The sequence below is a fragment of the Aulonocara stuartgranti genome, assembly GCF_965226115.1.
Source record: "Aulonocara stuartgranti genome assembly, chromosome: 7".
In the NCBI taxonomy this organism is placed as follows: domain Eukaryota; kingdom Metazoa; phylum Chordata; class Actinopteri; order Cichliformes; family Cichlidae; genus Aulonocara; species Aulonocara stuartgranti.
Genome location: NC_138945.1, coordinates 60,680,024 through 60,749,253, shown reverse-complemented (window position 1 = coordinate 60,749,253; position 69,230 = coordinate 60,680,024). Strand labels below are relative to the sequence as shown.

Sequence of the window (69,230 nt, the reverse complement as noted above, 5' to 3'; positions counted from 1 at the left end):
TCGAGACACTGTTAGCATGCATAATTATGCTAATTAAGACCTAATTAAGTGCTAATTCTTTAGAGAGTCTCTTTCTTTGGTTCTAATTTAACACGACTCAGCATTTAACACTTCTTAAAGAATTTCACACCCCCTGTGATCCTGTGATTCATTTGTAGTCCTCGTTTCATTTGTTATAAATTGTAGACACATGCAGGCCTCCGTACTGGTCAAACAATGATGTAAAAAAAGGCCACGGTTGAGAGAGGAAAGGGCCTGGAGCAAGAGAGAAAAAGAAAGCGAATTCAGTGCACTGCAATGGTCATACACATAATTACATGAAATTAAATTATGATAGGTTGGCTTATATTAGATACTGTCAGCCATTCAGCAAAATTTGGACATGGCTAATTAGTGAATAATTGCATCACTTTATTGATTTTTATTTTTTTTAAAATAGAGTTTGACAGGAGATCACTATTTACTGGTTGGTGTTTTCACTGTCCATTAATGATAACAATGTGCAGTGGTCACATGCTTTGCATTTTTACTGTGTTTGTGCTTTTACTTGTTCACATGGAATTAGTTTTCCAGCAGGGCGACAGGACATTGTTATTTTGAGTGACACACAGCTCAGAAGTTGTTACAGTATATTGCATCAGAGAAAAGTGTGACAGCAATCCAGTACGTGTTCAACAGTGACCCCCGCGTATATACAAGCAGTGACTCACTCCGTCATTAAAACAAAGCCATTACAAACTTGACATGACATCTGTCACCCCAGCCATCATCAGGGGTCAGGACTCTTGACCCCTCCCTGTCGTGGTGCATGTAGTGATCAGACATAACGCAACTCACTGATTGGCTGCGGAGCCCAGGAGCAAAAGCTGTTTCATAATGCTGCCCACTATACATTGTTTGAGTTATTCACCGTCCTGTCATTGTGTCAGTTAGGACTTTTTTCAGATGCTGCAAATTAGACGGCATGTTTTCTTGGATATACGATGTTTAATGGTTCCCAGTAATCTGCATTTCACTGAACGTCACAAAAAAAGCCCTTACCGAATGTTTTATCTGATGACATGTTTTTTAATAGTGCGTGGGAGTATATCCACAAGTTTAAGAGGCTGAATAAATTCCAGATTGTATCTTTAAATTAAAATCACTGAAACCTGAAGTTACATCAACCACAGACAGAAAAATGTTTCAGGAAACGAAACAGATGCAGTGCAGCGAGGGGATTTTCTATGTTACCTTAAATCACAGATAGGCCTGTAGCTTTGGAGCCGGGTGTGTGCACATAATGAAGTGTGCCACTAAGTAACTGTGGAGTCCCTGCCAAAGCTTAATTAGAGATTCATCCACTGGTATATATCACTGTTAGTGTGTGTCAACAGGGTGCCATGCATCAGCCACTGGCAGAAAGGGGTTTATGGCTCAAACTGTTTGTGTGTGAATGTGGGGGTGTGTGTTACAGCCACATCTAGGACTGTGAAATTAAAGGCCAGTAATTAATGAGAGGTGGGAAGTTCAGCACCTGTTTCGCTCTATTGTTAATGGGGATCTTGCAGGAAATCCACTGCGTAGGGCCAGTGGGTGACTTAAAGATAAACAAGGTGTTTATGTCTGTTGTTCTTTTTAAATAAGCACCCATGTAGTCCGGCTCTGCATTGTTTCCCAATAAGCTTCATTAAAATAGTAATGTAAAGATTTTATAAGAAGTGAAAATATAATAATGGAAGTAGAGGATAAAATAGATTGAGTGGTAAATCTAAGAACCTCTGGTTTAGTTCAAGTAGCTAAAATGTAAAAAGTAACTAAAAACCACAGCTTAAAACAAAATCTTCCAGTTAAGAACATCACATTAAAAAAAACTAAACCTTATAAATAACATAAAAAAATCAAATTCACTGCCTTTTTAATAAAATGCAGCCGCAGAGCCAGTCGGTATTACTGAACACAAGGAGGCATTTTGCAATTCATATGTGACCTGTCAGTTTAGCCTGTAAAGTGATGTGGTGTTCTTTTGTGCCAAACAAATCAATGCACTATTTAAATGTTTGTTTTGTGAGCAGAAGTTGTGAAAAAAAGCTTTAAACCTTTTCTAAAGGTAATCTAAATCAACAAGAAAAAGAAGCATAATTAACCAGGTGTGTGTAAAATATCCTAAATATTTAATTTAAAGATGATTAAAATATACATGAAACAACTGTATTAGTTATTGCTCCTTTTTGCACAGTTGATCTAATTCACAGAAATATTGCACATACAGTTTGCGGACGATTTGTGCCACAAACAACCGATGATTACTTCTATCATTCTACATCATTTATAGTCTTTTTTCATTTCTGAAACTGCACACTAATGACTAATGAAGTTCTAAAAAATAATTAATAGCACACAGTCCATCTTTGTCCATGTGTTTTTTCTCCTTCATGCTTAGAGTAAAGGCAGACCTACAGTGTGGACATATTGGTGCCCTGGGACAGATGTTCCACCTAAACATCTGGATTTATATCTGATTGGCTAATAAATATGCTACTTGATATTCAGATTGTAAATAGCTGTCTATCACAGTCTATTTTATAAAGGACTATATAAACATAATAATTATGGACACAATACACTAAAACATTTTGTTTTAGCAGTGATTAATATAAATATTTTTTAAAGAGTAAAGTGTGCATAGGACATCAGTAGTAGACTTTTGAAAGGAGACACTGTAATTCATACTAATCCCAAATATCTCTTTGTCTTCTTTGGCTCACTTACAGCTGGCGGTGCCTTGCTCACCTACTCCCAAAGACTTGTTGGCCTGAAAATGTCCTTGCAGACGTACATATATGCAAATGGATGCTGGCACATATCAGCCCCCACAGGATGGTTTGTGTGTGTATGTATGTGTCTTTTAGTTTGTACTTCAGGTAAAGGCCCCAAAGGAATTGATTACGAGCAGGTGACCATAGTACCCAGAATATTTGGAGGAGGAAGCAGCACACAGTCTCTGGTCCAGTGACACATTAATGCAGCCCCTGGGACTTGAGCTTATACAGGCTCTGTGATGTTGCTGGCTGAAGTTGGAGTGACACACACACACACACACACACACACACACACACACACACACACACACACACACACACACACACACACACGCACACGGTATAATGAAAAGGTCCCCCTGCAGACAGCACAGTATTCAGACAACACTGAAGGTTTGTAAGTGGCTGGCAGCAAAGGGCTTCACCACATCACGGCCTGTGAACTTTTATTTCACTAACTGACCACTCAAAGTGCCAATACAGTGCTTTATTTCATACACATTACCTGCCCCACATCCATGGCCAATTTAGAACCCACAGGTAACTTAACACGCATGTCTTGTGATGCATAACTGTGGGAGGAAGCCAGAGTACCTGTAGGAAGCCCACACAACTTCAGAAAGACCATGCAAAATCCAAACAGAAAGGTACCAGGTGGGATTTGAACCAGGACCACACTTTTCTGGTTCCATTCCACTATAGCGTTTATGAGATGCACACAGTCTGCTTATTCCATTCAAGGCAAATTTCAGTTTAACAATATGACAGTGTACAAACTAGAAGCCAGTAAGCACTGTTAAGTGTGAAACCAGTCTACATTCTCAATAAACAAGCACTGTTTCTAATGCTATAACAGAAAAGCATCCTGGAGAAGACAAGAAAGACTCTGAGGTCATGAACCATCAAAACAAACACAGAGGCAGCTACAACTGAGGCAGAAAGCAAAAGATGGCAGGTTGTCACCCTTCTCATGGTGAGAGTAATGACTAAATGTCATGTTGTCCCCCAAATCACAGATAGGAAGAGTTCACACCATTACTGTTCAACCACTCATGGAAGGATTACCTGTCCTGACATGATGATCATCAAAAAGAATCAGCAACAGTTCTTCTGTGGGAGCTTGCTGGAAACCATAATTTATTACAAGACTTCATAATTCATCTTCTAGTCATTGCAATCTCAGACCAGACACCTCATTGGTGGTTTGTGCTGGCAGTAATCATTTAAATGATTCAGTTTTTATTTCACCTGCAAGTGAAAGAGCATACAACAATATCCTTAGTGTTACTCAGGAAGCTCAGAAATTTGCTAAACAATGATAATTTTCTGTAGCTTTATGTCATGTTCATCATCATCATCATGCGTCATGCTGCACAGAGGAGCAACTTTCAGATACAGGGTAGAAAGATGGATAACAAATAAGAATAATAAAGATTTTTTTTTCATTATGACTGAACTCAAATCTGAGATGTTTGTAGTCATATTATTAATAAAAGATCATAAAAGGAAATGTTGTATTTCATTTCAGTTTCTTTTGCATGTGCAAAAAGCAGAAAAACAGGTTGTGAGGTAAGCAGTCAGAGAGTGAGAAAGAAGACTGAGGGAAGGGGAGAGAATGAATGAGTGAGTCGTGAGACAGAGACTGACTGTACAGCTTCACATCATTGTATTAGCAACATGTTTCTTAGCTGTGTCATTTAATCTGGCTAATTGAATGCTCCAATAATTCTAAAGAGATTATAGTCCGACAAAGCGTCACACGTGGGTCAGAGGTAAAGCAGGCCATGATCTATTTGTCAAATACATCAGGCTTTCCTCTAATTTGCTTTGATTGAAATTGATCATTTTGTAAATGCACTGTCCAGATGGCTGATGAGATTTATTCCCTTTGTGTTGTGGGATGTTGAGCTAATATTATGTAAAGGAAGTGCGGATAACTCTGGATTAACTGAAGATCCGTGTGGAGAAAGCTGGTTTAAAGGCTCCGTCTGCAACAAGCTGGGGATTTCATGCAACGCTATCATGGTTTATTTAAACATCATGTTGTCTATGGGTCAGTTTGACCCTTTTTTAATGTTTTATATAGGAAATAGTTTTTTTTTCCTGTTGCTGTCAGAAAAACACTAATAATTTCATACAAAGCACACTGCAATAAAGTTAACGATTACTACTCTCACTTAATTGTTTAATAAAAATTACCCCCACAGCATATACTTACTCAACTTACTCATGTTGGTTACATCAGCATTTAAATCAGCATGATCTTAGTTAGTTAATTTTTAAAGAAATTTATTCCAGCCATTGATGGGTTCACTTTTGACATAAAATAAATGAGCACTAATGTTTCTTGCACAATTTAGCTTTGTGATAATTTCACACTGACAAATTTGAAACTTTGGAGAAACAGAGATCAGATTTTGAAACAGAGAAATCTATTTCTATACCGTCTTCTTTTACATTCCTCTGCTCGGCTTTATTAACTGTGCTTCAGTTTACTCAAAAGTAAAACATTTCAAAACTGCGAGTGGACAGCAACTGGTTCTACGTGTATGCAAAACACCCTTCTTCCTACGTCAGTCGCTTTTTTTACAAAAACGTTTTCTCAGATGCTTTTAAGGTTTATTAAAAATATGAGAACAAAATTGATGAGTAAACAACACAACACAGCAAAAACACAAAGAATTCTGCGACAATGGTGCTAGCATTTTTCCAACATGTTAGCTTGTTTGTATTTTACTTACCAATAACAGGAATTAGCAGCTAGCTCTGCAAGTTAGGAAGGGAAACATACTGCTACAACCAACTGCAGATAATTCATTACAACTGGTGCACAAAGGTAAATGGCCCACATTTAGCATCTTCTAATCTATTATCAACAAAGTGCTTTACAATACATTTCTCTTTCACTCAATGGAGCTGTAATGGCATCTGTAACAACTTGTGGTTCAGTGTTTTTTTTTCAATGATACTTCAAGATGTGAAGAGGCTGGGGATCATACCACAAGCATGCAATTAGTGGACAGCCTGGTTAGCCACCACCAGACAAATACAAGTATTAAAGGGAATACAAATACAAAGAAACAATATCTCCACCCTGATTTTATGAGGAATTCTAAACCAGTCATCTAACCATCTATACAAAAGCATTTTATACACTGTTCCCTATCTGAAGTCCTTCAACCATTTGAAAGCACCAAAATGATTCTGGTTGATGTTGCACAATCCTCAGCTTGAAGAAACACAGTGTTGTAGAAAAGTGATCCAGTGAGACAGAGATGGAAAGAAAGAGTAAGAGAGATGACATTTTGAACCGCAGACAATTTGATATTGACCTGTCATTTCAGATGGTTTGGGTTTGACTCTATAGTGCAGCTACGAACTGCTGAAGTGCATTTCTCTCCTAACATTCCACAATATGAGAAGAGGCCAGATTATTCCAAAGTCATTCCAAGTTTACCAAAGCAGGTTGTTTCTCCCCTAAAAAGTCACAGTCTATGTTACTCAACGTGATCCCAGCTCAGCATTTCGGAGAGTTTTCTGTCAGCCTTGCAAAATAAACAGGTCTCTCTGATGCCCCCTTTCGCCCCCTCCCCTCTTCCGTTTCTGTCTCCCTCTGTCTTTCCCTCTCTCCCTGTCAAAGCTGCTCATTCGCAGGTTGATGGGAGGCATCAGAAGGGATGAGTAAGAGGCATTTGAGACAAGTGTGTGAGAGGCACGGCGTGATATCGGTGGAGAGCGACGTCTCTCTGAGAGCTTGTCTCTGGTCATATCAACAACCGGGAGACAACGAATGATGCAGAAGAAAGGATAACCGGGGCAAACACCCAGGGGCAGCATGGCAATGTGGAAAGGTTACCATAGAGCAAGAGTACACGGGGGCAGAGGGGTCATCAGGGTGAGTGTGAGCTGGCTCTCCAACTCACGTCCTATCATTTAAACTCTGTTTTTGTCTGCCTGATGCCCCCTCCCTCCACTCGCCATTCTCTTCCTGCCCAATCATTCCCTACATGTAGAGCCGCGTCAACCAGATCCGCACTGACAGGCCCGAGCTGCATGCGTATACTCTGACCGACTGCTCTTTTTGACTTTGCGTATGTGTTTGTGTGTGCATGTTTGAGTGTACATTTATGTGCAAAGAGAGGTGGGGGAGTAAATCTCGTTTCCTGGCCTCTGAAGGATTTTATTTTTGTGGCAGGGCTGTCAGATCTCTGTTGCCTCCACGCCAGACCAGTGCCAGCACCAAGTAAGTGGCAGCGCCTGATGAGAGTCACCAGCCTCTCTGACGGGTGCCCATCGTGACAGGGAATATGTTCTTCCAAATAGCAAGCTGGTAGCAACAGAGTGACGCGCACACAGTGGCACTATTGAGGGAAATTCGTTCCTTCACCGCAAAGAGTTTTTGTTGTTGTTGTTGTTGTTGGCAAACTGCAGACTGCAGGTACTTAGGCCTTCAGCAGGTTGCCATGTTTCTGGATTTTCCAACACATATGTGAACCATGAGCTTCTGGGATGCTAATTAAATTATAAATATATAAATGAAATTATCCTAACTTATCCTATTTATCCATCCTTATACAGGATATACATACATATATATATACCACAAGAGACTATAGATAAGAAAAAAAAGGTATTCAGGAGCTAATCATTTTTGACAAATTGCAGTTACACGTGTTGGTTGACTTCAGAGCCGTATTTCAGTAACGGTGAATATGCTTCTTCCCAAAATGCCAGTGGTGATTAAAATATGCAGTGTGATATTTATTATGTGACATACTATGAGAGAAGCAGGTCTGTTGAAAGTCTTTTAGATGATGGATTTGACTAATATGTAGCACGCTGCTTTTGCAAAAGGTGACCGATTACTAAAGCCTCATAAAACGGATTAAAAACCCCTCATCACACAAGCCCACAGGATGGCACATTAACAAATATTTCAGTTCAATTTTCATTCTTTTTTTGTGTCTAACTTGAGGATATGACTGGATGCTGAATGTAGCCCAATATGACGGAAAGACCACAGTGCAATAAATTTTACTGAGCACATTCTTTATCAAAACCCAGATGCGAAAGACAAGATAAAGGGACCGCAACAGAGGAAGGCATTTAATACACGGCACCAAAGCCATAACGCTAAGTAGATGCTGCCCACTTAAATCTTTACATTCTTCATTCACTTTAGCTCACCAAACACGACAGTCCCCATAGGCGAGTAATGAATAATCATTAGCAAAAGGTCCACAAATTATTGATGTAAAATAAGCAATGATTCTTTTTTTTTGTTTCGCAATTTATTGCCATTAACAAGTAACTTGCAATCCAATAAATGTCAGCATGGCTTTCAGTTAATTAAAGGGAAAGATATTATACAGTAATGCAGGGTGGCGTTTATATCTCGATTTCCACAGACTGCAATTTACTGCTGAGCCTTTATTTGAAGGGAACCACAAATAATGGCTATTAAGCCGTCAGAGGATGGACAGGGGATCACATTAATGAAATTAGATAAGGTGGAATGGTGATCTACACAGCTTGGACTCTGGAGGCGCACAAACCCATACAGACAAGCTGCATGCAAGCATGACACATTAGAATTGGGGGCTGTTTAGGTCCCTTTTCCACTTCTTCTTATTCCCCTGACCTGCTTGGCCCGTGTTTTCGTTTTCTTCTTCACCTTTTCTACACTTTGTCCAAGCGCCAGCCAGAGCCCAGCAAGGTGTTCAACATGAGGGCCTGTCAGCTCATCAGGGAAAGTTTCCCTGTTTGTCCTGAGCTCTGTAGGCAGCCAGTCAGTCCATCAACCCCACCATCAACACTACCAACACACACACACACACAGACACACGTGTCCACATCTCCCCCACTAACAGGGAGGTGTCACTCGGGGAGGCAGCTGCAGTCGCTGGTGTGACGGCTCTCCTCAAATCAGAGACCCTCGTCCCTGTCAACAGCAACCTGGCCCTGAGGCTACCACTGTCACACAGCGTACACCCCTTCCAACACGCACGCACACACACAACCACACGCACAAACCCAGAACGAGGAGCTGAACGAAGAGCAGATGGAAGAGGTGGCTGTGTTCTATCTGGAGAGCTGAAACTTACTGCGTTAGGCGAGCGGGGTGATCGAGAAGAAGAATAAGAGCAGTAGAGCAAGGGGGAAAAGGGGAGAGGTAAGGATTAAGGGAGGGGTGAAGGATGAGTGTTTTAGTGAGAACAGTGGGCCTGATTTCCTTCCTGACAGAGAGGCCCAATTATTAGCTGTGACAGTTTAGGGAAATTGGCCGTGAGTGAGATGGGACAGATAGGAGCCGAACAGATAGAGGACCTGAAATTCTTCAACAGATACTTAAGTCGGGTAGAAATCCAGCTGCGTAACTGTGTTTGTACAAATGCTACAAAGAACACTTGTGATCCGACAATAAGAGGGCACTTAAAGCACGTGACGAAACACTCAACATGTCCTTTTTTGCCTTTGTTCTGATCTCCTCAGTCTTCTCATCGCTCTTTGGACGTGGATGTGCGCATGTATGAATGACTTGGCCTGCATTTGTGCTGGCAGCAAACATAAGAGGCCCTCTGTGCAATTGGACAAGGTGCCGATATCTCAGTCATGTGACAGTGACTTCCTGTCTGTATGTCAGACAGCAACTGAAGGCTTGTCAATACAAGCTCGTGCTCACATCCTTTCCCATCTCCTCAAATACAAACGCACACAAGCAGCGCAGACGTGAAAAACTGCATTTTTCTATTGTCCCTTCCTACAGTAATCTAAAACTTTAGACTATGACTAACTATGACCGTGATTAATTTGTCTATAATCTTTACTATATTTTGTTATATTTTTTTTCTATAGCTGTTCAGTTGGGATTAATATATTAATATTACTCAGGTCAGATGGTAAATTAGTCTCTACATTGAACTAGTAGCATTATGTTTAATAGATTATTCAGTAAGAAAATGCAAAATTATCTATTTATACAAAAATAATTAAAATAATTTTAAGGAGTTTTGTTTTGTCCACATTTTCCGTTTTTGTCTGAAGACTATGAGCTAAAATCGCTGTGAGCCTGGAAGGTATTCCAAAGCCCAACACTGCCCTCCTATGTCTGTATGATGCTATTAACTAGGTCATCCATGCTGCCTTTACTATCTGCTGTGTTACAACTCAGGATGTTTGACTGACTCGAAAATGTACAAAATGAACCTCATAACCTAATCTGTGCATATTTTTAGTACCGTGTACCTTTAATTAATGGAAATGAAAAAAGACTCAATGCAAAATGCACACAAGGAAAAATCCCAGTCTGTTCCACCACTATCATATATGTGTATTTGGACAGATAGTTGCTTCGTGCTGTTACTACATCCCATCTAGTCTATCCTTAACATTTGTCATTGATTGCAGCCAAGCCCACATTGACAGTTTTAATTCATTTACGAACTTGTCATTCCACATCATTGATTTAGTTGTCCTTCATCCCAGCTTTAATTATATGCAAAGATAAAAGATTTTCTCATTATTGTGTTTAATCTAATGAAAGGCCTTGTGCTACAGCAGGGGCCAGTTCAGAGGTCCAGACTATTGACCTTGGAGGGCATAGCTTGCGGATGAATGTTTTTAATTAGAGAGAGCAAACGGCTTTGGGAAAGAGAGTCTTGAGTTGTCTGTAATGCTGGCGTGTGGGACAGGTTGGCACAAAGCAGTTTAATAGATCTCAACAGGTCACACTTTCTGACCTCTACTGACTACAGCTCAGACCTTATCAATGTTTAGCACACTGCAAAAATATTCATCTGAAAGAGAATATAGTTTAGCATTTGTAACATTTTACTGCTAATCCAGTAATCAGTTATACAATTCTTTTTTGTACAGGAAACACTCTTTAAAATTGCTAAACATCTTGTCAAGATGAGTTTTTATTTCAGAAATAATCTTTGCTAGCTTGAAGTTTACAAAACTGGACAGACTGTAAGTATAGGTGGTTTTATCATTAACAGCTGAAATGCATTTGTTGTATTTTGTACTGTAACAGAAAGAACAGACTAAAGAAAGCAGACATGCAATTCATAGTATTCATCTGTAAACCAGCTTTTCTTTTAATATTCATTAACAATAGATGTTTTCATTCAACTCCCATTATTGTTTCCATTACACCTAATTCGTTCCATAAGTGGAAAACCATCAGAGATGGGAAATTCATGATTGCTTAAACCAAGGTTTAAGTTGAGGCAGAAGAAAGTGAACAAATATTTTTGTATAATTTTTTCAAAACAACCATCACGTCTGCCTGTTTGACTTTAAAGAAAGAAAGAAAGAAAGAAAGAAAGAAAGAAAGAAAGAAAGAAAGAAAGAAAGAGTAAATATTTTTTCAGATTTGCTTCAAATTGTGAATTTTTCAAGAGATGATAAAGTTTTTGTGTTACTTTGAAGCGCCATTATAGTATAGTTCTTTGAAAGGTTACAATGGGAAAGTTCCTAAAAATCTAAATTTCATTTCACACATACACTGGCCACTTCATTAGGTACGTTCTTACTAATACCAGGGTGGACCCACTTGCCTTCAGAATGTGCTTAATTCTCCATGCTGGCTACATTTTATTTGTTCCATGTTGACATGACAGGAACACAACTGCTGCAGATTTACTGGGTGCACATCTGTGATGGGAATCTTCTGTTCCATCACATCTATTGGATTGAGATCTGGAGACTGTGGAGGCCATTTGAGAACAGTGAACTCATTGTTATGTTCAAAGAAAGTCTGAGATGATCTGAGCTTTATGACATTGTGCGCTATCTTACTGGAAGCAGCCATCAGAAGACGGGTACACTGCAGTAGGCTGTGGTGTTTGTACTAATGGACCCAAAGTTTGCCAAGAAAACACTTCGGACATCATTACACCATCACCAGACTGAAATGATACATGTCAGGATGGATCTATGGTTTCATGCGTTTTATGCCAAATTCTGATTCTACCATCTGAATGGTGCAGCACACCAGACTCATCAGACCATATTTTCATCTTCTATTGTTCAGTCTATGTAAATTGTTGCCTTAATTTCCTTTTAACTGACAGGAGTGATGCAGAGTGTTATCTTCTGCTGCTGTAGCCCATTTGCTTCAAGGTTTGATGTGTTGTGATTTGCTTTTCTCTTTACCTTACTTGTAATGAGATATTTGAGTTACTGTCGCCTTCCTGTCAGCTCAAAACAATCTGGCCATTCTCTTCTGACCTCCGGCATTAACAAGGCATTTTCACCCAGAGAGCGGCTGGTCACTGGATATTTTCTATTTTCCGGGTCATACTCTGCAAATCCTAGATATCAGCAGTTTCTGAAATATGCAGACCAGTCTGTTTGGCATGAACAACCATGCCATATTCAAAGTCAAACAAATTCTCTTTTTTCTCCCTTCAGTTTGAATATGAGTTGGTGATCTTGACCATGTCTATATGTCTAAATTGAAATGGCTGCTATGAGCTGCTGCCATGCAGTTGGCTAAAATAGTACTTTAGTACATAAAAAATTTTAAAAATATTGCACTGTCTTGAATAAAAACATGACTCGTGACTTTTAAAATTTGAGACTGCACAGATGCAACAAACAGGACATACCACTAGGTGGAAGTGCTACTTCATATGGAGTTTTGCTGACAGTGCACACTCATATTTTATTTCAGTTTACTCTGAAAACAGTTTGACATCCAGTTTATTTACAACAAGTAATCAACAAGACACTATTGGTGCATATAATAACACACAGATGATGATGATTTGTATATTTGCTTGTATAACTTTGGGATATTTTAGACCTTGACTGATATACTCTACATTTGTGGTTGTTTTTATTGCATTTTTAACTGCATTTAATTAAAAAAAATTAAAAAGAAAGGTTTTATGCAAACATCATCAATTTCAAAAATTACTTTGTCACAGTCTTTATTAGCACTTTAACAGGTTCATGTCACTGAAATGCTTTAAATTACCTGAATCAAAATATTAAGAAAAGAATAGAAAACTCCAGTTAGATATTCAAAATATGCCAGAAAATCTCATTTACAAGGCAGCACACAAAAATGGGCCACTCTAGGAAACACTTAATACCATCACCATAATTACCACCACATCATTAGACAAAAATACACGCAGAAAAAAGATAAGAACACTTTAGAGCAGCTGTTCTGCATGTGTACTAGACATCAGTTCGAGCTCATGATGCTGAAGCTCTGTCTGCTTTTCTCTAGGAACACATGGTGTGTCACAGAATGCAATCAGCTAGATTTAGGACAGCAAGTCAGATGTTTACCTAATTAAAGAAAGTGGATTATTAGTCTAGTTATGCAAATGTTTTCAGGTTCTGTGTTTCCCAGCATGAATAGATTCATTCACTCCACATAACAATACAGCTAAATTTGGTACTTTACCAATAGCAGTATTATTTATTTTTTGGTTTTCTTTTCTTGTCAAAGATTACATCAGAAAGAAAGACATTAAAGCAAATGGAAAATACTAAGAAAGAGAACAAGGACATGAAAATCAGTAAAGATATGTCCAGCCAGGAATCAAACCCCACACTCACTGCTCAGGAAATTTGAACCGGTGTGGTATGTATCCTCAGTCACTTGGCCATAGAGGCACCCCAGTGGTCCTTTTTTTGTTTTGTTTATTTATTTACTTATTTTTTTGCATGATTTGCATGATTCATTGCAAACACTCACTAAACAATCCACCACCACTTTCCACTAGATGGCAATATGCATTCGTTAAGTCATTCTGCTATTTCATTCATACATTGACTCAGCCAGACCTGTCTGCTTGAAGGTTTCAGCCACCTGTCTAGAGTGCAGCATCTTAGCTGACAGTGCCTCAAGAATATCATTCTGGTCCACAGCTGTAGCTGTCCGGTAAATGAAGGTCCCCATAGACTCCAGGCCTCGCATGCCTAGATTCACTCCACAACCTGCAAAGGAAAGAAAATTGGAGAAAGGAAAGGAAAGGAAAGGAAAGGAAAGGAAAGGGGGAGAGATAAACCACACACAGCATAAATCCATTAAATAAAATCTATCTGTTAAGGTATAACACATATTTAAGAAGTCCACATTTTGCACACAAATATCAGCCTATAAAACCTTGAAGTTAATCTTATGGTCTAAATGAAAACAACACGGTGACACATTAATAAATATTCAGCAGCATTAAGACAAAAGCAGATAAGCGTCGGCTGAAAGGCCACTGAGTGCAGTAATGACTCACACACCCATCAACATGTGCTATACTGCATGCATAAAAGGGATTTATCCTCTCCTCGCATCTCTCTTTCCTCCTATCCTACTCTTTTTAATTTTCTCATCGGTTCAAAGCTTTTTTTCCCCTGCTGAATGTGAGGAAAAACACTGTCTTTTTCATGGCAGTGCAATAACTGATGTTTTATAGACACCTACCTGTGTCAAAATTAAGGACACGTGCCGCCTCACCCTCCACAGTGACCGCCACATTGTCCCCTTCTATGTAGGCAGCACTGATGCGTCTGTGCGACAGCTGAATCTCAAAGAGACGACGGCTGCACTGCATGTGATGGAGGGTCACATCGTTGAGACGAGGCTCTATGTCGGTCTTATAAGCATTGAAAGATTGATGGAAAATGTTCTTCATGATCTGGGAAAAACAAACAAAAACGGCAAAGTTTCCAGCATGATTAAAGGCCACTGATGTTTGAGGTGAATGATGTTTACACATGTATCAAGGCTACAGTACGGACTACTCTTAATCATGCTCCTGCCACAGAGGTACAACAAGAAGGTTTTAATTTTCTTAATACAATGAAGCCTTGATAAAAACAACAACAAAATTCCAAAAAACAAAAACGGAAAACTATTTGGCCCCTGAATAGAGAGGATTTGGGGTTGTAAATATAATCATATGTTCTGATTATTATTTACAACTGTGTTAATGTGCCTGGCTGTGCAAAATATATGTTACCAAAATAAAAATCTGCAAAAATCCATCGCAAGTTCATAAAGATCTAAGCTTTGCTGATAAAAGCTTTTTTAATGAATGTTTATATGAGCCAAAGCAGATTCAAACTTTAATCAAAAGATTTGCTTGAACAAATTAATTCGCAACTATTGCAACTGTAACTATAGCCATATACAACTATAGTCAAGCAAAACTAACCTTATCAAATATAAAACGCTTGTCTTTGTCATATATCATATGAATAAAAGATTATTCGGTTTTGCTCTGTTAACTCAATAGAAAACCCAGGCTTCATCTTGGAACTCTGAGACATTGTGTGTGCGTGTGTTTGTAGATTACACAGTTATTTGATTATCCACTAAAATACTCAGGAAATTATTTCGTAATGAAACGAGAGACTTTATAGCCTGTTTTGCTCTGCACATACGCAAACTGTTCCTTTTATCATCAGAACTGACTCGTGAAAAATCATGTCAGTGCACGAAAACTGAAGAAGAAATGTGCCCACTGATGGCTGACAACCATAACTTGAGCATACTGAGTGGCAAGCCTCTTCTTTCACTCTCCCTGCTTAACTCTGCTCTTCTTCGACCCTTACTTGCACAGTCAACTGTTACCAAGTAACAGTGTATTTGAATGGCCACCCACATAGCAACAAGAGCTCCAAAGATGGCCTTGTTAAGTACCTGTGTATACTACACTACATGCTGTGGCTACAGGCTACATATGATCAAGATGTTACTTGACATGAAAACCTGAAGACTTCAAATAAAACTCCAAGAACGTGCTCTACAAGAAGCACAGGGGGGTGATGACTACACAGATAACTACAGACAGCCTTTCTCTACACACAGAGACACACAGAGGGGTGTACTTCATCTTTCTCCATTTCTTCATCTTGGGTTCTTTTTGGCTTTTACAAAAAACACACACGGGCCAACACACATAGCTACAGGCAGACACTAACAGGCCATTTGCTGAATGAAAAGTGATGAATAGGCAGATTAAGAAAGAAGTGAAAGCCAGTGGTAATATCATCTGCCTCTCTACTACATTAACAGCTAAATATAGCCATAGAAATGTATCATCTGGAGTCCCTGTCAATAACGTATACAAAAACAAAACAAAAACGGAGCCAACAAAGAGTCTTACAGAGGAGTGTGCAGTTTGCCTGAGAAAGCGAACCATCTTGGTGTCAGAGGCAGGGCAGACAAGGGCCATGTAGCGGTTTCTGAAAGTGCCATAGATCTTCAAGTGAAAGCCAGGCTTGGTTGTTTGGTTTCTGTGCTCTCTGAAGGCCTCCACTCCATAGGCAGACAGGTCAAAGTAAAGGCTGTGAGCGCGGATCTCTGGAGTGGGCACCTAAAGTTTAAAAAGAGAGGGAAGAGATCAAATTCTAGATGAAATTATATCAGAGTGAATAAAATGTGCAAAAACCAGCAATGAAATAGTGTCATGTTACATATCATCACTAGGCCATTAACATGTAAGGAAATCTAGCTCTATGCATATATACATACAGAGAGTGTTTAAGATGTGCATCAGGAAAAATCAACAGGCATTACTATTCACACCATATCTGCCTGTAGAGCTGTGCTCACATGAGTGGAGCTTTAGAATAGCTTAATATTTATTTAATGCTTAAATCTAGCAGTTACTTCTCATTTTCCTTCAAGCTGTTATTGATTCATTTTCGTTTCAGTGACATAAACCAGAGGGATCAAACAGCATTTAGTGCTGCCAAGGGAGACAGTGACAGAACAGGGCAGCCACTGGGAGGCTATAGAAAGGACAGTAGGGACGGCCAGGCCATATCCTGGGAGGTAAATTCAATCACTACAGGAAACAGCCAGAGAGAAAAGTGGCCAATAAAAGGCAGCCACACCGCCACTACAGAGAACGTGATATGAATTGTTATGGTGGCATACAGGGAGACCATGCTTGTGTTCAGATATTAGTCAGATATTAGCCTGGAAGCTTTTCACCTGACGATGTTTATTTATCTTCCTCCAAATTAACCCTACGCGTTGTCAGTGTAGATAATCTATGCTCTAATACAACAACCTTTCATCCACATGAATCATGCAATAACCAGCAAGAGCTACTACCTGTATGGTCTGGACAGGATCAGGAGCACTGATGTAAATGTAATTTGTCAGCATTTTGAATATCTCTGCCTCAAAAGATTGGCAGGAATGTGATTTTGGACTCTAACATTTCAATGGACATCTCATATTTGTGATTTTATTAATGGTTTCTATCTTAAATTTGTATGGCTGGCATTGTCCACATAGGATTCTCCCTCTCTCTAAAGCAGCTGCATAGTGTAATGGTAACACTACAGCAGTTCAGAACAGCAGGTTGGGGGTTTGGGTCCCAAGTAGGGCGTGCATCCACTAATGGGGGGGAGCTCTGCTGGACACCTAGTTTGAGAGTCACTGCCCCCAAGTGTTCTGGCGACCCCTGCCTAGCTCTTCTCTCAGCCCCAGGTCATTTTCATATTCCTTTTTCCTGATGTTGTATCATTTGGCATATCTGTATAAATATACATCTAAGCTATATTTGGTATATCACTAAAGTTGTCTTTCTCTGCTTATCCACCATGACCAACTCTTGTTGGTTAGGAAACACCAGTTTATCAGTCACCATCTGGAAGTCCCATAGACATGTATGTAGTTGGCATTATCCATAAAAGGATTCTCTGAGGCACAGAGTCGTAGGCTTTCTTGTAGTCAATCCAGGCGGTGCACAAGTTGGTCAGTTTGGTCTTACAGTCTTGGGTGACTGCTCTATCTACCAGTAGCTGGTGTGTTTCCCCTCTGGTGTTTCTGCCAGGATATTAGCTTGCTCATTCTCAGTCACCTTTGGGGTTGTATTCCATTTTGACCTTAGGTTTCCAGGCCATACTTGGCACAGATGTTCCTGTATACCAGGGGTGGGGAACTTCAGGTCTCAAGGGCCAGTGTCCAGCAGGTTTTAGATCTCACCCTGGATCAAAACACCTTGAATCAAATAATTAGTTCATTGCCAGGCGTCTGGAGAACTTCAAGACATGTTGATGAGGTAATTTAGCCATTTAAATCAGCTGTGTTGGATTAAGGACACATATAAAGCCTGCAGGACACCGGCCCTTGAGGCCTGGTGTTCCCCACCCCTGTTGTATACTATGCCGGTCTGCATGCTAGCATCTTTGGTGGTTGCACCTTTCCTAGCTGTCTCTTTGTGGTTCCCATATACGCATGAGATTCCAAAGTACTTATAGTTATCCTCAGTGTCTGCAATGTTGCCTTCTGGCAGTGCAACCCCTCAGATCTGATCTTCCCTCTCTTTGTTACCATCTGACTTCACTTCTCCAGTCCACATTGACATTCCATTGTCATTGCTGTGAATCCTAGTGGTGTGGATCAATGATCAGTTACTTCTTGGCATACAGCTTGGTGTTATCCATGTAGAGGAGATGGCTTATGTTTGCTCTATTCCGCAGTTTGTATTCATAGTCAGTCTTGTTAAAGATCTGGCTGAGGGGGTTCAGGCCTATAAAGGGCAGCAGCAGGGATACAGAGCATCTCCTTTGTAAATCCCGCACTTGTGCAATTGGCTCAAAGTTGGCCTCTTGTGTTGCTTTCCACTTCCTCACCGAATTTCTTCATCTTCATAAGATCTATGATAACACAGTTTGACAGGCATAAAATAGCATTTCTCTGTCAAGAAGTTAAAGTTATTACCTGAAATCATGGTGTCCTTAAATATTTGAGGAAACGGGATAAGCAGAGGACAAAACAAGAAGCTGCAGGCCTATGAAACTATCTTCAGCAGATAAACATGGCTTTTCAAATGATCCATCTATTGTTCTCTGGAGGTTCATCAGAAATGATCTCAGTGGAAAATAAGTATTGAACACATCACAAATTTTCCAAGTAAATCTATTTCTAAAGGCGTTATTAACATGAAATTCTCACCAGATGTCGGTAACAACGTATCCAATCTACACATGGAAACAAATGTGTAATAATGAGAAATGACACAGAAAAAAAGTATTGAACACATGAAGAAAGGGAGGTGCAAAAAGGCGTGGAAAGTCACGACACCAGCTGAAATGTATCAGTAATTATAAAACAATCTTGCCATTTAGTGCAAATTAATATCAGCTGGTTCAGTCCCAACTGATGGCCCATAAAAAAGGAGTCTCATTAACAATGTTTTGCAACCTTATAGCTGCAAAACATACCGATGGGATTGGTTACAAAAGAATTTCGAAACTACTGAAGGTTCCAATTTCACCATAAAACTGCTACAACCAGGTGGAAGGAACTATGAGAAGAGCTGTCCAAGAGCCCAAAAGAATAAGCACTGCATTGCTGTGGCTTGTATGAACGCTCGCCACGCAAGAGTTCATTGCTGAAGAAAAAGCATATTAACGTGTGTTTAAGGTTTGCTGAACAACATTTAGACAATCCTGTAAAATACTAGGAGAATAAAGTCTGGTAGGATGTTTAGATGTCAAAAGGCCACAAAAAATAAAGGTGTTAAATATTGACTTTCAATCCTGTTGGACTGTACAAACTCTTTTTTTTTTGCCTCATATACTATATTTTTTAAGCATTTTTGCTGATGTTTCAATAAATCATTGCAGCTATTTGCTGTTTTTGTAGCAAAATATAAAGAAATGAGGGGTTGGGTTAATACTTTTACACAGTGCTGTAATTCTCTTGGTCAGTCACGTATGTGATGCAAACTAACCTTTAGAACATAGTGTGTAAAAAAAAAAACCCTCACAGCTGATGTTCTGATACCTTAATTCATATTCACCGAGCCAGGAGCAGATTATGAGTCTGTCGAGGGGAGTGTAATAAATCCAAAGCTTTATCATTGCCTTCACCTGCTCCATCAGAGCAGCAGCTGCTTTTTTCAAATTCTATGAGTAAAATCAAAATAGAGCTACTGTTGATGCTGATGAGATTCAACAGTCTTCCGAAATCTGGCTATTCATATGACTCATATATTGTGTGAGGCTGTTATCGGCTGGTCTACATCAGTTTCTCCCCAGATTAGCTTTATGGGAGTCCAAATAAAATCATCCACAGTGGGACATCCCTTCACTGTGTTTATTCTTTACACAACTGACAACCTGTTGACTGTTTTGTGCTCACATGCTTTCTTTAGTCTTTGCATAATGCTCATTCATGCATCAGATCATTGTGTGTGTGTGTGTGTGTGTGTGTGTGTGTGTGTGTGTGTGTGTGTGTGTGTGTGTGTGTGTGTGTGTGTGTGTGTGTGTGTGTGTGTGTGCATTTCCTAACCTGTCTCTGGTCTAATCTCTCTATAGTTGCATTAGCTCCATATGCATGGCAGGACTCCACAGTGTAGTCAGAGCTGATCCCCAACACAGAGCAGGAGTCGCCACAAGATCCATCAGCTACCACAATCACACGTGGCCAATTATTGTGTGGAATCTGTCGCAGGTAATCCTCAGTGAACTAAAACAAAAAGGAATAATAAATTAGTTAACAGCCAGTTATCAAAGAAGTGAAGATAACAAAGCTTGTAAAGGAGTTCTGGCTGTAACTATTAAGCAACCCGTAAATTACAGGCTAGTTTACCTGCAAAACAGGTAAAATGTTACAAATTGTATAGAGGTTAACATGGCTGCAACTACAATCCTTCTTCCAAGTAGAGGTGAGATGCTGTGTAAACTTTAAACCTTGTACATTTAAAAAATTAATAATCCAAGAATTGTTTCTTGAAATATATGCAATCAAAAAAGGTGTGTGAAAAAAGAGGGTGAAGGAAGGTTGACTGGGGAGGTTCACCAGCTTGTAAAATAAAGCACGGGCAGGTAGCTAAACTTTTCTTGTGAATCATTTAAAGATTCAGAGAATCTTCATAAAACTGAAATCAAATCAAAATTTATTTATATAACACATTTAAAAGCAACAATGTCGATCAAACTGCTTCACAAATTAGGAGCGAGTGAAATAATTTACCAACAGCAAGACAATAGCAACACAAGACAAACATTGAAACCAGCCAAATGATAGTCAGCTAACTTAAGTCAAAGCCAAAGTAAAAAGATGAGTCTTTAAGAGAGATTTAAAAGACTGAATAGACTCAGAAGTACGAAGGGCAATAGGGAGATTGTTCCATAGTCTAGGTACTGCGATAGCAAAGGCACGATCGCGTCTGGTTTTCAGCCTAGACCTAGGTTGCATTAAGAGCATCTGGTTAGAAGATCTTAGTGCTTTTTTTGGGTTACAAATGGAGAAGTTCTGTTAAACAGCTCGGCGCCATATTATTTAAAATTTTATAAATGAGTAAAAGAATTTTAAAATCAATAGAAATTTCACAGGAAGCCAATGTAAGTTAGCTAAAACTTTCACTGAATGAAAGGGCAAAACTGGTTATTTTCTTACCCAAAATATTGAAACCTCTACTTTTTAAAATTACGTTTTACATTTACTGCTATTTTCATCTTTGCTTTTTCTGCATTTGGCATTTTTGCATCTGCTCCTTGACCAGCTGGCTGACCTGTTCTTCCTCTACTTACTAATCTAAGTGGCAGATGGGTTGTAAATATACCAATAGCCTCCAAAGGCTATGTTTCTCTCAGCAGCTGCACATCTTTTAGACCTTTATTACAGTCATGTTGTATGCATGACGGCCTCAAAGTTAAACAATACCTCCTACCCTGTGGATAGGAGGAGAAGGATCAGACCAAGTTGGGTACACAGTAACAGGCTTAAAGGGACAATAAAAGGGTTATACAGAGGGTATAAGAGCTCATAGCCTAATAGATCTGTATTTAATCAATTTAGTCTATACAGTGAAGAGATGATTTAAAAGACACCTTTTCTATTCTCAGATCTTTGAAGCTTTGATGGGCTAGGAGATAAAAAAAAAAAACCTGTCATCACACCCACTGCCCTTTCTAATAAAGAAGAAATTGTGAACTTGGCAGTGATTCTAAACATAATTGAAGTCAGATGTGTTTGTTGACCTCGTCTTCCACCTTCCAAAGGTTAGTGAGTCACTGAAGAGCAGAGGAAAGATGAGCGGCTCCTAGCCAGAGCCAAAAAAGCAGCATCAGCTATGATACGGTCTGACAGATTAAATAATGCTTTCATTCTGTTTGATGAGTAGTTAGAAGGGAAACATCAAAGTGTACTAAAAACATCATAAAACACCCACATTCATAAAATCTAGGCTTTATTTTCCAGTCATGCCACAAATATTCACTGAACACTTAACCATTGTTTGCCCACTCTGAGCAATGACAGCTTCACTCTGGGCAACCATTCTGAGGTCTTTGTGTTAGTAGGTTAATTCTTTGTCATGAGCTGAAGTCTAGCTGCAGGAGGACCGGAGCTGCTGGTGAGTAAATGCTATGAAAACTATGAAAAACAAGCTCACAACAGGTATATCAGTCATTATTTCATCATCAAGGCTGTGTCATGGCATCAGGTGCAGGAATACAGAGTTATTATGAATTTGGGGTGGGAATCCCTTTTAAAAAATCACTGTGGAAATCTATAAAAAATAGAATGGATTTTAAAAAGTATTACAATGTGAAATCAGTTTTATTTTTGTGCTATAATGTGTTTAGGTTGGGATGTGTTTACTGTAATTCTGCCATTTGTAGAAAGGATTCTCCTCGGGTCTGAGGTCAGCTTACATAACATGTTATTTCAACTGGCGGTTTCACTCTGACCTTTTACAGTATTTTGTGAGGACCTAGGAAAATGGTTCAGTAGTAACTTTATATTGTGACTAGAGTGAATGATCAAACTGATCTACAGAAAATGAAATGTAAGGCTGAAGGCTCACTCTTTGCTGCCAATATATAAAATAAAATGTACCTCGTGTTTCAGTGGGGAGTTCAGTGTCGTGCTGAGAGATATACAAAAAGAAGAATAAGATTCTTAAATGCAAAAAAAAAGAAGAAAAGAAAAGAAAAGAAAAACGAATAAGTGAGATGCAGCATCAGAAATGGTTCACTGGGAGCCTGAGATTGAGCCTTCGAGTAGACACAGGGACATACATCTATGTCACCATCACTGATGGCTATCAGACCCCTGCTGGAGTGGAGGCACACACCAGAGTCTTTTGGAGAATCGGGTTTTGACAGTCAGTCATTGCAAAATGAGGTAGCGTGGGAATTCCGCCTTTTTTCTGGACTGACTCATCGCACATTTTCTCCTCAGCTCACTGGCGTCTGTGTTGAATGAATTGAACGAAATGAAGTTGTGTATCCTTTTTCAGTGAGCACAGTGAGGATTATTTTGAGAATTAAGTTATCTATAACACAGAAAACACCGAGGAGATTCAAGACATGTTGCATACAGAGACCGTGCGATTATCAACTCATTGAGCTAACTTAAAATCGGGGAAGAGGGCATACCTTTGTTCCCAGCTGCACCTTGACGTCCACCCTCTGTTTCTTCTGCTCCAGGATGCTCAGCAGGTACTCCTGAAACACGCCTATTCTGGTGAAAAAATGATCGTTATGCCAGCAGCCCTCCATGTTATCAAAGTCCACCCCGAGTCCCAGCAGAAACTTCACACTGCGGGGATCCAGAGCGATCTGCTGGGGCCGGGAGAGCAGGGCGGTCCGGTACCTCTCGTCCAGCACGGTCAATTTCAGCACCTTCCCGGAGCGGACAGCAACCAGCGCGGCCGTCAGTCCCACGGGTCCCGAACCCACGACGAGCACGGAGATCTTGGCCCGCCACTGTCTGAAGCCGTCCAGGCTCACTTTTATCACGACATACAGGGCCACTGCCACCAAAGTGCTCAGAGCAGTGTCATAGGCGAGTGCGCGATACTTTTCCTCCGCGTCTTCCGCGATGCCACCAACTCCAGCATTTTGTGACTGTAACCCGTCCATACCGCGAGAGCAGTTCGGGCTTTTTAACGTGTGGAGCGTTATCCCCTCTTGTTTTAATCAGCTTGCCGTTCTCTCGTACACGGTAAAATAGAAGCAGGTTTCATGCACAGAGCCTGATCAGCTGCGACCGGCCTCATGTGTCCTCTCCTCGCTCCTTCAGCTGCAAGTTGCCTCGCCGCTGCAAGCTCCACTCTCTCTCTCTCTCTCTCTCTCTCTCTCCCCCTCTCTGTCTCGCCTAGAGTACACTTAGGTGTGTGTCCTGAGTGTCAGCAGAAAGCGAGCAGTCTGACACAGGCAGTATACGCACACACTTATGAAAGCACCAAGACTTCATAAAAAGAAGCAGTTCCCCATTCCTCTTTCCTGGATCCTGATGGATGCCTGACAGAAAAGCGCGCAGACTGTTTGGTTTAAATTATTGATTTACCTTTTCTAAAACAAGAAACGTCGATACTCTATTTCTCTCCCTCACACACTCTCACACACACAGTGGCACAAGGTTCGTGCCACTGTAAACCGACTGCTCCAAAGCAGGACTTCAAGCAGTGTACCAACATTTGACCAACATTAGTGTTGCATTCCCACATTCATAACAGTAGAAAGAAAGAGTTAACAAATCTGACTGATCGACTGTTTGGGGGGGAAAGCAAAAAGAGAGGAGGTATTGGAGACTGTACTGCAAATCACATCCGCCTGTAGGAAAGCTTCACATCCTTTCTAATCTCTCATGTATCCAACTGTGTTATGTAGTTAATGCAGTCAAAGGATCATGTGTGCTGCCATCTGTATTTAATGTAGTATGCCTGCACTTCTGTCTATTCTTTCCCTTTCTGATTCATTTCTATTTCATTTCCTCCGTGAACTAAAGAAGGCAGTCGCTCGGAAGATGCTTCACCATGGTGATGGCTCCTCTGAGGACAATTCATATGAAAAGATGCATTTCTGTGGTGCTGCTGCTCTTTGAAAATTGATTTCTTGGCAAATTGAAAGCAGCAGTTGAGGATGCAAAAGCAATGTTCTTTTTAGTCCTGTTTTATACATGTTATGTCTTCGCAATAACAAACAAGAGGCCCATCCACACAATTCCTTTCACATTTTTATGAAAAAAACAATCAAAAAGGTTAAAGACACACGTCACCAGAATCCTCCATCACTTCTGATTTCTCTGCTGTTACCACAGAATTATTACAATGCATCTCATTCATCATACTTAGCATTTTAACAGATTCTCTGACCTTTAAGCCCCATTGGAGCCCTGCTTATAAACACTTTATAGGTGACAGTGACATCAATTTATGTAAGTGGCTCCAGATGAGACAAAGCCTTTAGGTAGTCTGACAAGGATGGCTATTTTGCTATATTTGTTTCTGATTATGTAGGAACAATCTGCATATTTATCAACCCATTTATCGTGCCAAAGATTTGAAAGAGAGAATAAAGGAGAGGAAAAAAAAAACAAAAGATAGAGGGAAAGCGAGAACACGACATATTGGTGTGACACGCTATACCTTCACTGGTAATTGGTTTCCACCTCTACTAAGGTGCCTGGCAACGATCATACAGTCCAGCCAGTTCAGATGAAAAGAGGAATGAAGCTCTAATTACAGTTCAAACCTACAAAGTGGCATTACACAGAAGGGGCTTTTCCAGGAAAATGAATGGTCACCCAAAATAAAGTGCTGAGCTGAAATCATCTTTAATGACTGATGACCACTTTCTGGAACTAACTCAATGCAAAAAACAAATCTTGCCAAATCTAAGAATAACCTTTAGCTATTTTTGGCACCGTTTAGCTTGAAATAATAAATTGGAAAACAACCAAGCATCAGAGCAACATTCAGCTTTAATTTCTACATTCTGTAGCTGGAGATAATCCTTTCACAAATCCTAGAATTTGTAATGTGTTTTGATTGTCTCTTTCATGGGTCCCACAGCAGTCTTTCGCCTGAGCAAAAAGGAGCACAGAGAGCAAATTTTCATCAGGTTTTCCCACATCTTACAGCCAGCAAAGGGCCTGCCCGTGGATCTGCAGGTCATTAGACAGAAAACAAGTTACACCCTCACATAATGAATACAAACCCTCATTATTATCTGGGAGTTCAGGCACAAATCAGCGCACAATCAGCGCCTCTCTTCAGGCTCACTGCCAAGAGAATGGGATGGGGCCAGCTATTACTTTGTAGTCTTCTTTCACATTTCAATGTTTTGGACAAGTTGGAGTGAAATGAAGAGGATGATCAAGAGACAGAGACAATGACTTAACATGGATCGGATGTTTGTGTTTTAATTAGACAAAGAGCCTTTTGCAGAGCGTGTCAAAGAAACAGTTATTCTGATGTATAATTCATCAGTGTTGGGAAAAACAAGTTGTGGCTATAAACCTAGCGTGTTTTCTGTCATTGGTTAAACAATTTAGTGATTATTTCAGCTGAGAGTGAGCTAATATATATAAATACAGTTGTTCAATTCAAATATCCTCTGCCTTGCTGCACAGTTTCCCCCATAGTGATGGTGTTTCTTAGCCATGTTGCCCTTGTTGCCCACTGTGCTAGGATCTGCTTTGGACTTATCAATTTGACATTTGCCTGAGTAAGGCCATCTGATCATTACCGCACAGCGTGGCCTGCTGTTGGTCGCATGTAGTTAGCATTCCGGTCCAAACCTGAGTAATTAACAACCTGGCTTTATTTAATTTTGAATATTCATTTTATTTTTCCAATCAACACCTAACAGAAACCCTCGGGTATTATAGGATACAATGACGTTTCTTTGTTTTGTTTTTTACACTGAATTAAATACTTTCCTCCTGACCATCATTCACCATTACAAGGCCCTGGCAAACATCTCTGCTGACAGTGATGTACTGGGAAAAAAGCCAAAATATTTAGCCTAACTTCGTCCCAAGGACTAAAAGATAAAAGCCTCACAGGGTGGATTACTTCACATGATGTTATTTCTCGACTTCAAATGCTTCCCCACTGTAACTGCTGAAAGGAGACAGTCTTCTTTCCGCTGAATTAGACGTGGATCCTGGGAGAAAGTTCAGAGGAAAATCCAGCACTAGTTCATGGTATTTGCACTGCCAACTGTCAACCTGCCAGCTGGGTCTCCAGTGACGTGGTTGGATTTGACAGCCTGAAACTGTAGTGACGTGGGTTCAGGCAGCTGAGAACGTGCTATCACAACAAGGAGCACATCATATCACCATGGTTACTCTGTTTAATAAGGTCAGAATTATGACGCTGGCTGTTAGCGTCTTAAAAAAAATAAAAATAGCGGAGGGTTTTTAATCAGCAATCATTGTGCAAATCTAGTTTTCAACAAATGGATTGCAGTTTAGTCATTCACATAACAGGCCAATGATTTCTTAAATTATGTATTTATATCTTACAAGAATATTGCCAGTGAATTCTTAAAAACATGAGCAATAAAGAAGATACTGAAGCATGCTATGGTGAGAGTACTTCATTTGAGATCATCTTACTAATTTAAGAAATCATTGGCCTATTATGTGAATTTTGCAGCTAAGGTTATGAGAAAACAAATCTTGACTCATTTAATCTCATTTAAAAGGGGAAATTAATACTTAACACTTTATTTAAAAAACAGTTTCGATGTATGGTGTTCAAAAAAACAAAATACGAAAAAATATTTTAATGACAGTGATCACTTTTTTCTTTTTGTTTATTGTTTTCTTAAAGAAAGTGCACAGAAAACAGCATGAAAAGCATGAAACCTCAGGTGTAATTAAACTTACACTGTCATAGCATGAAAAGCATTTGTTGATGTTAAGAGTTAGAGTCTATATTAAAATTAAAAGCATCCAAATAAATTTATGCTCTCTGCCACAGTAACTTTCTAGATTTTCCCAGTATGTTTGCAACGAAGGACGTAAAGTCTACTGGGACAAAAGAGTTGAAATACAAAATGGTTTTTTTACTCTTACAAGTTGGCACAATATTGACTGTACATAAACAGGCTTACTGAACCCAGTCTTCTTTAATTTAGACATCTTTTCCAGAGTAATCCCTTACTAAAGAAGATTATGCCACAACCAAAATTCAAAAGGTACAAAAAAAAGAAAAAAGGAAGAAAAAAAAATCCAACGTTGAACTGCGATACAACGGATCAGGCAGGCTTAAATAACGAGTTAAAGAGCATTGTACTCCACGCACTTTGATGGATCAGTAGGGAAGTGTTTCTGGCAGATGGTCATTAGCCTCTTTAGTCCCTGTAGAGAAAGGGAAAAAAAATCAATCAAGAAAATTTAAGTTTGAGTGAAAAGCGTTTAAAAACGGAGACTTCAGGCTACAAGAAGACAAGAGTAAGGTTATATCATTATTACTGGGCATGCCAAGGAGCTCATTTCCTAAATTGCCTAGAAATATTGTTTTCCCTTTTAAACACTCAGGTGCCAAATAAACAATGTAAGCCTTAAAAAATATGAATATAACCTAGAATATTAAGTTTTTACAGAGTTTTTGGGGATGCACAACTATAACGAAAATGATAACATATTGTTAAAAATCTGTTTCTATTCAATTTTATTTACACAGTGCCAAATCACAACAACAGTTGCCTCAAGGAGCTTTATATTGTAAGGTAAGGACCCTACTTAAGGGTAAGTTTAAGTAGGGTCTTTACAATAATGTTACAATAATGTTTTCCTCATGGGGCAGAATTCTAATGCCAATTTGTTAATAACCACCAAATAATGTAAACACACTGCATAATTGCAAGGAGCATGTTCATAACGTCCACGAATACACACTGTCTTAAACATGCAGTGGTAATTCGATTGTACTAACTCTTATACACTTAAATGCGGGACGCTGTCCTGAAAACAAACGCCAACCTAATAATGATTTTAAAAGTCGCCTGAAGGACAGGAGTAAATTTTGTTTTCCATAGAAATATGTTTTGGTCACAGTTTTTTGGTTTACATAAAAACACCACCGAAATCAAGAGGACACACATGACTGCGTGTAAAACCATATGAACATTTTAAAAATCTTTTAAAACAATCTTTAAAAACTTTTAAAAATGTTTCAAGTTGTAATCTTTAAAAAGTCTAAGGTGTTTTCCCACCAGTACTATTTGGTTTGCTTGAATCAAATTATGATTCGCTTTCTCACTGGGTGTGGTTCATTTGTGCAGATGTGAACACAACGATTGGACTCGGTTACAAAAAAAATATACCTGACCTAATTACAAGGCGTACAGTGCAAGTTTGAGCTAAATGCTTTTGCCGTAACCAGGTACGCTTTGTATTCTGGAATGTGGCATAGCACCATACATGGCCAGAGTGCATTAACTATAGCAACTAGCTGTAAAATCAACCACAGGCCAACTACTCCAGAACGCAGCACCTTCTTCCTGTACTTTTGTTGCCCATGCCCCAGACGCAGCTAAAATCAAACCGTATGAAAAAATTCATCAACTGAATCAGATCAGACAAAACAAATTATAGATGTGAAAACACTCTGAAGCCTTGATTATATTTCCATATCTTTGAGCCTGCATGGGTCAGGGTAATGTCAATTTCCAAAGCGCTGACTCGTCAGTGAGGAATTTACATTTACAACATACTGCACCAATTACACACGCTGCACATGCACCCCAGGTGGAGGACTTCAAAAAGTAAAACAGGAATAACTACTCAGCCGTGATATCTAAAGCTGTTCGTGTCTGTCTCAGCAACAGGTTAGCATAAAAACACAAGTGTGTATAACTCTGGGTCTAACCTGAATGTATTTTCTCTGCGTCTCGTCATTAAGAACGTGGGCCACGTGCTTGGAGAAGATCTTTTCTCGTCCTGTACGGGCGTGGATTCCCACCATAGTCACACCAATTGGCCAAGGGGCATTACCAATGGCCATCTGTAGATATGCATCATTTGCCTAAAAGACATTTAGGAAAGTTTATAATGGATGCAAAAATAACAACAGGGGCTACATGATATTATCATACCTTGACGTATTCTCTCTCCAACATGAACTTTATGATGTCTGTGATTGACTCTTTGATGTCAGCTTGTAAATTCTGTAAAAGATAATGATGAAAAGTAAATCCACACATGAAAGAACCATGCACCATAGTTTGTTTTGCTCCAGCCACAAAAATTACCTTCTTCCTGAGCTTCCTGAAGAGAGGCTTGAGGTAAGACTCGGTCTGCGAGTGTGTCGCACTGGCCAGCTTGCCCTGAACGCTGCGCTTCACGTGGTCCTCTCGGCTGTTCAGATCTTTGGCCCAAACGCCAAGAAGAAACTAGAGTCCAACAACAGGAAAACGTTTCCAAGAAATGCAGTGGTAACTAACACTAGACAAATGTCCATTATTTGACCCATTTGAAAAAGAACAAATAAAAGAAATAAATATAATAAAAATAACTCATAATGAATTCTCCTTTTGATAATGGTGCAAAAGGTTAAACTTTTTAAACTATGTAAACATATGAACAGCAGCAGGTATAGTAGTATATAATTTTTTAATTACTATTAATATTTACCCAAGAGCTCCCTGTAAACTAGGGGTGTCAAAAGTAAGGCCCAGGGGCCAGAATTGGCCCCAAAAAAGACACCAATTAGCCCCACTGGAAAGCTTCGGAAATTGCGGAGGGTGTAGATTTATGGAATTTTAACTTTAGTTTTACAACTTTTCCTATTTATATAGACCTCCCCTAGAGTTAAGTAATAGATACATAGTGAAATGAGAGAAAAGCTCCTGTTTTTCACCATCTAAAAAACCAAAACATTTTGTGTAAATTAATAAAAACTTTAGATCAAAAGGTCAAGCATGAAATTCTTACCCTCAAAAATTTAGCAATAACATCCTGGTCTCCATCATCGTCACCTGTTCCAAGAGTTTTTCCAAGAGCCTAGGGGGATATTTTCATTATTAACACAAAAACACCACCCACAAACATAAAATGATTGAAAACAAAACAAACTGTGTCCGAAAATTTATCTGACAAAAAGAGAAGCTATTTAATAACTGGAGATTCATTCTTTTTTCTTGGACATTGCACTGTACCTCAAGTTCTTCTATTGTGGTGTTTTCTTCGTGCACTTTTAGGTCATGCTGTGTGTCCAATTCTCCTGACTCTGTTCCTCCAACAATCTCATTCAGGTACTGCTGGTCAATCTTGTCCATGGCGGCTTTCAGATCATTCCTCAAGCCCTTGGCACAGTTAAAACAGCAAATATTATGAGTGTCAATCAGCATTCTGACACTAAAATAAATTCAATCTCTCCTAAATACAATCAAGAACATTTAAAGTGGCATGCAATTTTCCAGAGTAGATGGAATGAATGTGAATTTCAACTGCATGTTTTTTCCAAAATCCAGTTAACACTCAATCCTACCTTGTTTACTTCTGGGGCCAGAATCTCAATTTTCCGGAGCCTCTGGAAGGCATCATAATCGGACTCGCCAAACAATCGGATCGGTTCCCCTCGTTCTCTAAGTCGTCGAATAACCTACACAAAAACAGTGATGCAAATGAAATATTTATTCACTTGGTGGTAAGAAAATGAAATGTTATGATATTTAAAGGAAAATGAATGAAAAGAAAGTGTTGATGTTTTATACTGACTCACCTCCTGTCGTGAAAGTGTCATTGGGAGCTTCTCTTCTGTGAGCTCCAGTTCCAAGACTGGATTAGTTGAAGTGGATGGCTCATCTTCCTCTTTCTTCTCAATCTTATGGACAATATTGAGGGAACAGAAATACACCAGCATTACTGGAAGAACATGAAGGCAATTTGGAGGATCTCAATTTAATCTAATGTTTCTTGGCAAAATGACAAATAAAACTACTACAAAAGAAATGAGGGGGGGAAAGCATCTGCAATGTCTTCATGAGCTGAGACCTCATGACCAAAGAAACAAAAAGGCATCAACAAAATAAACAGAACTGCAAACATTCACACCACTCCCTTACCGGCAACTCTTCAAGAAAGACAAGTAACACAATAAGTTACCAAAAAAGAAAGCATATAACAAACACTACACCAACATGATAACTTTAGCGGCTGTAACATCTTATGTGTGATTTAGGCTTCTGCGGGAAATTTAAATCCTAACTTACAACGCAACCGAAAACCCTTGTTAACCCTAGCCGTTGTGGGCTGTGTTGACCTGCTGTGTAGTTACATCAGATTACATGCAAGGTTACAGCATAGGGTTAAAAAGTGTTTTTGGTTACAACGTAAGTAACAAGGTAGATTTCCCACAGAAGTCTAAATCACCCATCAGGCCTAAACACAGGAAAAAGATACTCTGTATTCTTTGCACAACAAAACTCAAAATATACCCAAATCATGCTTTAAAAGGCACATGCATGCCAGCACTCTTAGATTGTGGTTTAAAAAGCACAATCTAAAAGAACCAGCAAATGGTGACAAAAAGCCTTCTCAGTAAACAACAGCTCTTTCGCTTTAAATAAAACATAGTACGCTGCCCGTGTACAAAGAGAATGGCTTAATGAGCCAGGTTTTTAAGCTTTGCACAAAGTATAACATAAATACAATCTGCCACTGAGCAGCTGTTAAAATGTCACGGTAAACATGTTGCACACCATAATTTGCTTAAATATTAAAAGCTTATGTCACAAATTAACTGCAAAAATAAGAAGCAGAGCTTGATAACAAAAACACTTTTTCATTTCAGTACATTATCCCATGCTGAAATCAACACCGTGGCAGTGTCCCACTTTTGCTTTGAAGCTTCCTTTCCGTGTTCCTTTGCTTTCTGACAAGTGGCTGTAATACATAACTAGCCTGGCATAAGGCAAAGCTGTGATAATGACTGTGGCACATATAAATATTTCATTTATATGACATTTAAACTATGTTGATAATTTGGAAATGACACAGTTTAGCATCCACAGAATGCAGGTGAGTTTAAATCAAGCTTTCAAATGCTTTCATCTTATTGATAAAATTTTAAAATCACCTTGAAAAGTCTAAATCTATCCAGCAGAAGTGAGCTGGTGAATATTTCCATTTGTGTAAAGCTGATATCCAGTTATTATACAATAAGTTACTACTAGGTGAGTCCAGGCATCCTGTACCAAAATATCCAGTGCTCGTGTGGTTATTTGTAACAACCAGAAAATGTGCCCTCCGCTATATCTTTTAGGTTTTCATCCCAACAGATTTCAGTAAGAACTTCCAGAAAGGATGCCTAGGAAGCATGAGCGTTTAGGACACAGTGTGTTTTATCCTTTTATCATGCATCCTGTTGGCTACTTTCACTGTGCAATGCCATACCTGGCTCTCAGGAGTCTCTCTCTGAACCTACAGATGCAGGCAGCAGAGGCAAATTGGGGGAAAACACCACAGTAAACACAAATACAGACACTGTTGTACACCTGAGTATCAACACCTGTCCTTATCTTTTTGCTGGCAGAAGGTTTACTCGTTATTTTTGTGTCACACTAACCAAGCCAGACAGTGAATTAAATAAGTCTGAGTGTCTCAGGAAAATCGAGAGAGTGAGAAGCAGAGTGATGTTGACATGAACCTTGTATCCGCATCTTCTGAAGTAATCGTCTCTTTCCTTCTGTGAGAGCTCAGCTCTTTTAAAGAATTTTTTTGAGTCCTGGAAAGAAAAAGAAGCAGGTACTTATGTTTGCATTAAAAAAATTAAATGTTAGGATAAGTTTAAACGGTATAAATACCAGAATTTCTGCTTAAATCGTGATACTATAAAGTTAATGTTCTGTTACGTAGCAGCAATTACAATTCGTAAACTACAGCTCTGTGTTTAGCTTAATCCTAAAGTTAGCTTTATATTCTACTGCAGATGGAGTTCAGTACTTTATAGATAAAGCTATCGATATGGATGAAAAACGATCATTCTAAAAATACTTAACTAGCCTGGTTAAACGACGTGTTAGCAACGTAGCCAAGCTAACAATAACAAACAACTTCGTCGGATACTTACGTCAACAAGATTCTTTTCTTCAAGGAGTTTCCTCTTTCTTTCGATCTCAGCTTTAAGTATATCCATCTGAAAGGTTTATTTTAACAAAAAAACAGCACATTAAGGTTAGTCTGCGTTAGTCTGAAACGCGCTTGCCTAAACCGGAAGGTAACATGAAGCTTTTTAGAATTTTCAAAATAGTTGTTTCAAAATAAAAGCATTAGAACACAATGTAATCTGTGTCAAATGAATCTGTTTTTCAGTGAATTTAAGAGGACACCAAAATAATAAGGTCAAATAGACAGTAAAAAAGAGATACTCCTTTATGTATTCTTTTCTGGATATGTATGCACAGTATTTAGCCAAATATTGGGATAACCCAACAATTAAACCACAACTATGAACACCATGTTCTGCTGTGAGGACAATGACGGGGCCCAGTGCATTGCTCCAAGCCTGCAAACCTCTAAACTCACCACTATGATCCCATTGTGTCAAGCATCAAAATGGACCGAAACAGGTTCAATCCAAACAGGGAAATTTAGAAAATGGGTCGACACTTGTTTGTTTTACGTATCTGACAATAATGCGCTATACTCCAAGAAGGGAAGATGAAAAATCCTGACTTAACTTTTTGAAATCCTCCAAAATCTTTTGTATTTTGGTGATAAAGGAAATTATAGCGAAAGAGACTAAATGGCCTTCACTTGTGATAAGTGACTCAATATTACTTCCTATATTTTCTGCTGATGACTTTAGAATTATACAGTTGTTATGAGTGGAGGAGGAAGCATGATCCCTTTAATGAACAAAAATAGATTTACAAAGATATCGACCACAGTAAACACCAAACATCTGGTAACTGAGTTGTTTCTCCTTTCAGTCAAACGACGTTTGGCTTTTGGCTCCTTTTTTCATCTACAGTAGCCTGTAAAATAAGTCCTTTTAAAAAAAAATCTCTAAAGTTTGTTTTTCTGTTTCAGTGCTGTTTGTGTTAATACCGGTCCACAGTTTGGACACCACTAGCAAATGTCTGACTCGACCTTTCAGTTGAGAACATACCATCAGGTGGCGCAAAGGGATATGTGACGATTTTTTAATATTAAAGTCATTAATTTATTTACATGACGGAAGCCAAGAAGCTGCATCATGCTGGCAAAGGGAATGGACTGTAGAATACAACTGAACGGGCCACTTTGAGCTTAACACTGCGAATATTTGCGAAGAGATAGGAGAATCTGTAGCGCAAGCAGGAAATAAATTTAACTGATTAATAAGGCAGACGGACAGTGATTCCGCTGAGTGTAACCTAGTCAGTGATTTCGTCCTCCCGAAGAGCGAATATTTTTTCCACTGCACGACTTACTGGATATTCCACCTGAAGATGGAGTTTGGAGAAAGGAAGAGGAGAAGGAAGTCGCAGAGCTTTAAACTGGTCACGGATGGAGGTAAGCTGCTGAATGAATGCAAGACCTTGCAAGACGCGCGTCTGTGTCTGGGTGTTTGTCTGGCGCTGTGCGCCAGCAGAGACGACTCTGTAAACAAAAGCGATAGCCACGACAATGCCCAGTCTGTGCCTCGGTTTTAACCAGCAGCTAACTATAGGGATTCACATCTTGCATGTAAAAGAAAATAAAAGAAACATCCTAGACATCAGTCTTAACGCGGCTCATTCCGGTTAGATTTTTAAGACTGAATTAAGTAAGCAAATTGAATAAAATGTGAAAATATGTTGCGCACTCTGAGCTCGTAACAAGGAGCTTCAACTGTGCACTTTTTGCTTAAGCTGTAAGGAACACACCACCTCTCTTGACTACACTACTTCATATCACCTACAGGTGGTGGTTTTTGCATGGGATGGGGTGGGGGTGAGGTGGAGGGTTCTGCTTTGGTAGGCATCACAGCTCATTAGCCCGCACAAGCTTCAACCTTACAAGGCAAAAGGCCGCAATATCATCCTGTGACATCTGTCACCAAGGTTTTGTTGCGTTTCTTTACAGCTGTGCTTCATAACGAAACTATTCAGTTTTTTTTCTTTGCAGATTTAGAGCCTTCATATGTGATTAACTCCAGCTCCAAAGATGCCAATGGGGAGCCAAAGGATGGTGCTATGCCTGATGGTATGTGCCATTCAGAGAATGAATTTTGATTATATATCATACAAAATATCAGTAATTACATGAGCACCATTCTCTCTTAATGTAGCTTGGCTGGAGGATGAGGGCATGGAGATCAAAAGGCAAATCACAGGAATGATGAGGCTTCTGAGCGATAAGACCAGCAGAGTATACCAGCGTGCTGGTACAGAGCAGGATAGCTTAACAAAGGAGCCCCAGGAAAAGCCTCTGAACTGGATAAATCAGCCTGAACTTTTATCTCTGGTGTCAGAGGACCACCAGAGCAACAGCTGGAACTCTGCAGAGGATCCAGGGCCTTCACCTTCATCCATATCCATCCCAGTCCCAAACAGCCCAGGCTGCGGCCAGTACAGCACACGCTCCAGAGCCCTCAGGATTCTCAACAGCACAAAGGGTTTAATCAAAGTGAATGAAACTAATGGTAGGATATCGGTGCATGTTTGAAAGGAGAAAACTACTAAACAAATTTTAAGTTATTTGAAGAATAGTGAATTTCATTAAATATTGAGTGATGAACACCAGCAATGGCTTACACCTTTGTTGTTACATTAAAGCATGTTTGCACTTGTGTGCATATGTTAGAGTGAACAAGCGCTAACAAATGCATCCCTCATTTCCCCGCAGATGTAGTTCCTCCTACTGTGCCAGAAACCCCCTGCTGTATGTGTAACTGTAAGGGCACCTTGCAGGCTATTCTGCAGGAACTACGTGGCATGAGGAGGTTGATGCAGAATCAAAAAGGTTAGTAAATGAACACCAATACACAATCTAAAATAAAGAGATAAACACAATATAATGTTTTTCTGCCTTTTAATAGCATCTTTAGAAAAGCAGGAAAGGGCAGCATCGCCGTCTCAACCTCGCCTAGGTGCAGGACCCAGTCCTCGCCACAGGCCTCGAAAGAGGAGACCAATCTATAGGATGGCTCCGCTATCTGTGTTTAGCACCAGAAGAGCTGGTCTTGCTCCTCTGGATGCATCACTGCTAAAAGCTGCACCTGTGGAATCTGTAAAGAAGCGAGAATGTGAGAAACAAGACTCATCTACAACCAACAATCATCCCATCTCCTCTGACATTCCTGTGCCACCACCTCAGACCAACCCAGTGACGGTCAACAACACATCTCCTCTCCTGAACCAACTACGGGAATCACAAGCATTAGAGGTAATCTTTACCTTAGTGTGGATGTACGTATGCAGCAACGTGTGCTTACCAAGCCTCATTTGCACGCTCAATTTGATTCAGGTGCACTGCACCTGTCTTATGAATTTGAACGTGTATGTGTATTTGCATGTAAAAATACTTTGCAGCCTAAACGTTGCTTCTTTTGTGAAGCTCCATATCTAAAAAAAAAGTTTAAGTACCTTGATTTTTCCTTGTTTTTTGCCTAATGAGACATAAACCTTTGTGCAAACATCCTTGCGGTTTATTTTACAGCACATCTATGATTTGAGCTAATGCTAGAAATGAAGATAACGTCTTCTCGCTTTTTCTTTCTAAAAACTCATATTTCAACTGGTGACATTTATTTAATGCTTTACAATTAACACTCTGTGTTGCTTGACTCCTTCACAGTCTGAGGTGCGTCTTGCAGAGGATTATGACGTGTTTATTTCTAAGGCCCAGCTAGACTCCATTCTGGTCAACTATACACGCTCAGGCAGCCTGCTGTTCCGGAAACTGGTGCACGTCTATGATTTTTAAAAGCGTTTTCTCTGTCGTTCTGATTATATTATAATCGTGTGAAATGTGAACAAAGAACAAAAATGCTGCTTGGTCAAGAGCTCTGCTGTGTGTTTAGGTGTGTGCCTTCTTTGATGACGCCACGCTGGCTAACTCCTTGCCAAATGGCAAAAGGAAGAGAGGGCTAAATGATAACCGTAAGGGCTTGGACCAGAACATTGTGGGTGCCATTAAAGGTAAGGCAGAGAAAGAAAAACTAAAGTGTAACTACATTTCTGAACAAACGTTAATGTAACTATGGTGTGTGTCCAGTTTTTACAGAGAAATACTGCACTGAACACAAAATAGAGAAGTTGCCTGGGCCACGAGACTGGGTTCAGATCCTTCAAGATCAGATCAAACTTGCAAGGAGGAGGCTGAAAAGAGGTTCTGCTGCTAAATCATTTAAACCATTTTAATATTTTTCCTTGATTAGGGTGGTAGAGGAAGCCCATTCCTTTTACAATACTTGTAAGGCAGCTCGTTTCAAGGCTAAAGAAAAGGCCGTCTGTCAATCTATGTTGTCTTTGGCTCTTCAGATGCCGTAGAAGCAGAAGACATCTCAAATGGACCATCCACAAGTATTAAACTCGTTATTATGATTTTTACACTTATGGGTGTCTGCCACACGTGGGCACACACACAGACCCATACATTAATTCAGTTGTCTGTTTTGACCATTTTCTGGTTACTGGTTCCCTTCATGTCAGCCCTCCATCTTACAAAATCTTTCCATCAGCCCCCCTCTGAGTACACAATGGCTTTACCTCTCCCCACATCATTGTCACAGCACACACACACACACACACACACACACACACACACACACACAAGCTGGTGTTGCCAGCTCTCTCATTGGCTCATCGGTCTTTGTCATGCTGTCACAGTGACTTTTGACATTTTCATGCAGCTTTCCAAAATGTCAGCTAATTATCCTCACACCATGCCGCATATCCACTCTTTCACCTCTATATTTCACCCTCATTGTCACAATAGCATTTTATTTTGTTGCCATGTTCATTCATTAAGATATCTTTTTGGTGATAATATATATATCATTTTGACAATATTTTCTTCCTTCTTTTAAAGGCTGTGATAATAAACAGGCTGCAAGTGAAGAGAGGATAGCAGCGAACACAACTGGTTAATCCAATGGCTGCCACGATGGCCTTACAGTAGAGTCTTGTCTTCATTATTTCTCTGAATTGGTGCATTTTGCCACTATTTGCAGCTGTTAACTGCTATGTGCTATGAATGTAAAGAGACATAAAATAGGACCAAACAAGAATCCCAATGTAGCATTTGTGTTCCAAAAGGCTTTTCATTGGGGCCCCATTTAAATGCTGAGATTTGGAATTTTGTGAAAATAAACACTGAACTATATAGCGGTTAGGTAATAAAATCGGTCACTTACTGTTTACATAAAAGACAACAGCCTTAAAAGCTAACTTGTTTTATTTCCATGCAATGAAATAAAGATCAAACATCTCAAATGAGACTAAGTACTATAACACTATTGCGTTCATTTATTTAGCAAAAACTAAACTTCACAGGAAGCTGTTCATTGTGAATTGTGCCTTTCAAGTAACTTTAGTGGGTTTAATGTGCAGTGCAGCATCCACCTTATATCCAGACATTACATCCAAATGCAAACATCTTGTAAACATGGTCCGATGTATTTCTTTTTGGGGCAAATTTTAATTCATTAAAAAAATTTGCAAATTAACAATAGGTTTGCAGTCTACATTTGGTGAAAATATAAAAATATATCGCACACTATAAATGTTTTTTTTTCTTTATTAGATTTTTAGGCTATGCATACCACTGCAGTTGGTGTCAATATTGTGATGACATTATGTATTTTCCTTTCATTTTTGCTAACTGTACATATATTTAAAAAATAAGGTTGATCCCACCATTAAATCTACTTTATTCAAAGTTGCTGTTCGTGTGTTTTTTTTATATTGTGTAAAGTATAATTAACAAAACAAAGCACTCAAATATGTTAAAAGAAAAGTTTCAAATTTAGGCTAATTGTTATCAAAACACAAGCTAAAAATGATAAAATAAAAGTTATTTTATCTTTTATTAGGGTAACTTCGAGCCAGGCAATGTTGTGTTGCTGTAGTCGCACTTGGAGGGAAACAGTAAATTAAAGGTACACTCCATTGTTGAGATTTTGTTGCCAGACTTCACAGCTCATTAAAGGGGATGTTGAAGCCGCCAGTGTGCAGAAGGAGGACCCTTTGAGATCTGGTTAGTTTCCTTCTTGCATTCTAATTCACGCATTTTTATAAAGGTGAGCAGAGGTTGGATACATTTTTTTAAAACACAATATGCTTAATTACTCACGATACTTCTACAGTTTTATTCGCTTAGACCAATGTTAGAAGTCAAATATGTGTCACTTTTCGTCAGGCTTTCTCGCAGGACAGCCGTTTGTAGCCCCGGTGCATGCTGGTGCCTTCCCCGCTCTTCTGTCGGGATCCGCCGCTAACGTGAAGCTGGTAAGGATAAAATGGTCAGAGCAATTAAAGGGGAAATGTTGCAAGAATATACCTCCGCTTTGGTCCTAAAATCACATCTAGAGCAGTTGTAAACACTTCTATTGCACCGCAGCGTTACAAAGTTTGCACACGTAGCAGGTGCAGCGCGGTTTTATTCGTGTTGACGCTAATGTTGCACACATCGCATGGCGAGGGACAGGAAAGGGTTAATTTTTTCCGCCGCCGACATTTTTGTTCGGCGGTCTACGGCAACTTTTTAACGTACATGTGCTACGAGCTGACACTGCGACTCAACGCTACGCGTCACGTTTAGGTCGCAGTGTGCGTCTTATCTGTTTTTAGATGTGCAGCAGCTCTTGAAGTGGGTTGCTCATCGGCTCTTTGTTACACGGGGCTGTTCAACGGCTGCTGCATGGAGCAGCGTTTGCTAGCAAGAGCTAGCAGCAGTAGCCAAAACTGCATTTTCAGCAAAACAAACAGACGTAGAGGGTGTAGCTGTCATTATCAACGCACGTGTCTTAAAGCTGAGCTGCCGACAGCGTGTTATGCCGCTCACATCACACGGAATCACTCACACATCATTACTTTTATTGTTAGCCTGTGCCCAAGGGTTGAATGAACTTGGGATCATTGCTTGTCTTGAACACTACCCCACTATACCAGTAACGGCCCCTTCATCAGCTCACGCCGGTTTATGTTAAAATCCGAGATTATAAGGAACAACCAACTTGCACGGCGTTTCAGTTTTATCAACTTTGTGGAGCTTATTTTTGGGAACACAAAAGTTTATTATATTTTCAGTGATTGGAGAGTATGGGGGGAGGGGGGGGGGGGCTTTTAGGTGATGCCACATTCATTATTGTGCATTTCAATTTAAAGGTATCCGACACCCCGTTGCCTTAAAAAAAGAATATAATAATTATCAAAACTAGTATTTAACAAATTAAAAACATTTAATAACAACTGTGCATTAAAATCGCCATGCAGTTTTTTATTATTTATTTGTAAACTTGTTTCAATCACAAAATACAACACGCCTGCATTAATAATATCACACTGATCTTTGAGTCGTGTTTATAGTAGTAACTTCTAATGTACTTAGGTGTTCCTAATATTTTGTCAACAGAGCTCTGGGACAAGATTTCTATCATTGCAGCAAAAGAGATGCCAACCAGCATCTCTTTTGCTCAACATTTGCATTTATTTTCTTGAGACACCCAGACACTGTCTCTAATCACCAGTTTTATTTATTTTTCATAGTCATTGATGTGGTTCTAGTGGTGCGGACCCAGAGCTTCTTCAGACATGTCTGTGAGGGAGTCTTTTAACCCTGAAAGCTATGAGCTGGACAAGAACTTCAGGCTCACACGGTTTGCTGAGCTCAAAGGCACAGGCTGCAAGGTTAGCTGTCTACAAAAAAATCTGCCTTGAATGTGTTATTTTCTTTGCACAGATTAGTGAGGAAATAATACATCAAAATTGTGGTCATTTTCTCTAATCACAGGTCCCCCAAGATGTGTTACAGAAGCTGCTAGAAACCCTGCAAGAGAACCACTATCAAGAGGATGAACAGTTCCTGGGGGCGGTTATGCCTCGATTAGGTAATTCTTAAAATCATATAGCACATTAATAGCAATGCTATCTCTCCCCCACCCCTTCTTTTTTTAAGCATAGCAGCAAATACATGGTCACAGTTCACAGGTCACAAGTGCAGACACTCTAAAATATTACATTAAGAGAGATATTCTTTATGAAGGCATTGGCATGGACACGTGTGTGATCCCCCTCCGGCATGGTGGCCTTTCTCTTGTCCAGACAACAGACTACATCTATCCCATTGTGGATGACCCTTACATGATGGTAAGGACCTTCCCTTCTTCATTAGCATTACTTTTCTGGTTTTCTTTCATTAAATTACTTTGCATACCAAACCTGTATGTGATGAATTTTCATGGTCTCTTTTCTATAGGGAAGAATTGCTTGTGCCAATGTTCTAAGTGACCTGTACGCCATGGGAGTTACTGAGTGTGACAACATGTTGATGCTTCTGGGAGTCAGCAACAAAATGTCAGAGAAAGTAAGACACATCTTGCTTAAGTAAAGGTACACTTGCTGGACACTTTACTAGTACCGGGTTAGACATCCTTTTGGCTTCGCAAATGTTTTAATTCTTTGAGATTCACCAAAGTGCTGAAATAATTTCTTTGGAGATTTTGGTCTATATTGACATGATGGCTTCACACAGTTGCTGCAGATTTGTTGGATGCACATCCAAAAATCCATCCAAATTTTGACCTTTATCATCCAAGTGTGGCACCACAAATTGAGACTCATCAGACAAGGCAACATTTTTCCAGCCTTCTATTGCCCTGTTTTGGTGAATTTGTGTAACTGTAGCCTCAATTTCCTGTTCTTAGCTGACAGGAGTGGCATCCTGTGTGGTCTTCAGGTGCTCTGGTGTGTAGATGCCTTCAGGTTTGATGTGCTGTGTCTTCAGGGATGTGTCTGCAGACCTTGGTAGTAACAAGTGGTTATTAGAGTTACTGTTGTCTTCCTATCGGCTTGTAATGGTCTGGTGTTTCTTCTCCCATGTCTGACATCCAGTATTTGCTGGATAGTTTCTCTTTTTTGGACCATTTTCTGTACACCCTAGAGATGGTTACAAAGGAAAATCCCAGTAGATCAGCGGCTTCTGAAACGCTCAGACCACTAGCAGCCATGTTATGTTCAAAGTTACTTAAATCAGCTTTTATCTTAAATCAGCCCATTCTGATGTTCAGTTTGAACTTCAGCAGGTTGTCTTGACTGTGCCTCCATGCTTAAATGCATTGAGTTGCAATCATGCGATTTGCATCAATGAGCAGTGGAACAGGTGTACGTAATAAAGTGACGGGTAATTTCATGCAATAGCCCTAGTACTGGAATCATATTAGTTTGGGACATCTCTTATTATCATCAGTGCATTTAAAATGTCCCGAGCCTCGACTCTGACATTCTTCTGTGTTTACAGGAGAGAGACAAAGTCATGCCACTGATCATCCAGGGATTCAAAGATGCATCAGAGGAGGCAGGGACGTCTGTAACAGGAGGTCAGACGGTGCTCAACCCCTGGGTAGTGATGGGAGGAGTTGCAACAACAGTTTGCCAGCCCAATGAGTTTATCATGTAGGAATGAGTTCCTGCTGCATATTTTGCTGTTTTTTTGCTTCCTTGGGTGCCTTAAAACAAGCTTGACGATGCTGTGTCTGACGTTTTTCAGGCCAGACAATGCAGTGCCAGGAGATGTGTTGGTGTTGACCAAACCACTTGGAACACAAGTGGCAGTTGCAGTGCATCAGTGGCTAGATATTGTAAGTCTGCCAACTCGTTTCTGAATAATTTTGTTAAAAACCTGTTGTTTAATAATAACCAGTAACATCACTGCCTATTTATGCTTTCTTTGTGTCTCTGAAAAGCCTGAAAAATGGAACAAGATCAAGCTGGTGGTGACGCAGGAGGACGTAGAGCTGGCCTACCATGAAGCCATGATGAATATGGCTCGGCTCAACAGGACAGGCAAGACCATTAAGAGCATGTGACCTTTTCTGCCTGCCTAAACTTTTGATTATTCTCGGTTACATTTTAACAATAGCATTACCGAGTATGTGGTTCTAATGACTTTGTTTTCTCTAGTAATTATTTGTTAGTAAGAATGTAATGAGTATTATTACCCATTAGATTCTATTATATTACTAGTTGACATTATTGCATCCAGATTACTTGAGTGTTTGCAGATTTTTGGCAATAAACAAATTGATCATCATGATGCCTTTCTTACTGTCTTTTGCTTGCAGCTGCGGGTCTCATGCACACGTTCAATGCTCACGCAGCGACCGATATCACAGGGTTTGGCATCCTCGGCCACGCTCAGACGTTGGCACGACAACAGCGAAGTGAGGTGTCTTTTGTCATCCACAACCTCCCAGTGCTCGCCAAGATGGCTGCCGTGTCTAAAGCCTGTGGGAACATGTTCGGGCTCATGCATGGCACCTGTCCTGAAACATCAGGTGTGTGCGTGTGTATTTTAATGTTTTCAAGACATTGAGATTTTACCAAGGAATGCATTGAGGAATGCAGTAAGTTCTGGAAAAAGATCTTAGAAAATGAAAAAGTGTAACTAGAGGCAGCTCAACTGAATTTTATGTGCCATCAGTAAGGTAAAGCCACTTCTCACTGTAACTGATTTTACAAAAGACTGTGGTTCTGTTATTATTAATCAGCTTCTTTCTCTTTCGGGAAAATTTGTTTGGGGATGTGAATTGAGAGTTTAATCTCCTAACAATTAGGTAGCTAAATAAGTAAAGCAGCAATAATAACAGACCATAATTGGTTGATGTTCGGGGAGAGAAGCAAGACATGTTATAAAAATTTTACATTTTGATGTTTTGTCTGATTGAAAGTCCTGAGATTGTAACTATTAAAGGTTGAAATTTGGCTGAGGTTCAGCTGTCCTTCTGATTTATCTTTTAAGCATATCAGACTTTACAGGCCATTAATTTCTTCAAGACAGTGTTGGAAGATGGCAAGCGTGTGTAATTGAGGCAGTTTGATGAAGGCGCGCATCTACAGTCACATAAGTGTCTTTGCTTAACTATGTGGAGATGTTACAGAAGCCGAAGAAGTTGTTAAATAATCTACAGGAACTTGAGCGCATCAGTTAAAAGATCTATCTTTGTGATTAGTTTATCTGCTTAATGTTTCATGCTGTGATCAACAATCTGCAGCAGAATTGATATCAAATCTGTTTTCACACATGCACTTTATGCATTAGAGCTGTGTTTTTTTGTTTTTAAAAAAAAGTCTGTTATATCCAGTTGGGCCCATGTGAGAGTGGTGCACATCATGGAGAATTTGCAGAAAGCCAGTGGATGTCATACTACCTGCAGGCAGTATTTCCAATAGTGAGAACACCTCAGGCACCGATAATCTCCAGCTGTGTGCTACATGCAAGAAATGGCAAATTTGGACCTTGTGAATTTGTTCATGTATAAAAATGCCTTTAGAGTTATCTGTAAGAAGGCCGAGTACTCCCTAACAGTGTCATATTCTAAAAATGAGTGATTTAATTAGACTTAAATCTTCATTTAAGTCACTTGTCTGACAACATCTCCTTTCATTTCTAGGAGGCCTGCTTATTTGTTTACCTCGAGAACAAGCTGCCCGCTTCTGTGCCGAGATCAAATCCCCAAAATACGGAGAAGGTCATCAAGCATGGATCATCGGGATTGTAGAGAAAGGAAACCGCACTGCTCGCATCATTGACAAACCACGAATCATAGAGGTGGCACCACAGGCGGCCACACAGAATGTCAATCCAACACCTGGTGCAACTTCTTAAACCTCCTCTGTTGCATCACAGACCGGACCCCAAAAGCTCTGAGTGATTTTAGACACATAAACTACAGAACCATCCTAGAGTGTTGAAATATATACACAAATAGTATGTACACAGAAAAGACTGGGTTGGCGTGCCATCAACATGAAAACAGCTCCACACAGTGGCCCCGTGGGGGCACATCACTACCCAGTGGACTCCACCTGCAGTATCCCCGCGATAAAAATTGGTAAGAAATAGAGCATTCTTAAAATCCACTTGCTTTTGTTGTCTATTGTACTCTGTTATGTTCAGTGTGCTTGACTGGCAGGCAGCTTCTGATAGGAGATAATCTGATACTGCTGATTCATTTTGAATCATTAGGAAGTCTGGAGTCGGTTGCCTCTTTGGCTCTCTTAAAACTGCTCTCATCAAACCATGGTGGCGTTTTTGTTTATTGTTCATTTACTTTGTTGTACAGTTATACAGCTGAGTTTTAGTTCATTGTTGTAACTGATGCCTTGAAAGAAAATAAGTGCGACCAGAATGGCTTGTTTTTTATTACTTTGACTTTTTGTATTGTCCCTGCATAAACTAATAAACCTTGATCTATTTGAAATTTGGTCTCACGTGTGTGGATAAACTAAATCAAATTGGCCATGTAGTTACAGTGTAGTTACAATTTTGAACTAAAGTTTTATAAAAAACAGATACTTCTCTAAAGTGGTTTCTTATTGTTATACATCATCGTGTGGTCATAGATACATTAATATCTGCAGAACCCTCAGGAGATGGACTGTAAACCATCTGCATTTTCATTATGTCATGTTTAACATAATACAAAATCGGAATGTTATATGAAAAACTGCCTAAAACTTCTTTGTTAGTCCACAAGTACAGGATCTTTTTTTTTTTTTTTTTTTCCCTCATCATTGCCAGAGTATGTACGGCAAGAACGCTGATTTAAAGTGAAGCTTCCAGCTGGTCAAAGGTCAGATAGCAGGGATAAATCGGGAAGCTCTCTGTAAAACTTCAGGAACATGTCAAAATCCCCTTTGCCACCTCTTAAAATAAACTTCTCTAATAAAAAAAAAGTTTTTCTGTGTCTGTCGTCAATGTATTTAAAAGCACAAGTACTCATTTTATTCTGTAATGAATAGGAATACAAAACTGTGCAAAAATCTTGAGTCACTATTCATTTCTTCATATTTTGCAAAGAAATTGTGAAATGGCTGCAGCGAGTTATTGAAACGTTCAAGAATTAATCTGAATACAGTAAACGAGACAGAAATAGAGTTTATACAAATGTAACAAGTTTGAAAGTCAACATTTGGTATGATCACTTTTATTCTTCAACACAGCATGAACTCTCTTAAAGTTTGTTGTAATTCCTTTAAGTAGTCTTCAGGAATACTTTTCCAAGCTTCTTAAAGGACATTCAAATCTCTTCTTTAGATGTTGACTGCATTCTGTTCCTACACTGCTTCAATAATGCTGAGATCTGGACACTGGGGAGACCAATTCATGAGTGGTAGTGCCTGCCCACCAATTCTTTTATACAATAAAGACATGAATTTCAGATAAGCTTTATCTGCTTTGGATAGTTTTTATACTTTATTTCTGTCAAACTGTGTTTTCTTGGGCAATTTTTGTAGATTTACATACAGTAATGGGAAAAAATTGCATGTTTTTGCAACAAAATGTTAGTAACAAAATGCTTTAATATGATTTAATATTAGTTCTTTGCTAACTTTTCTGTTGTATGTTTACACAACACTGGTTCACGGCTCGACTTAGGCATCTTCTTATGCTTGAATGAATCATACGTCAGTTTTATGTCGCTTAACACCCCCCCCCCCCCCCCCCCCCAAAAAAAAACAACAAAAAAACCCAAAACAAAGACTAGTCTGTACAGAAACAGTGAAAAAGCAGCCAGTGTCCACAGAAAAACTTTGAATGATCTTCAGAAATCTTTCGGAGCTCAAGACTACTTAAAGTAATTACAAATACACCTGGGTCCTTGGAAGCCAAATATAAAGAAATTAGGGCTGGTTTAAGACTTTTGCACAATACTGTATGTCATCCACAAATTTACCAGTATGATGAACTATTTTCTATTGATTTGTATTCATGGAGCAATGCTTGCACAAGAGTTTAAGGAGACAATTCACTCTCCTGAACACAATCTCCTAATTTTGACAGCAAATTTCCCACAGCTCTCACTAAGACCTGTCAGTGCATTGCTGCTCTGTCATGCCTCTTTCAGTCCCTACACTATGTCATATATCTGTCTATCTATACACACACACAGCTGATGTAATCATTTCAAACTGAATTTTCCAATCTTCCACAGCAGTGCCACAGAAATCACTGATGATGACTGCACTAGTTATGCATTAGTTGCATTTAGTGTGTTATATTTTTAATCACTAATGACAGCCGCCTTAAAATCAACAGCAAATTCTTAAATACAGGCACATAACAAATAATTTAGATCTGCAAATACAAGAACACATTGGCAGATATATTTACAGCTTTCATAAGATCATGAATAAATACATATTGTAGCTTTATTTACATTACATTGGATTTATATACAGTGAGGGTGGTATGTGTATGTGAGGAACTATTGTGTAAAAAGAAATACATTTCTTTATCCCCGAATATAAACAGGAAAAACATAGATGTGTAATAAATATTGTTTTTGTCTGAGAGGAATGCCAAGCTCCTGTGCTGTGACTCACCACAGCAGCCCAACCTGTCACCAGAGCCTTGTTTTATTTTTATGAATGAAGACTGAGTCACAGGTTGTATGTGCTCCAAATCCAACATACCCTGCCACACTCTCTGTTATATGTGCTTTTTCCCATTTTCCAGATGGACATACTTTGCATTCTGTGCTGTCTTATCATTTTCAGGCTTGAAGAGAGCTTGGATGTCAAGCATGGCCTTTTGAATATGCTGACCAAACCGATATGAGTCCTGTAGGTCAGACAGAGAAGGAGCAATCAGAGCAAGAGATAAAAACAGGAAGAGTTGGATCTATAGTATGCAGTGCTCTTTTTTTCTGTCTTACTGTGTCAGGACTGGAGAACTTGCTGGAGATGTGGAATGTGATGAGGTTTTCCCCAACAATGATATAAGACACACCGTAACCATCGTCAGCTACCTAAGATAACAAAGAGACGCTGTTACATTTCACATAGCCCTCCTTGATCAGGCCAGCAGGTAAGAAAGCTATGACTGTAACTTTTTGCACATGTTCATATTGCATCAAATTAACTCACAGGGCCAAATCCACCCCCACCACACACATATTTCGGGAACTTGTTGATGTCAACTAAATTGAGCTGCTGCTGTGGAGTCTGGCTGGTGGACAACTTCCAGGGCTCCGAAAGCACCTTTAAGCATTACGCAAAGACAGTGAATTTAGTTTGGAAAAGAGCATTATACAACAAAAACACATTAAAAACACATGATAGATAATAGAGCTAACCTTAGTAAGAAATGGTGAGTCAACACCAAGGTATTTAGATACTATATAGAGACAGAAAAGGTGACGATCGATCCCAGAACCAGTCATGGCCAGACGATACATGTTTTGGTGCTTTTCTGCTGCTTTCTGAAACAGGGCAAGTCTCTGGGCATTCTGACAACATAAACAACAGGCAATGTAGTTTCTAATATTTCTAAATAAATAAATAAAAACTGCATTAAAATAATTTTTAGATTTCTTTATCAATGAAGGAAAGTACCAGCTTGACCCTGTCAGAACATCCAAGAGCTTAAAGTCCAGGGCACTGACACACATTACCTCTAGGTCTTGGTCACCATGGTCTTAGTAGAACAACATGTTCTTTAACAATGTGACCCATCGGAAAATCTAAAACTGAGTACATGAACGTCCCGTGACTACAAGATAAACATTATAAACCACATTAAGTCCAAAGTTGTTGTCTATTTTTATTAAAAACTTCTCCATTAAAATGCCTTTGACCTGTGATTCTCTTTATACACACCTGTCGAGCAGCTGAATGATATGACCTTTTTATTTGTTGTGGACATGGTTATTTGTTTTGCCTACCGTCGCACCAGCGTCCTCCATGGCTCTGACAAATGCAACCGCCTCAGAAGTGCAGGAGCGCACTGTCTCTGTCCGCCCATCTCTGAACATACGTGTCATCGATGATTCGTACGTCAGACAGAACACACGCTGGTCCTATAAAGCAAAGAGTTATCTATTAGTTGATGGTTGTAGATACATTTAAAGAAATGTCAGTGATTCTATGAACTATGGCAGGCCTACCCTAAACTGGGCCAGCTGCAAGGCCAGCTGAATAAAGGCATCAGGGCTTGTTCTGCACTTCTTGATCAGGCCTTTTCCAAACTCAGCAAACAGATAGCCATGGAAGTCCACATCATCAGCTATCTGCTTGGCTGAGAGGTATGACGTTTCAATGACATTTTGGCACTTAGAGAGGGTAAAAGAATATCCTAATTAGTTTGTGTACAGATCTAAAACACCATTAAATTAAAAGAAAAAACTAAAAACAATACTGGATATAAGAAATAAATACAAATTTTTCTATACCTCATTTGGAATCTGCCATTGTAGTCGAGTGGGATGAGGCAGGTTTTTGTTCACATCCCCTTTACAATGTCCCTCCTCAGTGTATCCAAGATGGAAGCAGTCTGTTGATAGAATATACTTAAAAGAAAAAAAAATGCAGCTGAAGAAAATTTGCATTCTTTGAATCATTATTTGAGGATATTTTCAGAACACTTTTCCTACCTCCCACATGTGTCCTACAATTGGTGCATCAGCCCAAGAATGTTCAACATTTACACCCATTTTTCCATTTGGATAAGAGATCAATGTAAAAGATTTGTCAAACCACCTGCAAGAAAAACCCCAACTTCTTTTAGGGAATCAGTTTGGTCAAAGTCAATAAAAGGCTTGGTCTTCTTTGCCTACCTGTCATAACATTTTCCATGCAGCAGGGACTTGGCGTAGCTATCAAGTGAGTTGGTCTTTGCAGGATCGTAACCCTGCGGCTCATCATCCAATGTCAGGAAGAAGGCAGCTGACTCGATTGCATCCAGGGATACTTTGTTTATGCCCTGGCTAAAATATTTTATCCGAGCCTGAGCCCATGGAACCCTAAGGGTGAGAGTGAGACTGTTTCCCTTTTCTGCTGAAAGTGTTTGAACATTTAACCTGCTTACCTGCTTTTTTAAGGTGTTTTTTGTTTGTATATACCTGTATCCTGCTGTCAGGGCAGCTAGTTTGAGCTCTCCTGGTTGAGGTTCTGATGTATCATTGAGAATCCTTTGAAACTGTGTTTCAAGTTCACTGGGCAAAAGGTGACGGCCTCCAGTGTAAAGCCACACCTGGAAGAACCGACCCTTGTGGAAGACAACCAGGTGTTTCCGATCAGTCAGGTGCTGCACAAAATCTGTAAAGATTGTTAAGCCAGTAAAAAATTCGATTTAATTTAAGTTACACACAGTGACTTACTGAAAGCACAGCATCAAAGATATGTCCCAGTAGCTTTACAGAGTGATGGAACCTATTTGCTGTGAAATCATTAATAGAGATGTACCCACTAGTGCTGCATACTGGACAATGGGAAGTATCTTATCTGTGACTGATGATTGAGCACTCATACAGTACAGATCTAAACATTTGCTCACCTGTTTCAATGCCAGGAATGCGAGTGGTGTTAAACATCCTCTCCATCTGAGTAGAACACATAGGAACAGTCCCCAAAGCCCTCAGCTGAGCAGAAAAAGTTAAATAGAAGTCAACACAGAGTTTAACCTTGCAATAAAACGAGAGAAAAGAGTAATTGTAATGGCAAGCTATACCGGTGCAAGTTCACCACGTTCCAGTTTGCGTCTGTATTGCAACATGGCATGTACCACATTTCCTGCTCTTGCAGCCTGACGGTGTGTTGGGGTCACGTACAAGAGGTCCTTCACACAATAAATGGAATGACCAAACACAACAAAGTGACAACACAAAACAGAGAACAAACACAGATAACAGACACATTTATTTGAAAAGTTAAAGATGACGTGTTTAAATTATTTAAAATAAATTATTACCTCATTCCCATTACTAACAGAAAAATGAAAAAACGCTCAACTGATGTACTGACAGTTTTACATACCATTATATAGAAGTTACTGTTGACCATGATAGGACTCCTGCCCCTGAGGTAAATGTACTCCTCCCACCAGTCACTTACCTGGAGAAAATTACAGGTTTTTATTGTCTATCATTACAATTCAAGACAATTTCAGTAGCATGTTAGACAGAAAACACTACTCACATAATTTGTTGCCCACCATGATTTTAAGATTAGGCATCTCTGCAGTTGAGCTGCTTTGTTTTCTTTAAAATCACTGGCCAAAAGCTCCATTTTATTGTACTGCTCATTGTCCAGCAGAGGTCGAACTGACTCAAGGTACTGTAAAAAGAATATCATACGCAGGGAGTAGTGTTACATAGAAGCAGACGTCACGTAATAAAATGACTTCTATTTGCCCAACATCTCTAAAATTAGAAATATCCTGTCTCAGAGTGATGCAGAAAAACTAGTACATGCATTTATTACTCCTAGGCTGGACTACTTTTTACTATCAGGAAGTCCTAAAAACTCCCTGAAAAGCCTTCAATTAATCCAAAATGCTGCAGCAAGACTGACAGGGACTAGAAAGAGAGAGCATATTTCTCCTGTTTTGGCTTCCCTTCATTGGCTTCCTGTTAAATCCAGAATTGAATTCAAAATCCTGCTCCTCACATAAAGGTCTTAAATAATCAGGCCCCATCTTATCTTAATGACCTTGTAGTACCATATCAACCCATTAGAGCACTTTGCTATCGGACTACTTGTTGTTCCTAAAGTGTTTAAAAGTAGAATGGGGGCCTTCAGTTTTCAGGCCCCTCCCTCTGTTGAACCAGCTTTCAGTTTGGATTCGGGAGACAGACACTACCTTTACTTTTAAGATTAAGCTTAAAACTTTCCTTTTTGCTAAAGCATATAGTTAGGGCTGGGTCGGGTGGTCCTGAATCCTCTCTTAGTTATGCTGCAATAGGTGTAGGCTGCTGGGGGATTCCCATGATGCACTGAGTATTTCTTCTTCAGTTACATTTGTCACTCACTATGTGTTAATAGACTTCTCTACATTGAATCATTAATTGTTATTAATCTCTATCTCTCTTCCACAGCATGTCTTTTATCCTGTCTTCCTTCTCTCTCCCCAACTGGTCGCAGCAGATGGCCGCCCCTCTATGGTTCTGCCGGAGGTTTCTTCCTGTTAAAACAGAGTTTTTCCTTCCCAATGTTGCCAAAGTGCTTGCTCAGGGGGTCATTTGATTGTTGGGGTTCTCTCTGTACGTATTATTGTAGGGCCCCACCTTATAATATAAAGTGCCTTGAGGCAACTGTTGGTGTGATTTGGTGCTGTATAAATAAAATTTAATTTAATTTAATTAACAAAACATTGACATATCAGTTGAAAGGTATAACCAGAAATTCTGGAAGACATCCAAGACAGCTTTTCTGCAAGAGGACGTGCCAAGTTCTTCCCAAAAACCTACTGAAAAACTGTACACAATTTGAGCAGGGTGCAGGAAGGCTGCTGGAGCAGCATAGGTAGTATTTTTATACCTGTGCTTGGTTAGTCTAATAGGTTTTTGTATATCAACTGAATTATTGACAAGAACTTCAGCTGGTATAGATTGAGTTCAGTGTGAGTTTAGATTCAGGAACTGATGGAACAACAATAACTAAAAGCTTCTATGCATAAAAATCTCAACTACTTGTAATGATGTCCAGACCACGTTTCTATGTTTTTAGAAAACTATGGGAGCACAAATAAGATATGTGTTTCTGATCATGCAAATCCATTACTGTAACTACATACCCTGTGAATTGTATCATCCACACTGGGCACAGGAAGCCTGGGTAAGGAGGCCTGGAAACTGTAGAGCAAGGGTCTGCGTCCAGAAAACATCTTTACCAGGCACTGGTAACAAAAAAACAAACAGAAAAAGAAAAAAATCAGTGAAGATCCCTTCTCTTTAATGACAGAACCAAAAAGTCCCAAATGAAATAAGAGTCATGCCATGAATGAAAGTGAGACGAACATACCAGCCACACTTTAGTTGATGTACTCATTTTTCCATGGGACTCAAAAATCCATCCATGATAGGACAGAAGAGCTTTAAGAGTGTATCTCAGGAGGTAGATGAGGAACAGCCACAGTCCTGTGGCAAACAGGATGGCACTCAGCACTGCTCGTGTCTGTACTGACATACAGTCTCTGCTCAGAAAATGCAAAACACCACCTTTGTCAATAACGACATAAAAACAGATAAATGACTCAAAATAACCGCATCGCTTGTCCAGTAAAGTCTAAAGGTCAAGTGAAATACTTCAAAACTGGGCTTTGTGGGATTACTGACCGATATGGTAGGTTTTCCTTGATGGTATCCATCATTCCCATAGACAGGTCTATGTGGATATATAAAGAGCTCATCATGGCAATTACAACTATTAGCCAACTGGAGGGACTGGCAGGGTAGACTCCTGCCAATACACCATTCTGTGGATATAAAATACCACTATTGGTTAGTAACAAAAGGTCTCTCCTTTCAGTTTGGATATTACCATATTAAGTGCCAGTTTTTGTACCTTGAATTGAATGGCTTTCTTCTTCCATGCTGTCACTCCTGATAGGTAGATATTTTTGATGACTTCTTGGCTCAGTTTAAAGTCCACACCATCTGGGCGCACAGTGAACTGGAAGCCTACCGCCTGATGTGCCTCAGCCATCTCTGTGTTCTGCTAACATGAACAGCATTGAGAACTTATTACATTTAAAAAAAAATAAAAAATACAGTGGTCTATAATATTTTATAATATCTCCTAATAAAAAATACACATAATAAATTAATGTTAATTCATTCAGGATTACAGAGACCAAAGTGGTGCCCAGAAAACAAATTTATTTACAATAAAATGTATCCATCCATTCATCCATCCATCCATTAAGTTTCTTACCCAGTATAACTGAAAATGAATATAAAAATTACTGTACTTAGAACTACGACCCTCAACTGTTTTGCTGGCCAGCTGTCCCTGTTTTTAAAAGGGGCTATTGGGGAGACGTTGGTAGGAAGTAAAACACTCCCAAACAATTAAAAAATAAAAATAAAAGAAGAAAAATAAAGAAGGAAAATTTAAAAAATAAATAAATAAATCAGCAAAAACCACACCATAAAATTATTTTAAAAATGTAAAATACTCCTACTGGTGATGTAATGCCTTAACTAATAGTTTATCCACTAAAATGTTTTTGTTATTTTGGGGTTTTTTTTTAATGACAGCTACAAATGTTTGTCCTACCAAGATCTTAATGTCCAAAATGCATACCTTTTGTTGTTTAAAGTCCCACACAGGCCTAGAGGGTGTCGGCACCTGTCTTAACCACTGGATGCCAGGTAAAAAATGAAAATCTGAATAGTGGTTGTTAAAGGTTTCAGAGATTTACGACTTCATGGTGATAACACACTCTAAATTATTTTCCACAGAAAAAAGAAGCTATATCTGTAAAGATCCCAATTTTGAATCATGCCTACTTATTACTAGTCCATTGAAAGGTCGTCACTGAGAGACTTACAGACTGATTTTCAGCACTTGCCACTGAACTCCCTCATCATTTCCCTCATTTCTTTCCCCATTGGGCCATGCCCAGGTTTGACTAAACATTGGGTATTTCATTAACTGTTGTCATACCACAGTTAACCTCAAGAAAAAAAAAACAATCTTTCACAGATGTGACTGACGGCAGTTTTAAAGAAAGCGGCTCTATTTGTCCTGTTTGCTCATAATGTGATAAGGTGGGTCACTGGCAGAAGTTTAACAGGTGTCTAAATGCAAAATAAATACACTGAAGGTTGAAAGGGTTCAGTCTTTGTCTGAGAAATACGATGACCTTCCTTAATTCTTAACAAAAATATCAGGACTTCCCATAGCAGTCCATATAATGGTTGGGGGCAGCAGGTCTAGTATTTCTTTTTCCATGTCATATGACTGAACAGTCACCAAGTGGGACAAAGTTCAGTGGCCAGATATAGTGGTACACCGGCTGAGCATGTGTGCAATCCGCAGACGGGCATGGAAATATAAACACAGAATACAACACGCAAATGTGTGCAAACCTACTGGTATAATTTAAGATTTAGAAAAGCTCTGCAGCTTTGTTAATATAGAAAAATTTCAAAATCTCGCAGATATCTAAAGATTTTTGTCTGTTATTGAAAACCCTCTTATAATATTCCAATTTTAATGCCCAAGCAAAATTTTAGCATTACACTTAGAAGCAATCAGAAGAAAAAAAAAAGCAAACATGCAGAAATGAGCAAAAATAACTTTACCTTTTTAGGGCAGTGTGAGCCTAAACCAATGGAGCAAAGAAAAGCTATGACTTTGGTTTGTGTCAGTGAGGCAATGAATTTCTTCTGAGCTCAGGCTTATGTGCTCTGTGCCCTTGGAGTGGCTTTCGTCAGGTTGTGGTCAAGTTTGTCCTTTCCTGTGCTTTACACACCTCCCCACCACCATCCTCGGTTTCTCTCTCTCTCTCTCTCTCTCTCTCCCATGTCATTGTAACAAGACACCAAACAGAGACAGAGCCTAACTGGCTACGTAACTGAATCCGCTGTAGCGCTGTGTTGAGAAGTAACAGAGAGCCATGTGACATTTCACCTACTTAGAAGTACATCTCTGCTATGGCACCAATAAAAAAATAAATAAAACACTGTAATACCAGTTTTATATTTGACACCGATGAGAATGGTTAAAATGGTAAATGGTAAATGGCCTGTATTTATGTAGCGCCTTACTAGTCCCTAAGGACCCCAAAGCGCTTTACATATCCAGTCATCCACCCATTCACACACACATTCACACACTGGTGATGGCAAGGTGGTGATGGTTAGTAGGACTTGAAGGTGTTAATCAAGGCAAGAAAGGTATTGCATTGTATATACTGCATTATTTTAATGTAAACAAATCAAACATTCAACATAGCGGGGTAAACTGGTCTTACATTTTAGGAAATATGAACACTGGACAACATAAGGACTGGGAAGTGATCTAGAAGTACTTGGGCTATTGCAAACTACATTCAGCCCAAAAGAACCTGCACACAACATATGTGTGCAAAGATGCTAACCATAGCATTAGAAATGAAGATAAAAGGTAGCTTCATAGCGAGTGAAGATGGGTAGAGGAGGGAAAGCTTTGAGGGAGAGTGTTTGGAGGTCCATGCTAACAATAGTGTTGTGCTCAACACTTGGCATCATCAGGATCTGATCACCAGCCACTGTCCCCTGACCTGCAAATGCCACTTTCTCAGCGCTGTAAACCTGGGGGGGAAAAAAGAGCATTATCAACAATTTAAATGGAGTGAAAAATTACTTTGAATGAATATGTTATTTAGGCATCCAGATAATCCAGTGCTCTTCTAATATGAGTGTGGGTTTGTTGATTGTTTACCGGCCCCCATTTCTGTGACTCCGCACAGAACGAGGTTACCACATTCTCTGAGTTGTTGCCACCAATCACAAGCAGCCTGTCCGTGGCCCCCAGGAAGTAAAGTGTAGGGAGATCTACGCTGGCTCTGGTAAGGGTGGGAAGCAGTTCAGACCATACATCTAATAGAGAAAGAAAGAATTCAAAAGAACCATTTATGAATCAGTGTACAGCTTGTAAATGTAAATCTAGAGCCGGTGAACTATACCGAAGGCATTTTCCAGACAGCAGCACACATAAGAGTGAGCTTTCTGTGCTGGAAATAAAACCAGGTTTCTTTTGCTGAGCTTGGTTGCTTTTTTCCAGATGTATGCACCTTTCTTTGTGTTGTACTGCAGTAACAACTTCTCTCCAGTCCTCTGGATGCTCCCCAGCACATAGATACACTGTCCAAGGGTCGTAGCAAGAGGAACATCATGGGACAAAGACATGGTGAACTGGAAGTCAGTGAGTGGCAATGAGGACACAAACCTGAGGCAGAGATTATACCAATAACTAAAGGAAGCTTTTTTTTTTGGAAGAGAAAGAATTAGAAAGCATCAAGTGCTGCAGAAAGCTGTTAGCTGTTTTGAACTAACAAAGAGGAAACAAACCTCCACTTATCTTTCCATGGGTCATAGCACTCTACAGCTGTGTAGAGAGCTGTGCTGGAGTCTGGAGTTACTAGAGAGTCCAAGTACCAGCCTCCCACTGCGTAAATACAGCCTTCACAGGCCACTGCACTGAAGTGCCTTCTGTGCTGTGGATATGACAGATGGCGACACTTTTCATTAGTGTTATATAAACGATGGAAAAAGACAAGGCAAGAGGAATTCGCTGGGGCTAAGACAAACAGGCAGACTGGCCACCTGCTTGAGACTCAAACTGGGAGACTGCTTACTTTTATCAGAGGAGATGTGGTGACCCACGTATGAGTAAAGGGATTGTATCGAAAGGAAGCCATGCTGAACTCCCAGCCTCTCTTCATACGCTCCCTGTAACCTCCTATGACATACAAGTAGTTGTAAAGCACCACTGTTGTAATACACCACTTATCAGCCCGAAAGGGAAGCTCTGTAAGTGGACACCAATCTCCACTGTCCTCTGATCCATGCAGGGTGAATATGTGTCGTGCATGTTCTGTTTCTGGATCCTTCCAAGAACTCAGGTTCTCTTTCCGTAGGGTGCAGAGGTGTCGGTCTCCTCGAGTCCTCAAGTGGACAGCTTCTTCCCTCTCCTCTTCATTCAGGCACCTGAGGTATAAATCGATTTTAGTGAAAGACAAACATTTAAAATTGGGGAATTGAAACTTTGCTTACCTGATGATGTCTGGGAGCTCCAGCAGGTTTCTACTCAAGTAAGTCAGTACTGTCATCTTCAGTTCCACACAAAAGATCTCATGAGCAAGACTCAGGTATGACAAACAGTTAGATGGGCTGAGCTCATCTGTCAGGACTGACAGGCACTTTGAGAGGAAGGCATCTGCTAGAAGATAGTTGCTTACCTCCAGAGACAGAAAGAGAAATATAAGAAATCATGATGTCACTCCTAGGAATTTGAATTACTAGCCAAGGAGGTTTATATATGAAGCTGTACCTTTATATGTGCTCCCAACTCATTTTGGGGAACTTTGAAATTATTATTGAAGGAAAACTCAAGCAGATTGCGGAAGATGGAAGAGGACACGTGATCCATGTGGATGAGGCTCTCAGAGGTCTCTCTCATGCTGGACTGGGACAAAGCTCGGAAGTACTCACTGCACTCTGAAAGTCTTTGTAGGTTCACCTTTGAAATAAATTATTAAACCAAGTTTTTTAAACGGCCTTTTGTTAACCAGTATGACTGGAAATCTCACACGTTGCTTAATACTCACAAGAAAGGCATGTGGGCTGGTTTGGACTGTAACCTTGGTTTCATCACCATCTCCAAGGAGATATGTGCGGAGCGCTTCATTAGTCTTCCATTCCTCTGAGTCTGTTTGGCATAATGCTCTGTCTGTGACAGCTGAGGACGCTATCCAGTTGTTGACTATTGGAAAAGCATCCAAAATCCTTCTAAGAATGCATTTCAGCCAAAAGCTTACCCACTCAAAAAGTATCATAACGTATTGCCTGAGATTATTCATCTGAATGACAGAGCGCTGTCTGGATCAAAGTTGCACCTCACTGTAATTCAGAAATGAAATGCAGGTCCTCCATATAAGGTAAGCCAGGCCCGCTGAAGAATTCCAACAACCTCTGCACAATGGAAAAATAGAAGCATTTTAGTCCATGTGCTGTCAGCTGCTCTCCATTTCCCTGCCTCAGCTCTCACAGTCACGTGACCTTTAACGACGTAAACACCAAAACGTCAGGGTCCGATTTCGTACTGCTTGGCGCTCTAATAAGCACGGCGAATAAAATGCTAGAAAACGTTTCTTGCCCTGCAGCAGACCAGGTGGACTCAGAAGGGTCTCTTAATCTTAGAGCAGTGCAAGTCTTTCTGCCTGATCTATTCTTGGATCACAGAGGTGGGATAGTGTTCAGTCTGAACATCATCGGTCACTCAAATTACTTTGTGGTTAGCTTACCTTCACATCTCTGTAAAACTTATCTAGACATGAAATAAAGCTTTAGCAGCTGAAAGATGTAAGACGAGCTTTTAAGCACATGTGTTTATTCGCATTTAAACTGAATTTGTTTAACAGAATAAAATTACAGAAAAGATGTTCCTTAAAAACAAAAACAGTCACAGGTAGTTAATGAGTAAACTTTCAAGTTTCGTCTTTGTGTAAAACATTGTTTTGGAAACTTTGATGTCAAATTGATGTACATTTATTCAAATATAGAACAAAGTCAAAATAAATAAAAGCATGTCAAAAAAAGCACTTCACATTCAAATGGGCTACAGTAATTGACTGTAACACGTTTTTATTATTGGTGAAACGTGCACAAATATTCCAATTTTTTAAAATATTTTCTAAAAGATTGGTATATTTGGTAAGAATGTCACATATTTGAAGCAGCAGGTATAGAAGCAATTTTAAAGAAGTGGAAACAAAACCGTCAAATGGGCAGGTAGTTAGTGCAGCAGAAATGCACTGTAATAACAGTTATCTTAATTAGTGACAAGGACAAAAAAAAGACTGACATAAATGCTGTAAGCCATTTTTCATACATGAACTCTGCATGTTGCTTTAAGTTGCAAAATGCTGATGCAGTACATAAGAGAGCCTGTTTCAGATGTGTTCTCATTATGGGAAAAGCTTTGTGCAAGTAAGGAGAGGGTGCTGTCTGGATAAAGCATGCAGGAGTTGCTATACACCACTACCACTTGCGCAATTCTCACATCTGTGCAATAGGACACAAAGTAAACTTTCTGCTTTGAATGTCCAAAACAGATCAGCGCTCCAGTTCATGTGTGAAAACAGCTTTACACTTTCTAATAGTTAAACTGACAGTATTTTTTTCTACAGTGATGAAAATTTATGCAAACTGTATATTTTTAAAAAAGTCCTTACATAATAATTTGCTAAATGTAGGCAAGTTTGTAATGTAACAGTTAAAGAATAACTGGTGTGGAATATTTTTAAATTGTTTAAGGAAAAGGTTATGAAGCATGGAGTGATTAGGTAATAAGGGTCTCAGTTATTCCCTCACTGAATAGTCAGAATCAGCCCTTTACGATGAAAACTATGCACCCTATGAACATCACAAGGGTGAGGTAGATCTTTTACACAAATGCATCCCATGATAAAAGTGTCTAATAATGGTCCAAGGAAGTGAAGTGCATCTAACAAGTGTTTATATGAAAGAAAACCAGTTGTGAATCAACTGTGGCCCCCAAAATGATGACAACATTTCACAATAAGGGTATTCATGAGTAAAATAGAATGCCTGAGGTGCAGAGGCTCTTTTTTGTCATTTCAGCTTAAGCAGACAGGCATAGTTCCAACACAATGTAGGGGGCAAGCTTGAAGAATGATAACGACAAACAAATGAGACAGTACATTTTGATTAACAAGCTGGATCTCAGCTGAAGAGCTTCTTTTGCTTGAAGTAGGCATCAAAACGACACTGGGCGTAGTCCTGCAAGACAATGTGGTTTATTACAAAAAATATAAATGTGTGACTTGCGCTACACTAAAAGAGAATAATAACAACAGTAATAAGAATCAAACACTCCTTACCATGTATCCAAACTCAATCTTGGATATCTTAGCTTGTATGATGGACCAGACCCCCCAGAGGAAGTGTGATGCTAATGCATATCTACAATTAAAAAAAAAACAAACAAACAGAAAATCCAGTGATCTGTTGATCTGCTGTAACTTGTTCTAATTGATCGTCAGCACTGCTGTAAAATCTATTTAAGGCTGTTTTACCTGTTTGCTTCAATTATTAAATCTTCTTCAATTTGTGTCTGGTCCACAGCAACGTTAGTGTCTTTGTGCTGTTCTGCCAAATAACTTCTAATAAAAAGAAGCTGAAATTTAAAAAAAAAAGTTACAAGTTAGTGAGTGTGGCTAAACTTCCAGCTGTTTCTGATTTAACTGATTTGATTTGACTGCATGTGCAGCATTTGATCTCGCTATTAAACATAAAAATGTATGAAGTTTCACCATTAGATGGCACTGCATAACCAGTCTATCCCATCAAGGGAGATGACTTCAAAGTTTTGGTTTGAACATCAGCCCAGTTTTATTTTTCCAAGGAAAGATTAGTAGAAAATTTTCTAACTAGCTTTATATCAAAACAATAAATAAGGAATCAGATCCTAAATGTACTGAAGAGAAAGAAAAACAAATATAGTGAAGCTGTGCGAGTATTAAATCAAGACAAAACACAGCACAATATTTGTGTCATTAATTGAATGCATCTATTAAAAGTGAATCCAGGACTTACTGTCAAAAATCAACCAGTGTGCGTATACATATCTCCAAGTAAATGTTTCAAATCCAAGTTTTCTGCACGGTTTTCCTTGACAGTACATCAACTTACCTTCTATATTATTACAACTTCTATATTCATAATTACAATGCAGCATGTCAGGAGTAACTAATTTAAGCAGTGTTAAAAATGCAGCTCAATTTGAATACTCTTTATTTGGCGCTAGTGTTTTTTCGGACTGACCTGCTGCTCTCTGGTTGGATAGTTCTCTGGTGTGGCTTTGTAGAAAGGCCACTCATTGTAGGTGTAGTCGTACATCCACTCACAGAAATGGTTGCCAAAGTCAAAACCCCTACAAAAAGGAACACATTGTGTTATTTACCTTCACGTACAGGTGGCACAATTATTTGATTGCTAAATCAAGACAACATTCCCCTTACACATTACCTGTAGTTGTAACTGCTGTATTCAAAGTCTATGAGCATGAGTTTTTCCGCTGAGGAATGCTTTCCGTCTTCCAGCATGAGGATGTTGCCTGCAGCAACAAAACAAGAAGTGAGGCTTTAGCTTAACAAAATGAAGTAGTAGCATTTACTACCAGACTGGTCTTCCAATATTACATTTCTTTTGACATTATAAAAAACTTTAATGTGAAATAACTTATAGTTTGAATCATAATTAAATGATAAATCTTCATTGTATAATGCAAAAAAAAAAAAAAAAGAATCCAAATGTCCTTTTTGCCCTTAATTCTAATACTGAAAACATTAAAGCATACATTGATAATTTACAGTAAATTGTGCCTTTAGCATCTTGGCACAAGCTTTTTTTGTTGGCTTTGCAAAGACTGTCCTAAAGAGATGAACTGAAATTTTCACAGTTTGGTGTAGAAGAACTCAACTGGTCTGCACAGAGTGCCGATGTCACACCTTTAAGATGACATGGAACAGTTTTTGTGAAGCAAGTTTATCAGCTGTCAGCTTATGTGTATCAAACCCTGAAAATGCTTTTATAGCTGCAGAGCTATGACTATAGCTGAACATGAGCTGTCCCTATTAAAAACTACAACCCAGCTTGCTCTTGACTTATATAATGCACAGCTTTCGTAAGAATTGTGACAGTGAAACCAGAGGGTGGGATCTATCGGACCACACCAGAGGCGTAATGATAGGCGGAGCTATGACTGGATGGATGGATGGAAGATTTTACCTTCTTGGACGTCATTGTGGCAAAACACCACTGGTGAGGGAGTTGCTGCGAGCAAAGCACTGTTGTGGAGACATGGGGCAAGAAAAACCAAGTAGGTGATGAAAGAAAAAGAGAGAAACTTGAACACACAAATCTTAGTGATGGATATGCAGCTAGTGCATTTTATGCAATATAACACTACAATTTAGAACTTCCATGAGAAAAGTGTAGACATCCTAATCTACCAGAATTAAACTTAAGCAATAGCACACAATAAGTGAATAAACTGTGTCAATATTGCACCGTAAGATAAACTGAACTAATCAACAGTTATTACAGGTCCACTCTTATTTGTTGACAGCATGGATAGAGCACTGTACAAAAGTCAGGGGTTACTAATACTACGATTTAGCACAATTATTTCTGCTATTCAGCCAGGATATGTAAAGATATTAAATGTGATAAACACTAAGCCATTCAAACCAAGTAAAAATTTACAAATCAATACTCTTGTACAAAAGCGAAAACTCCAAAATAACGTCAGTGACAACAGCAGTCGATTATATAACTGACACTTTGATCACTAGTAATTCCTGACCATAGAGAGAAGGCCAAACTGCCTAGAACAAGCTAAGATAACAGTACCCTGCAGTCACATACGCAACATGCTGTGACAGATACGCTTTCAACTCAGATAAATCTGAAGGCTCAAGTTCCTTGCAGCAGACAGCAACTACATATGTGAAGCCAGTACATATAAACAAGACAATAAACACTGGTCTGATTCTCTAGCTGTTCTAAGGTCAGACTACCCAGACAACTCAGCAAGTGAACTTGTGGAAGCACTGGGACAAAGGTCACCTATCAGATGGAAGAATGAATTCCAAAGATTACATTTATGTAAGTAACGTAAGCAGAGCTACAATCCTTCCAGCTTTGAATAATGCAGCAAACCTTTTCACATAAAGACTCATTTTAGTGTAGGGCTGTACGATATGACCAAAATCTCATATCCCGATATAAGAATTCTATCGTTCCAATAACGATATAAATCACAAAAATGTAACATTTTCTGTAAATTCTGTGAATCTCGGGCAGCTCGACTTGCAGGAAGTGTTTCCAGCTGCGCATGTAGCTGGAGTCGAGTGTTTTAACCGATGCATGAAACTATACATTTTTAGACATAAGTTGTAACGGCCGCCGTTTTCTTTGTGAGTATTTATTACACGGCGTGCTGCGGGGAAAAGCCTGTTCTAACGTTTGAGTCTAAGGTTTATTTTTTCGCACCTGACGGCTCTTTTTTACTTCTCATCTGTAAACACTCTGCATCTTTCACGTGATTCAGGTTTTTTTTGAAAAGTCTCAACAGGATCTTGAGCTTTATTGTGAAAGGTTTATGTGGAAAATAAACAAGTGGACACACGATGCTGTTACCTTCGTTGTTGCTAACGACAACGCATGAAAACAGGCGCTTGTCTGTCCGTAGTGTGGTTATATTAAATATAAGAGAAAGAGAGAACTTTAAGAAATTAATATAGCCACTACAGTGACCGTCAAAACGATGAAAAAATATTGCCGTAAAGAGTTTATTTTGCGACACCACGAAACAAACAATAGCGTAAAATGAAACGATAGACGTTTTTATATCATCATCCGATATATATCGTTATATCGAACAGCCCTATTTTAGGGGTAACCTTACTTGTCTGGTGGTGAGGATACATGACAGTTTTCTAAATGTCTCTAACAACACTGACAATCATTGATTTATACAATGACCTAAAACTTTATTGATTTAACAAAACTCATTTTCAAAGTCTTGATGTTGGCATGGTTACCTTATGGCCTCACCAGCAAACAGAAAGTCAGCACAAACTGTTTAGCTGCTAAATCTCTCTCCAATGCGTGACTCATACCCACTTTGTGAAGTTTTTGTTTGCGTTCCTGTATGAAAATTCGAGCATGTAATATGAGACGGCTCTGATAAGAGATCTAGCAGTTGGCTAGAGCAATGCAAATTACATCATTGTTCACATAAACATATTAAAGCAGGAGCTTTGTACTGTTTGTACTCTCTTCCTGACACTAGTGTGAGAGTCAGGAGGGGACTCACTGATTTGTCTTCTTCTCAATCTAAAGCTTTGTTTAAACTGTGTCCAAAAAGACAGTATACAGAATCTAGAGCCTGCGTTCCAACTCACCGGAGGCTTCTCAGTTCAGCAGGAAGGTCCAGTTTCATCAGCTTGTTGTACTTCTTCACATGTGCCTCACGAACAAAACTAATATTCATCACTTGTTCCATGTATCTAAAAACACCACAGACAGAGTATCTTTAACTGTGACTAAGTTACAGTTTGAGCAGTAGAGAGATAACATTCACATGTACTTACTTATCGATGGTCCCAAACAGCCACTTAGGCTTTTTGTTAAAGGGCATAACCATGTTATGGAAACGGGCCAGCTTCGTGGCAATCTCAGCGGAGATGGCTGGGTCCGAAAGCTGACTGGTGCGCATGCGAGTATTCTTGGAAAACAGAAACACAGCAAAATCTCTTATCACATGGTTTAAAAGACAAACAAAACAAACTGATGGGAATGACTCCAGCAGAAAGCAGCATAAACTCACTGTGTGTATGAATATACTGTGTGTAAACACTGGGGTACATCATACCGGAAGGTACTGTTCCAAGCGTCCCTGGGGGAAGATGCCATAAAGTTTTGGGCCTAAAGCTCGTTCAGCCAGGATGGCAAACATCACACTCTCTAGTACCAAAGAGTCCACTCCCTATACCACAGAGACACATGTGATGGAAGACACACTTACATGAGAATTAATGGCATTTATAGCATATACTGACATCAATAAAGGGGTGCAATCTTCTCTTTAAAATACCCGAATGATACTCTCAGCCACAGACATTAGATGCAACTTCTTGACATACGCGACAGACTAACCTGTAAGATGGCACCATAAACCCTGAGGAGCACCTGGCGAGGTTCGTCTTCCACACATTGCACGTGGTCGGGCAAACTACACAGGTACAGCAGATTACTCAGTCCACCGCTGCAAACAAAAACAACAGTGTTATAACAGCTAGGCCAAGCTAGAAATATCTCTCTCTAATCGAGATTGGAAACCATAAAAAATGTAAGCCAAAAGACAAGGCCACTCAAAGATACTCTTAAGGGTAAATCGATGATTGTTGGGTGCAAATTTACGATGAAATCACTGTATGACTCGTTTTAAGTAGGCGTCTTTTTATTATATCTTAAGCCTTAAAAACAGTAAACAGCACAAGCTTCTTTAGATCAGCCGGAGAGACTCCCTACTGTAGTTGGTTGGTGTTGGCACATGACCCTTCAAATTTGGACTGTTTCAGTCAGTGTAAACCTCTCACACTGAGAATAGTCTTAATTTTTAAATAAAATCACATGAAAAGATGACCCAGGTTCATTTTCCTTTTGTTTCTTCTTCACTCACGATGAGCTTACACACCACTCCACATAGTTAAGTTACTGTGTCTAAAGTCCCATCTTTACCACCAACGGGTCGCAGCAAATGGCTGCTGGAGGTTTCTTCCTCTTAAAAGGGAGGTTTTCCTTCCCACTGTTGCCAAGTGCTTGCTCAAAGGGGATCGTTCTGATTATTGGGGTTTCTTCAGTATTATTGTAGTGTCTTGACCTTACAATATAAAGCACCTTGAGCCTGTATAAAAAAAAACTGAAGTGAATTACAGTAATGTTGATAATTTGGAGGTCAAGACTGTTGGATGAACGTAGAAAACACTGGGTATGCTATCATTTTGAACCTGCAAACCAGTGTGGGAGGAAAACAAACAAACAAATGTCAGCTCAGAATAAGCCCACAGCTGACCTGCCACTTTTCCAACACTCACAGCGTCATAAGTTGTCTGACAGCGAGATAAGTAAACACTAAGGAGAGGTGGGTGTCCCTGCAGCTGACCCAACGTAGCAGAAACCATCAAGGATCTTGGATCTTATCGTCGCTTTACTTGAAACCATGAACACAAACATACTGGTTCCTACAGATTAGTATGTTTTAAAAAACGACTAATAATAATACCCTATCATTTAAATGAAGACATTATTGTGTTTTATTATCCACCGTACTGCTATAACTTTTAAGAATTTTACCTGACAATGCTGATTTGAAAATCAGCATCTTCAATGGTCTTCCACGACCCCGACAGAAAGTCTCGGCACCAATTTATGGCCCTATCCCTGGTGTCCCGGTCGACCTCTTCGCTTCTCCCATCCCGGAAGGACTCTGCCTCCGAGTCGTCATCACAGTTGGCCCCTAATAGCGGACTATGAGTCCTTAGGTGTCTCTGGTTTAGAACAAGCGTGCTCTCCACTTGCTTCTTCACAACCGGAGTATCTGTTTCTTCTGTAGTGACTGTGGCAATGCTGGTGCTGTAATTCTCCGGCCCTGAACTATTTTCTTTGCCTAAACCCGCTTCGCCGCAACTGCTTGCTACACTTCGGCTGGGCTGCATGTTGAATTTCCGGGCGGACAGTGAAGGAATAGCAGGGTGAAATGTCGGTCTGAGGCGACAGGAGGGGCTCGCTGACACACGCAGTCCGCCTGTAAAGCTGCTTAACCGGAAGAGCCGACCATAACTGGATATTATGAACCGCATGGGAGGCGGCTGACAGCGTAACCGTAATATATTCAGATTGCTGTAAACTCATTACGCAGACAACGTACCAGTGGATTGATGAGCCGAGATGAAGAATTCGACGTCCAATCAAAATTCGAGAGCGAGTTCACACACAAATCTCATTGGTCGTTGCTGGCAGTAGCTTCCTACGTCACGTTCGCTGAAGGTTTCTGGGAAATGAAGTTTTTATTTGTAATTGACTGTGGCGCATATCTTTGAATTCATTGAGTGCAATGAATAATATGATTTCAGAGTGTATTCGCTGATATTATTTGGCAGGAATGTGGGAGAAAAAGGTCTAGTTACTCTTTGCTTGCGTCTTATTCAACATAAAACTGAGTTTTAAAACTTTTTCAAGTGTGGGTTGTTTTCAATTGCCCACAGTAGTACGATGAAGCTTATTCTTTCTTGCAATCCCTTAAAATGAATATACTCTGTCTATTGTGAGCAGGTAAGTTAAAGAGCCGGTATCTAACTTTTCATTTAGTTGAAAGCAAAATTTTTATTTGCAGACGCCCAAACAGAAAGGGCTATGCATTATTACTCTTACCTTATAATTAAAGTAGGAACATTTATGTTTACACTTTCTTAATTTTACTTGAAGTACTTTATATTGATTACACTAAAATGAGGAGGCTATTCTAACTAACTGACTATGCCACTGTTTATTTGTTTGTTGGATTTGAGAAAAACACATTTTAACAGAGGTGCAGTGGGAGTTTGTGTTTTCTCTTTGCCAGTGAATTAGCCAAGTGCATAGAAATGAACACTTTCAGTGTCACTGAAAATCATTCATAGAAGCCATGTAATCGTACAGCAAGCATTAGGACATCTACTAAACTGAACAACTTTTTGTTGTTCCTTTATATCCTTCACTGTTAGACTTTTCATCGCCACTTTACGGTAACATACTGGCGTCACTGTTGCCAGCGTCATACCGTGACGCCGTGTTACGGTAGCTTACTGTTCTGCAGGATGATACCGTTTTTTGCTGGTGTGGTATAATACTCTTGGACAAATTATGGTAACGCACCGTAGCCTTTTTTACGGTATCTCACTGGCGCCAGTGAGATACCGTTATGTCGTTATGTCGTAAATTACGTCAACAAAGTAACATCATACTGTGATTAAAAAATTGGTATACTACCGTTTATTCCCGGTATGTCACTGTAAGCCCACTGCAAGGTAATAAACTGCAATATATTAACCAGTAACTTACCGTCATCACGCATCATCAGTACCAAAAATATTCATCTTTGCTAGAGGATACTGTGTCCCAACAGGTGGTCATACTGTTTAACAGGTCGTAATTTTACCGTAATTTCAGTTAACAGTAACATACTGTAAGAGACTGGAGGGTTCCAAAAAAATTGGATAGATAGATAGATAGATAGATAGATAGATAGATAGATAGATAGATAGATAGATAGATAGATAGATAGATAGATACACACACACAAATATATAATTTATGTGCTTTACACCACTTTATTTATTATCACTGATTTTTCCCTGCTGAAATACACATTTCCAAAATCAAAAACTGAAAAGAACTGGAAACATTTTCATTGAGGAAGCACTTGTTTTTATTAAACCATGTAATACAT

The 69,230-nt window shown here is 39.5% G+C and overlaps 7 protein-coding genes across 11 annotated transcripts; 2 read left to right on the top strand and 5 right to left on the bottom strand.

The window, feature by feature from the left end:
- Positions 1-12,476: 12,476 nt before the first annotated feature.
- Positions 12,477-23,829, bottom strand: LOC309712062 (uncharacterized protein). Its single transcript, XM_082542645.1, has 5 exons — positions 23,172-23,829; positions 20,077-20,253; positions 15,929-16,138; positions 14,242-14,455; positions 12,477-13,760 (listed from the first exon to the last, which is right to left on the bottom strand). The coding sequence occupies exons 1-5, from the start codon at positions 23,655-23,657 to the stop codon at positions 13,582-13,584; spliced, it is 1,266 nt and encodes a 421-aa protein (XP_082398771.1). The 5' UTR covers positions 23,658-23,829; the 3' UTR covers positions 12,477-13,581.
- A 3,494-nt stretch (positions 23,830-27,323) lies between these two features.
- On the bottom strand, positions 27,324-33,777 carry prpf18 (PRP18 pre-mRNA processing factor 18 homolog (yeast)). Its single transcript, XM_082542549.1, has 10 exons — positions 33,605-33,777; positions 33,182-33,259; positions 31,256-31,357; positions 31,022-31,135; positions 30,690-30,836; positions 30,466-30,534; positions 29,784-29,924; positions 29,628-29,699; positions 29,402-29,557; positions 27,324-27,888 (listed from the first exon to the last, which is right to left on the bottom strand). Exons 1-10 carry the CDS (start codon positions 33,668-33,670, stop codon positions 27,808-27,810), a joined length of 1,026 nt encoding a protein of 341 aa, XP_082398675.1. The 5' UTR covers positions 33,671-33,777; the 3' UTR covers positions 27,324-27,807.
- Positions 33,778-34,309: 532 nt separating this feature from the next.
- Positions 34,310-39,407, top strand: bend7 (BEN domain containing 7). The gene is made up of 10 exons (XM_082542544.1): positions 34,310-35,031; positions 35,626-35,703; positions 35,789-36,142; positions 36,346-36,462; positions 36,539-36,885; positions 37,297-37,404; positions 37,523-37,640; positions 37,717-37,830; positions 37,983-38,024; positions 38,533-39,407. Exons 1-10 carry the CDS (start codon positions 34,968-34,970, stop codon positions 38,589-38,591), a joined length of 1,401 nt encoding a protein of 466 aa, XP_082398670.1. The 5' UTR covers positions 34,310-34,967; the 3' UTR covers positions 38,592-39,407.
- Positions 39,408-39,622: 215 nt separating this feature from the next.
- sephs1 (selenophosphate synthetase 1) lies at positions 39,623-45,922 on the top strand. 3 transcript variants are annotated; one of them, XM_082542547.1, is made up of 11 exons: positions 39,623-39,699; positions 39,862-39,950; positions 41,211-41,351; positions 41,455-41,551; positions 41,707-41,810; positions 41,920-42,027; positions 42,961-43,115; positions 43,210-43,300; positions 43,406-43,505; positions 43,784-43,996; positions 45,113-45,922. In XM_082542547.1, the coding sequence occupies exons 3-11, from the start codon at positions 41,256-41,258 to the stop codon at positions 45,325-45,327; spliced, it is 1,179 nt and encodes a 392-aa protein (XP_082398673.1). In that variant the 5' UTR covers positions 39,623-39,699; positions 39,862-39,950; positions 41,211-41,255; the 3' UTR covers positions 45,328-45,922. The 3 variants fall into 3 exon arrangements, with proteins under 3 accessions (XP_082398673.1, XP_082398672.1, XP_082398674.1); XM_082542546.1 differs by having other exon boundaries at positions 39,640-39,742; XM_082542548.1 differs by having other exon boundaries at positions 39,640-39,742; positions 39,862-39,964.
- A 1,277-nt stretch (positions 45,923-47,199) lies between these two features.
- On the bottom strand, positions 47,200-55,890 carry cpt1b (carnitine palmitoyltransferase 1B (muscle)). Of its 3 annotated transcripts, none has more exons than XM_082540460.1 (19): positions 55,751-55,890; positions 54,006-54,158; positions 53,777-53,916; positions 53,463-53,634; positions 53,236-53,337; positions 51,639-51,776; positions 51,477-51,554; positions 51,172-51,279; positions 50,998-51,082; positions 50,564-50,759; positions 50,279-50,464; positions 50,096-50,201; positions 49,895-50,011; positions 49,610-49,774; positions 49,388-49,522; positions 48,800-48,952; positions 48,591-48,704; positions 48,380-48,472; positions 47,200-48,285 (listed from the first exon to the last, which is right to left on the bottom strand). In XM_082540460.1, exons 2-19 carry the CDS (start codon positions 54,144-54,146, stop codon positions 48,154-48,156), a joined length of 2,361 nt encoding a protein of 786 aa, XP_082396586.1. In that variant the 5' UTR covers positions 54,147-54,158; positions 55,751-55,890; the 3' UTR covers positions 47,200-48,153. The 3 variants fall into 3 exon arrangements, with proteins under 3 accessions (XP_082396586.1, XP_082396588.1, XP_082396587.1); XM_082540462.1 differs by having other exon boundaries at positions 50,998-51,043; XM_082540461.1 differs by having other exon boundaries at positions 54,006-54,155.
- Positions 55,891-56,352: 462 nt separating this feature from the next.
- LOC309709793 (kelch repeat and BTB domain-containing protein 11) lies at positions 56,353-59,175 on the bottom strand. The gene is made up of 8 exons (XM_082538620.1): positions 58,759-59,175; positions 58,482-58,670; positions 58,205-58,389; positions 57,787-58,138; positions 57,500-57,645; positions 57,223-57,377; positions 56,871-57,028; positions 56,353-56,740 (listed from the first exon to the last, which is right to left on the bottom strand). The coding sequence occupies exons 1-8, from the start codon at positions 59,008-59,010 to the stop codon at positions 56,555-56,557; spliced, it is 1,623 nt and encodes a 540-aa protein (XP_082394746.1). The 5' UTR covers positions 59,011-59,175; the 3' UTR covers positions 56,353-56,554.
- A 577-nt stretch (positions 59,176-59,752) lies between these two features.
- chkb (choline kinase beta) lies at positions 59,753-67,715 on the bottom strand. Its single transcript, XM_082541388.1, has 11 exons — positions 67,097-67,715; positions 65,897-66,005; positions 65,613-65,726; positions 65,332-65,465; positions 65,143-65,247; positions 62,963-63,021; positions 62,201-62,288; positions 61,997-62,105; positions 61,249-61,349; positions 61,054-61,135; positions 59,753-60,952 (listed from the first exon to the last, which is right to left on the bottom strand). Exons 1-11 carry the CDS (start codon positions 67,600-67,602, stop codon positions 60,896-60,898), a joined length of 1,464 nt encoding a protein of 487 aa, XP_082397514.1. The 5' UTR covers positions 67,603-67,715; the 3' UTR covers positions 59,753-60,895.
- Positions 67,716-69,230: the final 1,515 nt, after the last annotated feature.

Bases quoted from the DNA above. Each gene is read 5' to 3' on its own strand.
- LOC309712062 (XM_082542645.1), bottom strand. From the start codon at position 23,657: ATGGACGGGTTACAGTCACAAAATGCTGGAGTTGGTGGCATCGCGGAA. The intron at 20,254-23,171 runs GTATGCCCTCTT...TTTTTGTTTTAG, and splicing joins AGGTGCAGCTGGGAACAAAG to TTCACTGAGGATTACCTGCG. The intron at 13,761-14,241 runs GTAGGTGTCTAT...TTTCCTTTGCAG, and splicing joins TGTCCTTAATTTTGACACAG to GTTGTGGAGTGAATCTAGGC.
- prpf18 (XM_082542549.1), bottom strand. From the start codon at position 33,670: ATGGATATACTTAAAGCTGAGATCGAAAGAAAGAGGAAACTCCTTGAA. The intron at 31,136-31,255 runs GTGAGTCAGTAT...GTTTTTGTGTAG, and splicing joins TGACACTTTCACGACAGGAG to GTTATTCGACGACTTAGAGA. The intron at 30,837-31,021 runs GTAGGATTGAGT...AACTGTGCCAAG, and splicing joins TGGCCCCAGAAGTAAACAAG to GGCTTGAGGAATGATCTGAA.
- bend7 (XM_082542544.1), top strand. From the start codon at position 34,968: ATGGAGTTTGGAGAAAGGAAGAGGAGAAGGAAGTCGCAGAGCTTTAAA. The intron at 37,405-37,522 runs GTGCACGTCTAT...CTGTGTGTTTAG, and splicing joins GCCTGCTGTTCCGGAAACTG to GTGTGTGCCTTCTTTGATGA. The intron at 37,831-37,982 runs GTTCTGCTGCTA...TTGGCTCTTCAG, and splicing joins AAGGAGGAGGCTGAAAAGAG to ATGCCGTAGAAGCAGAAGAC.
- sephs1 (XM_082542547.1), top strand. From the start codon at position 41,256: ATGTCTGTGAGGGAGTCTTTTAACCCTGAAAGCTATGAGCTGGACAAG. The intron at 41,352-41,454 runs GTTAGCTGTCTA...CTCTAATCACAG, and splicing joins TCAAAGGCACAGGCTGCAAG to GTCCCCCAAGATGTGTTACA. The intron at 43,506-43,783 runs GCAAGACCATTA...TTTTGCTTGCAG, and splicing joins GGCTCGGCTCAACAGGACAG to CTGCGGGTCTCATGCACACG.
- cpt1b (XM_082540460.1), bottom strand. From the start codon at position 54,146: ATGGCTGAGGCACATCAGGCGGTAGGCTTCCAGTTCACTGTGCGCCCA. The intron at 50,465-50,563 runs GTATATACAAAC...TCTCACCCTTAG, and splicing joins GCCCTGACAGCAGGATACAG to GGTTCCATGGGCTCAGGCTC. The intron at 48,473-48,590 runs GTGAGTTAATTT...TTGTTATCTTAG, and splicing joins GTGGGGGTGGATTTGGCCCT to GTAGCTGACGATGGTTACGG.
- LOC309709793 (XM_082538620.1), bottom strand. From the start codon at position 59,010: ATGAATAATCTCAGGCAATACGTTATGATACTTTTTGAGTGGGTAAGC. The intron at 58,390-58,481 runs GTACAGCTTCAT...CTGTCTCTGGAG, and splicing joins AGTTGGGAGCACATATAAAG to GTAAGCAACTATCTTCTAGC. The intron at 56,741-56,870 runs GTAAACAATCAA...TTTCCCCCCCAG, and splicing joins AGTCACAGAAATGGGGGCCG to GTTTACAGCGCTGAGAAAGT.
- chkb (XM_082541388.1), bottom strand. From the start codon at position 67,602: ATGCGGTTCATAATATCCAGTTATGGTCGGCTCTTCCGGTTAAGCAGC. The intron at 65,248-65,331 runs GTAAGTACATGT...TGGTGTTTTTAG, and splicing joins CTGTTTGGGACCATCGATAA to ATACATGGAACAAGTGATGA. The intron at 61,350-61,996 runs GTCAGTCCGAAA...TTTAAATTTCAG, and splicing joins ATCCAACCAGAGAGCAGCAG to CTTCTTTTTATTAGAAGTTA.